Source organism: Phyllobates terribilis, unplaced genomic scaffold (assembly GCF_046119375.1).
Source record: "Phyllobates terribilis strain yellow unplaced genomic scaffold, ASM4611937v1 Scaffold_8__6_contigs__length_399053987, whole genome shotgun sequence".
NCBI lineage: Eukaryota > Metazoa > Chordata > Amphibia > Anura > Dendrobatidae > Phyllobates > Phyllobates terribilis.
In genome coordinates this window covers 15,214,467-15,286,555 of record NW_027362768.1, presented here as the reverse complement: position 1 = coordinate 15,286,555, position 72,089 = coordinate 15,214,467, and the positions used below count along the sequence as shown (strand labels likewise).

General features: G+C 44.0%; 1 protein-coding gene across 1 annotated transcript; it reads left to right on the top strand.

Annotated features, from left to right (window-relative positions):
* The first annotated feature begins 20,119 nt into the window (after positions 1–20,119).
* On the top strand, positions 20,120–43,653 carry LOC141156353 (pancreatic alpha-amylase-like). Its single transcript, XM_073642540.1, has 10 exons — positions 20,120–20,321; positions 29,035–29,181; positions 33,812–34,009; positions 37,695–37,925; positions 41,791–41,924; positions 42,019–42,141; positions 42,227–42,326; positions 42,572–42,693; positions 42,827–42,952; positions 43,430–43,653. The coding sequence occupies exons 1-10, from the start codon at positions 20,154–20,156 to the stop codon at positions 43,617–43,619; spliced, it is 1,539 nt and encodes a 512-aa protein (XP_073498641.1). The 5' UTR covers positions 20,120–20,153; the 3' UTR covers positions 43,620–43,653.
* Positions 43,654–72,089: the final 28,436 nt, after the last annotated feature.

The following is a 72,089-nucleotide window of genomic DNA, read 5'->3' as shown; positions in this document are numbered from 1 at the left end:
ACTAGCCAGTCTCCAGATCTGAAACCAACAGAAAATCTTTGGAGGGAGCTGAAACTCAATGTTGCCCAGCGACAGTCCCGAAACCTGAAAGATCTGGAGAAGATCTGTATAGAGGAGTGGGCAAAAATCCTTGCTGCAGTGTGTGCAAACTTCGTCAAGCACTACAGGAAACGTCTGACCTCTGTAATTGAAAATAGGTTTCTGTACAAAATATTAAGTTCTGTTTTTCTATTGCACCAAATACTTATTTCATGCAATAAAATGCAAATGAATTATGTAAAAATCATACAATGTGATTTTCAGGATTTGTTTTTAAGATTCTCTCACAGTTGAAGTGTACTTATGATAAAAATTACACACTTCTACATTCTTTGAAGGTGGGAAAACTTGCATGAAATGCATGAAATACTTATTTTCCCCACTGTGCATTTCTCTTACAAATAACTTAAAACATTTTTTAAATTCTTTCTATCACTTGTGGTAAAGAGGCTTGCTCGGCTGTACACGGAGATAGACTTGGAACACTGACTCTTTAAGTTTCGGCTTGGTTTATTAAAACATCATAAACCAACCTAGAGTTTGTAAAATAAACACAGCCCATTCGGGATAATGGCAAAACAAAATACAAAGATGCAGCACAATCTGTAGATCGGCCGGGGTCCGGCCACTCAGGGTTAAATGCACATGGATCAGCTCACCACATGCAAGCTTCTCTCTGGAGCAAGCCTCTCCAGCTACTCACCCACACCTGAGTCACAAGGCTGGCTATTTAAAGCCCAGACCACACCATGGGGTGGAGATATGGTGAATGGCCTCCCACCCTCACTATGACCATTCACCTATATAACATGTCCTTTTAAATGTGGCTGATTAACCCTCTCTGCACCTACAATGCAGGAGAAGATGTCCACGCTTTACATCACTGAAGCTGAGAGCCTCAATGAAACATATCTCCCCTCCAGCACTTTGCCAGTGACTTTGTGACACACTAAATAGTGGCTTTAAAAATTGCAACCCACCTTCTAAAAAAAAAAAAAATTAATGGCTATGCAAATGGGAAATAAAGTTATATTTTGGTGAAAATAGAAAAATGAAAGTATTCCTATAGGTTTTAATGAGAAAAAAAAGTTTGGTATGTAAGAGGTTATTACTAGTGTTGAGCCACCCCCGTAGTGTTCGAGTTCGGTTCGGTTCGTCGAACACCCGTGTGTTCGCCGAACTGTTCGTCGAACTGTTCGTCGAACACCTTCGAACACCGTTAAAACCAATGGCAGGCAAACAAAAACACATAGAAACACATAGAAAACACCTTCAAAGGTGTCCAAAAGCTGACAAACTGCTCAGAAGACACAACTAACACATGGAAAAGTGACAAGTACATATAGTCATGCGAAAATAAAAGAGGTGGAGGAGTAAAAGGAGGGGGAGACACAGATATAGGCATGTCATGCCCTTCTAAAATCCAAAAAGTGAGAAGCCGAGACGGCCAGTCCGCTCCTGCCCGTGCCACCTCCGTGTCGCCGGGTTTGTGCCAGAGCCGCGGTGAACCCTGACGGCCAGCCCCCCTCTCCCAATACTGGTGCCTGTCCGCTGGTGGGTCGAGAGAGCCCCCCTGTGGTGGAGGCAGCTCTAAGCTTTTTAATTTAAATTGTCCCTCTAATTTGAATGAATACACTTTAAATCCATTTACAAGGATCTATTGGAGGGCAAGTCTCATGCCAGCAGCCGCGTAATTCCAGCTCCAGTAGCGTCCACCAAAGCTGCTGCAGTTAAAAAGCTTTTATAAGGATCGAGCTCGGCTGTCCACCGCAAGGCATCCTAGTGCCAGTCCCAGCCCCTATGCCTTGGGGTGCCTCCTGATGCTCTTCACTAAGTATCCCGTGGTCCCGAAGCATTTCCTTTGAAAAAATTAAGTGTCCAAGCTACAGGTGGTGTAGCTTGCTTAACAGCCAGGATAATCCGCTGACTAGCAGACACTGCTACTAGGCACAAAGTATTTCCTGGGCTAGATGCAGTTAAAAATTTGTAATTAGATACTCTCGTTGGATGCTGAGAAAGCATTCCATAGAGTCTCCTGGCACGCCATATATGATTCTCTTAAAAAGCTTGGGGTAGGGGTCTAGGGGACCCTTTTATAGCCAAAATCACGGCCCTGTATCACAATACGTCACCTAGGCTGAAGATAAATGGAACTGTAGCACCGAGGGCTCGGTTGCTACAGACGTATTGCACCTCACCCAGAGGTGTGATATCTCACTCTCAGATAAGGATGGAGTGTGGATCAGGACCCGACACCTGCATGCATTACACCACATTGCCGTGGGGCAGGGCGACCAATATGCCCCTGAGATGGGCACGACAGTCCCTGTCCCTGGCTGGAGTGGGGGGAGGGAACACTGAGGAAGGGGAACCCTGCAGTGCAGGAGCAGGGAGGAAGCAGTTCCTGGGTGCATTGAGAAGGGAGTATAAAAGGTGGGCACCATCTTAGTTCAGTGCAGAGAAGTCTGAGCAGAAGTGGCAGGGAGCAGGGGCTCTGCATGAGCTCTGCTCCGGAGGCGGGCCTAGTAACAGAGGCCCAGGCCTGCAAGAGGGAGAAGGAAGGAAGAGGAGCGGAGAAGGCTCCAGGAACGAGGAATGAAGGGATCCCAGGGGTGCGGACGGGCGAGTCGCCACCGCACGCCCGAATCCACCTGCGTGGAGGGGTCAGGCCAAAGGGGGAGACCGGTCCCCGAACTAGTGGAGGCAGGAAACGACCCTCAGCTAGAAACCGGAGGCTCTGACATTTTATGTGGCGCAGCCCCTTGCTCCACCCGCTAGGAAGGCACCACATAGGGTCAGGGAAACTGGCGCCAAGTTTACCAAGAGGAGGCCCGAGGCAGCCGGACAGAAGTGTTGGTAAGAAAGGCCAGACAAAGGACACACAAAGGGGGTCCTGTGAAGCGCTCCAAAGTTATCTGGGAGTTGTCTGAGCCCCTCACCTGGTGAGCACAGTACGACGTGGGCAGCCGTTACCTGCAGACGTGGTCTGGATAATAAGAACTGTGAGTAAAGGCCCTGAACTGCATCACTGACTCCGTGTCGTTACTGCTGCTGCCCTGCACCATCACCCCCATCCTCCGCATACACTGCCCTGAGGCTATACTCCTCCCGTGGGGAGTTATGCTACGCTCTGCTGCACCCACAACACCAGCCTTAGCGGTCTGCCCTGTAGCGGCGGTTCACTCTGACTGCAATCCACGGGTGGCGTAGTCGGACATTTAAACATCAAAACCACATAAATAGTTCCGCCACTGGTTTGACCGCCCTGAGCCACGGAACCGGATCGCCGCCACGAAGACTACAACCACCAGCATCCACCAAAAAGGGTCCGGCTCTGGGTGTCCCAAGGCCCAGGGGGTGCGTCAGAACATTTTCATCATCTTTCACAATCACCAATGGGACAAGGCAGGGATGTCCTCTGTCCCCTCTCTTATACATCCTAGTGACGGAGCACCTGCTCTCATCAATTCGCCATAACCCCAATATTAGGTGGATTGAGGTGGGAGGCACCGAGTACAAGTGCTCTCTATTTGCTGATGATGTCCTAGTATATATCACTCAATCACATATATCCATCCCTGCTGTTATGGCTGAAATAGATCACTTTGTTACATGGTAAAATTTTAAAATCAATGCAGCGAAGTCTGAGGCCCTCGATGTCTCCCTCCCTAAATCCATATAGGATTCCATCCAGTCCAACTTTCCCTTTGCCTGGCCCTCACAGGGTATCAAATACTTAGGAATTCCTATTCATAGAGACCTCTCCCATCTATGTTATCTTAATTTTGGGCCCTTTATTGAACAATTCCATACAGACCACGGTTGGCAAGTTAGAACTGTAAGATTCACTACGTGAACCACTGGTGCTTTGTGGAAAAGCACATGTACACCGCGTTCCAAATTATTATACAAAAAGTGTTTAGGAGTGATAAGGGAAGAATTTGTTTGTTTGTCAGTTAAACTCATTGATGGTGATGTGTGTCAGGGCTCTTTATATCACTGTAAGCAATTGCAGACACCTGTGCTAATTAGTTTGGCAGGTGTGTCCAATGAAAGGCAAGACTACTTAAGAAGGCTCTCTCACATTATTAAGCAGCCTACATTTTCTGCCAAAATGGGAAAGAAAAAGGATGTGTCGGCTGCTGAGAAGCAACAAATTGTGGAGTGTTTAGGTCAAGGCATGACTACAATCAACATTGTGCGATGATCAGGATGAAGTGTCTTGGCAATCAAGAAGTATGTAGCTGATTCACAGTACACACATGTGCGTGCTGATAAGGGCAAATTGAGGACTCTTTCCTACAGGCAATTACGTCAGGTTGAAAGAGCAGCGGCAAAAAAGCCTTGTCATAGCAGCAGACAAGTTTTTGAAGCTGCTTGTGCCTCCAACGTCCCCCGAACAACAAGATGCAGGGTCCTTCAGAGGTTTGCAGCTGTGCATACGCCATCCTGTCGACCTCCTCTATCCACTTCACACAAGCAGAAACGGCTCCAGTGGGCCAAACATTACATGAAGACTGATTTCAAAACTGTTTTGTTCACGGATGAGTGCCGTGCAGCGCTCGATGGTCCAGATGAATGGAGTGGAGGATGGCTGGTTGATGGACACCCCACGCAAACACGGCTACAGCGCCAACAAGGAGGAGGTGGAGTAATGTTTTGGGCTGGAATCATGGGGAGAGAGATTGTCGGCCCCTTTAGGATCCCTGAAGGCGCTAAAGATGAACTCCATAATGTATGTGGATTTTCTCAAACAGCACTTCCTGCCATGGTTCAAGAAGAAGAACCGTGTATTTCACAGCAAGATCATTTTTCTGCATGATAATGCACCATCTCATGCTGCACATAAAACATCTGCATCTCTGGCTGATATGGGCATAAAAGGGGACAAACTTATGGTGTGACCCCCATGCTCCCCTGACCTCTACCCCATTCAGAACCTTTGGAGCATCATTAAAAGGAGTGTCTATGATGGCGGGAGGCAGTTCACATCTAAGCAACAGCTCTGGGAGGGTATTCTGTCCTCATGCAAAACAATTGAAGCAGAAACCATCCAAAACCTGACAAATTCAATGGACGAGAGAGTTCAGAAGCTCCTTTCGAACAAGGGGTCCTATGTGAAAATGTAACATCACCTAGAATAAAGTTTTGAGTTGAAAACTGTTTGATTTCAGTTTCTAACAACCTGCTAATGCTTATAATTTCAAAAATGACCATTTTTTTGGTCTTTATTAAAATGAAAAGGTTGATCGAAAAGTTTGGGGGATCTAAGAGTGTGGCAACCCAGTAGTCATGATTACTTCGAATTCTGACAATATGAGGGTCATGCTGCAGGTAGTGCAGCAAGAAGGCACTTATGTGTCTTGCGCATCTCGGAGCCCCAAAATTATTTTCCGGGCTAGATGCAGCTAAAAATTATTTTTAATTTTAAATCTGGTGAAGCTTATTATAGATGGCCTAATAGGATCAGTGCTGCACACTGCTACAAAGCCCAAATTATTTTCCAGTCAAGATACAGATAAACATGATTAGTAATTTGAAAGCTTAAAACGGTTGGTAGGGTGATTTTAACCAATCATCAAGCTTTTACTCTCCCCAGGATGACACAGGGGTAGAAAAGTTGTTTCGGATCCATGATTTGTTCATCTTTATGAACGTGAGTCTGTCTACATTATCAGTGGAGAGCCGCGTCCGCTTATCTGTCAGCACACCACCAGCAGCGCTGAACACACGTTCAGACAGAACGCTGGCTGCGGGGCATGACAAGATCTCCAAGGCGTAAGTGGCTAGCTCCGGCCATTTATCCAGATTGGAAGCCCAAAAAGAGCAAGGGTCCAGTGACACAGTCGTGGCTTCAATGTTTACTTGGAGATACTCCTGTACCATCGTCTCTAGGCGTTGACTATGTGTCAGACTTCTTGTCTCCTGTGGCCTTGCAAAGGATCGGCTAAAAAAGTGGTGAAATGATTCCGCAAAATTGATGTTACCAGCAGAAACTGTGGTTCTGTTACGGTTTGAGTGCTGAACACTTGACGGTCCCACGGTTGGCAAGTTGGAACTGTGAGATTCACTACGTGCACCACTGGTATTTTGTGGAAAAGCACATGTAAGATTCTGCAACAGTCTCTGCTGATACTCCTGCATGCGTGCATCCCTTTCTATGGCAGGAATAATTTCTGCAAATTTACTTTTGTACCGGGGATCTAACAGTGTGGCAACCCAGTAGTCAGGATTATTTCTAATTCTCACAATTCGAGGGTCATGTTGCAGGTAGTGCAGCAAGAAGGCACTCATGTGTGTTGCGCATCCAGGAGCACCAAGTCCCTGTTGTGTTGGTGGCGAGGTAACAATCATGCTTCCTTCCTCTGTCCTCTCCCCCCAACCTCGCACAACAGAAATGTGATCAAGGTCTCCCTCATCTGATGAGTCTTCCATCAGTTCGTCCTCCACTTCTTCCTGGGCTCCTGCACCTTCCTCACTAGTTTGGCTGCTACCATGCGCCCTGGTAAAATCATCTCCCCCACCCTCACATGCCTGCCGCCCTGGTGCTGCCGACCGTCTGGACCTTGCAGATGTTAGCCCTTCCGCATACAACTCCTCCTCCTCTACTTCCTCCACCTCCTCTTGTGCCACCACCTGACTCCGAATTCTGTTTAACATGTGCTCCAGCATGTAAATCACCGGAATAGTCATGCTGATAATGGCATCGTCAGCACTAAACATCTTCGTCGCCATTTCAAAACTGTGCAGAAGGGTGCATAGGTCTCTGATCTGAGACCACTCCTCCAGCGTGATTTGCCCCACCTCTGAATCTCGTTGGCCCAGGCTATACGTCAGAACGTATTGCACCAGGGCTTGTCGGTGCTGCCACAGTCGCTGCAACATGTGCAGAGTTGAATTCCACCGGGTAGGCACATCGCATTTTAGCCGGTGAAGTGGCAGGCCCAACGACTTCTGTAGAGATGTAAGTCGCTGAGCTGCGGGATGCGAACGGCGGAAGTGAGCACACAGCGACCGTGCCCTCTGCAGAAGGCCATCTAGTCTGGGATAGTGGGCTAAAAATTGCTGGACAACCAGGTTCAACACGTGAGCCATACAAGGCACGTGTGTGACATTGCCCCGGCGAAGGGCCGCACCCAGGTTTGCAGCATTGTCGCACACGGCCTTCCCTGGTTTCAGGTCCAGTGGAGACAACCATTCATGAAATTGGTTCTCCAGAGCTGACCACAACTCCTCAGCTGTGTGACTCACATTTCCCAGACATTTCAATGTAAAAACCGCCTGATGACGTTGAGCCCTACTGCCAGCATAGTAAGGAGGTGTGCAGGATCCCTTCTGCGCAGTTAGAAAGCTTGTGGCATGACCAGACAGGCTTTGGGTGCAGGTGGAAGACCGAGAGGAGGTTGAGGAGGCAGAAGCAGTGGAGGAAAAATGACATAAAGAGGATTGACGCACAACTCGTGGGGACGGCAAGACTTGGACAGCAGCCCCTTGTCCTGCTGTCACCATAGTTACCCAGTGCCCAGTCAGCGACATGTAACGCCCCTGTCCATGCCTACTCGTCCAAGTGTCTGTGGTGAAATGCACCCTGTCACACACAGAGTTTCTCAAAGAAGCGGTGATGTTGTGTGCGACATGCTGGTGGAGCGCAGGCACACCTTTCTTTGAGAAGTAGTGCCGACTGGGCATCTGGTACTGGGGCACTGCGACGGACATAAGGTCTCGAAAATCCTCTGTGTCCACCAGGCGGAAAGGCAGCATTTCTGTAGCCAAGAGCTTGCAGATGGTGAAATTCAACCTCTTAGCTTTCTCATGGCTAGGAGGAAATGGTCTTTTACTTGTCCACATCTGAGGGACCGAGGGCTGGCTATTGTGCTTAGACGGGGTTGATAAGGGTGTCCCCGGCAAACTGCCGGTCTGTGAGGAAGATGCAGGCGGACATGTTAGGTTGCCTTGATCCAAAGGTGGTGCTATCGATGTCGGACAGCGCTCAAGACCAGCTGGTGTTACCACCTCCAAAGAAAATGATGACCTGCCAATCACGCTGGCTGTTGCGGGTAAAGAGGTGGCAGGTCTGCGCCCCAAAACAGGTGTGACTGCTGTCCCCCCAGTCACAGAGGATGAAGAGGCCGCGGATGCACAAGATATGGCAGACGGTGGTTGGCCCGGCCGGCTAGACCGCATTGTAGCACACTGAGCTTCCCACTGCAACTTATGCTTCATGTCCATGTGCCGGTTCATGCATGAAGTACTCAAACTATGTATTTTTTGGCCTCTACTTAGCTTTTGCTGACAAATGTTACAGATAACACGAGTTGGGTCATCTTTATCGATCTGAAAAAATGCCCAGGCTATGCAAGGCTTAGCACCCATGCGACCTGAAGAGCCACCACGACTTGTGGTGAGAGGCAGAGTTGTGTTTGAGGATGCAGTTGTTGACGTGCTTCCAGTACTACGTCTCTGTCCAGGAAGGCGCAACCTGACCTCGTCGTCACTAGCATCTTCCTCCACCTCCTCTGCTGACCTCATCTCTTGGCTGACTGTGGGTTGACAGTAAGTGGGATCTCCGACCTCATCATCATCACCCTGTGCGTTATCACACCCGTCGTCCTCAGAGCCAACCTGTTCCTGCCCTGACAAAAAACTAAAGTTGTCGCTCAAATCAGGTATTTGAGTCTTATCATCGTCTTCCTCATTGTCTCCACCAACAGGAGTTACAGTTTGGGAATGAGGGTCTACATTATGGTCAGAACCTTCTGCGTCTGGTCCTGGATCCGACTCATAAAGATTCTGGGCATCAGTGCAGATCATTTCCTCGTCTGGATTCACAGAAGCGCTGGAGTCGACCTCTGATTCCCAGGCTATAGTATGAGTAAACAGCTCTGCAGACTCAACCATCTGTTCTACCTCATACTCAGACGGGCAGCTGGAGATTTGGGAGCTGTGAGGAAGCAAGTGCGATTTGGGTGACACCTTTGAGGACTGGAGTATTTGTGATGTTGAAGTTGATGTGGAGGAGAGCCCACTTAAAGGAGCACTTGATATCCGTTGAAGCACCTGCTGTTTTTGTGCCTCATCTGGAATTTGTAGCGATTGGCGTGCCCGTAAGAAAGGGATCTTATCACATTGTCCGCTAAAAGAAGTAGACATTTTAGTTTGGCTGGAAGATGGTCTTTCTTCTGCACCTACCCCACGGACACAACCTTTTTTCCCCTTCCCAACACGCCTATTCCCCTTTCCACCAGCAGCAGGCCTTTTTCCACTCATTTTGGTGGTTAACTAATTCACAACTCTGGAGTTGTTTGCACAAAAAAACAATGGATGGTAACCGAGCAGAGCTGAGTGGCCAAACTGTGGTATTAGGCCAAAACTATTGGCTGGGTTAGATGCAGAAAAAAATTATTTTTAATTTGCAACCTGATGGAGGTCAGTATAGATGGACTAATAGACCAAGTCCCACACACCGCTAGAAGCCCAAATATTTTTTCAGAGCTAGATGCAGAAAATTTTTTTATTCAATTTGCAACCTGATGGAGGTCAGTATAGATGGACTAATAGACCAAGTCCCACACACTGCTAGAAGCCCAAATATTTTTTCAGAGCTAGATGCAGAAAAAAATTATTTTTAATTTGCAACCTGATGGAGGTCAGTATAGATGGACTAATAGACCAAGTCCCACACACCGCTAGAAGCCCAAATATTTTTTCAGAGCTAGATGCAGAAAAAAATTATTTTTAATTTGCAACCTGATGGAGGTCAGTATAGATGGACTAATAGACCAAGTCCCACACACCGCTAGAAGCCCAAATATTTTTTCAGAGCTAGATGCAGAAAAAAATTATATTCAATTTGCAACCTGCTGGAGGTCAGTATAGAAGGACTAATAGAACAAGTCCCACACACTGCTAGAAGCCCAAATATTTTTTCAGAGCTAAATGAAGAAAAAAATTATTTTTAATTTGCAACCTGATGGAGGTCAGTATAGATAGACTAATAGACCAAGTCCCACACACTGCTAGAAGCCCAAATATTTTTTCAGAGCTAGATGCAGAAAAAAATTATTTTTAATTTGCAACCTGATGGAGGTCAGTATAGATGGACTAATAGACCAAGTCCCACACACTGCTAGAAGCCCAAATATTTTTTCAGAGCTAGATGCAGAAAAAAAATATTTTTAATTTGCAACCTGATGGAGGTCAGTATAGATGGACTAATAGAACAAGTCCCACACGCTGCTAGAAGCCCAAATATTTTTTCAGAGATAAATGAAGAAAAAAATTATTTTTAATTTGCAACCTGATGGAGGTCAGTATAGATGGACTAATAGACCAAGTCCCACACACTGCTAGAAGCCCAAATATTTTTTCAGAGCTAGATGCAGAAAAAAATTATTTTTAATTTGCAACCTGATGGAGGTCAGTATAGATGGACTAATAGACCAAGTCCCACACACCGCTAGAAGCCCAAATATTTTTTCAGAGCTAGATGCAGAAAAAAATTATATTCAATTTGCAACCTGCTGGAGGTCAGTATAGAAGGACTAATAGAACAAGTCCCACACACTGCTAGAAGCCCAAATATTTTTTCAGAGCTAAATGAAGAAAAAAATTATTTTTAATTTGCAACCTGATGGAGGTCAGTATAGATGGACTAATAGACCAAGTCCCACACACTGCTAGAAGCCCAAATATTTTTTCAGAGCTAGATGCAGAAAAAAATTATATTCAGTTTGCAACCTGATGGAGGTCAGTATAGATGGACTAATAGAATGATGCTATGCCCAAAAGATTTTACTTCACTAGGTGCAGTAAAAAAATTGGTATTCTATACACAGGTGGTATATCTTGCAACACAGATAGGCTACTCCACTGACTAACACACTCTGCAATAGGCCAAAAAGGATTAGCTTTGCTAGATTCAGCCAAATGCTGTGAAAAAAACTTGCACAGCACTGGCACAGACCTGCCTGGCAAAAACTGATAGGAACTGATGTAACCTAGTCCTGAAAAGGACTCCAATTACAATTAGTCTTTACTCCCACAATCTATCTATTTAAGAGCACAGACCTGCCTGATAAAAGTCGTAGGAAATGCTGTAACCTAGTCCTTAAAAGGACTGCAATCACAACTATTCCCTACTCCCAAGCTATCTGTATATTTGTGCGAAAATTGGCTTGAAATTAACAAGGTATAGCGCACACAGCAACAGCGGTGCCGTCTAACACGCAGCTGCAGCAGTGAGAAAATGGTGGCGACGGGGAAAATGGCTTGGTCTTATAGGGCAAGGACATGTGACATACACTGCCAATCACACATGCCCTTGCTTGTGTGAAAAAAAGCACTTCGCTCCGTGTGTGCGCTGCTGATAGGCTGACAGATTGCACCTCCCCACTGCAAATGCGGGAAAGAGAAAAAAAAATGGAGATCTTCATTGTTCCTGCAGAGATCCATCCCCTGCCCCTCCCCCCGCCCCGCTGTACACTCAAACTGCGTATTAACATTAATTTTCATCATTACTGAGAAAAAATCCAGTTATGATTTTGGTGCACGAACAGTTATTACTGTTATTACTAGAGATGAGCGTTGTTCTACTCGAACTGTTCGCCAATCTCAAATTCGAGCTGTTTTGGGCGGTGTTCGAGCCGGTCGGCGAACACGAACAATTTGAGAAAAATTCGGCTGTTCGAGGTTATGTTCGATAACTGTTCGTGCACCAAAATCATAACTGGATTTTTTCTCAGTAATGATGAAAATTAATGTTAATACGCAGTTTGAGTGTACAGCGGGGCGGGGGGAGGGGCAGGGGATGGATCTCTGCAGGAACAATGAAGATCTCCATTTTTTTTTCTCTTTCCCGCATTTGCAGTGGGGAGGTGCAATCTGTCAGCCTATCAGCAGCGCACACACGGAGCGAAGTGCTTTTTTTCACACAAGCAAGGGCATGTGTGATTGGCAGTGTATGTCACATGTCCTTGCCCTATAAGATCAAGCCATTTTCCCCGTCGCCACCATTTTCTCACTGCTGCAGCTGCGTGTTAGACGGCACCGCTGTTGCTGTGTGCGCTATACCTTGTTAATTTCAAGCCAATTTTCGCACAAATATACAGATAGCTTGGGAGTAGGGAATAGTTGTGATTGCAGTCCTTTTAAGGACTAGGTTACAGCATTTCCTACGACTTTTATCAGGCAGGTCTGTGCTCTTAAATAGATAGATTGTGGGAGTAAAGACTAATTGTAATTGGAGTCCTTTTCAGGACTAGGTTACATCAGTTCCTATCAGTTTTTGCCAGGCAGGTCTGTGCCAGTGCTGTGCAAGTTTTTTTCACAGCATTTGGCTGAATCTAGCAAAGCTAATCCTTTTTGGCCTATTGCAGAGTGTGTTAGTCAGTGGAGTAGCCTATCTGTGTTGCAAGATATACCACCTGTGTATAGAATACCAATTTTTTTACTGCACCTAGTGAAGTAAAATCTTTTGGGCATAGCATCATTCTATTAGTCCATCTATACTGACCTCCATCAGGTTGCAAACTGAATATAATTTTTTTCTGCATCTAGCTCTGAAAAAATATTTGGGCTTCTAGCAGTGTGTGGGACTTGGTCTATTAGTCCATCTATACTGACCTCCATCAGGTTGCAAATTAAAAATAATTTTTTTCTTCATTTAGCTCTGAAAAAATATTTGGGCTTCTAGCAGTGTGTGGGACTTGTTCTATTAGTCCTTCTATACTGACCTCCAGCAGGTTGCAAATTGAATATAATTTTTTTCTGCATCTAGCTCTGAAAAAATATTTGGGCTTCTAGCGGTGTGTGGGACTTGGTCTATTAGTCCATCTATACTGACCTCCATCAGGTTGCAAATTAAAAATAATTTTTTTCTGCATCTAGCTCTGAAAAAATATTTGGGCTTCTAGCAGTGTGTGGGACTTGGTCTATTAGTCCATCTATACTGACCTCCATCAGGTTGCAAATTAAAAATAATTTTTTTCTTCATTTATCTCTGAAAAAATATTTGGGCTTCTAGCAGCGTGTGGGACTTGTTCTATTAGTCCATCTATACTGACCTCCATCAGGTTGCAAATTAAAAATAATTTTTTTCTGCATCTAGCTCTGAAAAAATATTTGGACTTCTAGCAGTGTGTGGGACTTGGTCTATTAGTCCATCTATACTGACCTCCATCAGGTTGCAAATTAAAAATAATTTTTTTCTGCATCTAGCTCTGAAAAAATATTTGGGCTTCTAGCAGTGTGTGGGACTTGGTCTATTAGTCCATCTATACTGACCTCCATCAGGTTGCAAATTGAATAAAAAAATTTTCTGCATCTAGCTCTGAAAAAATATTTGGGCTTCTAGCGGTGTGTGGGACTTGGTCTATTAGTCCATCTATACTGACCTCCATCAGGTTGCAAATTAAAAATAATTTTTTTCTGCATCTAGCTCTGAAAAAATATTTGGGCTTCTAGCAGTGTGTGGGACTTGGTCTATTAGTCCATCTATACTGACCTCCATCAGGTTGCAAATTAAAAATAATTTTTTTCTTCATTTAGCTCTGAAAAAATATTTGGGCTTCTAGCAGTGTGTGGGACTTGTTCTATTAGTCCTTCTATACTGACGTCCAGCAGGTTGCAAATTGAATATAATTTTTTTCTGCATCTAGCTCTGAAAAAATATTTGGGCTTCTAGCGGTGTGTGGGACTTGGTCTATTAGTCCATCTATACTGACCTCCATCAGGTTGCAAATTAAAAATAATTTTTTTCTGCATCTAGCTCTGAAAAAATATTTGGGCTTCTAGCAGTGTGTGGGACTTGGTCTATTAGTCCATCTATACTGACCTCCATCAGGTTGCAAATTAAAAATAATTTTTTTCTGCATCTAACCCAGCCAATAGTTTTGGCCTAATACCACAGTTTGGCCACTCAGCTCTGCTCGGTTACCATCCATTGTTTTTTTGTGCAAACAACTCCAGAGTTGTGAATTAGTTAACCACCAAAATGAGTGGAAAAAGGCCTGCTGCTGGTGGAAAGGGGAATAGGCGTGTTGGGAAGGGGAAAAAAGGTTGTGTCCGTGGGGTAGGTGCAGAAGAAAGACCATCTTCCAGCCAAACTAAAATGTCTACTTCTTTTAGCGGACAATGTGATAAGATCCCTTTCTTACGGGCACGCCAATCGCTACAAATTCCAGATGAGGCACAAAAACAGCAGGTGCTTCAACGGATATCAAGTGCTCCTTTAAGTGGGCTCTCCTCCACATCAACTTCAACATCACAAATACTCCAGTCCTCAAAGGTGTCACCCAAATCGCACTTGCTTCCTCACAGCTCCCAAATCTCCAGCTGCCCGTCTGAGTATGAGGTAGAACAGATGGTTGAGTCTGCAGAGCTGTTTACTCATACTATAGCCTGGGAATCAGAGGTCGACTCCAGCGCTTCTGTGAATCCAGACGAGGAAATGATCTGCACTGATGCCCAGAATCTTTATGAGTCGGATCCAGGACCAGACGCAGAAGGTTCTGACCATAATGTAGACCCTCATTCCCAAACTGTAACTCCTGTTGGTGGAGACAATGAGGAAGACGATGATAAGACTCAAATACCTGATTTGAGCGACAACTTTAGTTTTTTGTCAGGGCAGGAACAGGTTGGCTCTGAGGACGACGGGTGTGATAACGCACAGGGTGATGATGATGAGGTCGGAGATCCCACTTACTGTCAACCCACAGTCAGCCAAGAGATGAGGTCAGCAGAGGAGGTGGAGGAAGATGCTAGTGACGACGAGGTCAGGTTGCGCCTTCCTGGACAGAGACGTAGTACTGGAAGCACGTCAACAACTGCATCCTCAAACACAACTCTGCCTCTCACCACAAGTCGTGGTGGCTCTTCAGGTCGCATGGGTGCTAAGCCTTGCATAGCCTGGGCATTTTTTCAGATCGATAAAGATGACCCAACTCGTGTTATCTGTAACATTTGTCAGCAAAAGCTAAGTAGAGGCCAAAAAATACATAGTTTGAGTACTTCATGCATGAACCGGCACATGGACATGAAGCATAAGTTGCAGTGGGAAGCTCAGTGTGCTACAATGCGGTCTAGCCGGCCGGGCCAACCACCGTCTGCCATATCTTGTGCATCCGCGGCCTCTTCATCCTCTGTGACTGGGGGGACAGCAGTCACACCTGTTTTGGGGCGCAGACCTGCCACCTCTTTACCCGCAACAGCCAGCGTGATTGGCAGGTCATCATTTTCTTTGGAGGTGGTAACACCAGCTGGTCTTGAGCGCTGTCCGACATCGATAGCACCACCTTTGGATCAAGGCAACCTAACATGTCCGCCTGCATCTTCCTCACAGACCGGCAGTTTGCCGGGGACACCCTTATCAACCCCGTCTAAGCACAATAGCCAGCCCTCGGTCCCTCAGATGTGGACAAGTAAAAGACCATTTCCTCCTAGCCATGAGAAAGCTAAGAGGTTGAATTTCACCATCTGCAAGCTCTTGGCTACAGAAATGCTGCCTTTCCGCCTGGTGGACACAGAGGATTTTCGAGACCTTATGTCCGTCGCAGTGCCCCAGTACCAGATGCCCAGTCGGCACTACTTCTCAAAGAAAGGTGTGCCTGCGCTCCACCAGCATGTCGCACACAACATCACCGCTTCTTTGAGAAACTCTGTGTGTGACAGGGTGCATTTCACCACAGACACTTGGACGAGTAGGCATGGACAGGGGCGTTACATGTCGCTGACTGGGCACTGGGTAACTATGGTGACAGCAGGACAAGGGGCTGCTGTCCAAGTCTTGCCGTCCCCACGAGTTGTGCGTCAATCCTCTTTATGTCATTTTTCCTCCACTGCTTCTGCCTCCTCAACCTCCTCTCGGTCTTCCACCTGCACCCAAAGCCTGTCTGGTCATGCCACAAGCTTTCTAACTGCGCAGAAGGGATCCTGCACACCTCCTTACTATGCTGGCAGTAGGGCTCAACGTCATCAGGCGGTTTTTACATTGAAATGTCTGGGAAATGTGAGTCACACAGCTGAGGAGTTGTGGTCAGCTCTGGAGAACCAATTTCATGAATGGTTGTCTCCACTGGACCTGAAACCAGGGAAGGCCGTGTGCGACAATGCTGCAAACCTGGGTGCGGCCCTTCGCCGGGGCAATGTCACACACGTGCCTTGTATGGCTCACGTGTTGAACCTGGTTGTCCAGCAATTTTTAGCCCACTATCCCAGACTAGATGGCCTTCTGCAGAGGGCACGGTCGCTGTGTGCTCACTTCCGCCGTTCGCATCCCGCAGCTCAGCGACTTACATCTCTACAGAAGTCGTTGGGCCTGCCACTTCACCGGCTAAAATGCGATGTGCCTACCCGGTGGAATTCAACTCTGCACATGTTGCAGCGACTGTGGCAGCACCGACAAGCCCTGGTGCAATACGTTCTGACGTATAGCCTGGGCCAACGAGATTCAGAGGTGGGGCAAATCACGCTGGAGGAGTGGTCTCAGATCAGGGACCTATGCACCCTTCTGCACAGTTTTGAAATGGCGACGAAGATGTTTAGTGCTGACGATGCCATTATCAGCATGACTATTCCGGTGATTTACATGCTGGAGCACATGTTAAACAGAATTCGGAGTCAGGTGGTGGCACAAGAGGAGGTGGAGGAAGTAGAGGAGGAGGAGTTGTATGCGGAAGGGCTAACATCTGCAAGGTCCAGACGGTCAGCAGCACCAGGGCGGCAGGCATGTGAGGGTGGGGGAGATGATTTTACCAGGGCGCATGGTAGCAGCCAAACTAGTGAGGAAGGTGCAGGAGCCCAGGAAGAAGTGGAGGACGAACTGATGGAAGACTCATCAGATGAGGGAGACCTTGATCACATTTCTGTTGTGCGAGGTTGGGGGGAGAGGACAGAGGAAGGAAGCATGATTGTTACCTCGCCACCAACACAACAGGGACTTGGTGCTCCTGGATGCGCAACACACATGAGTGCCTTCTTGCTGCACTACCTGCAACATGACCCTCGAATTGTGAGAATTAGAAATAATCCTGACTACTGGGTTGCCACACTGTTAGATCCCCGGTACAAAAGTAAATTTGCAGAAATTATTCCTGCCATAGAAAGGGATGCACGCATGCAGGAGTATCAGCAGAGACTGTTGCAGAATCTTACATGTGCTTTTCCACAAAATACCAGTGGTGCACGTAGTGAATCTCACAGTTCCAACTTGCCAACCGTGGTCTGTATGGAATTGTTCAATAAAGGGCCCAAAATTAAGATAACATAGATGGGAGAGGTCTCTATGAATAGGAATTCCTAAGTATTTGATACCCTGTGAGGGCCAGGCAAAGGGAAAGTTGGACTGGATGGAATCCTATATGGATTTAGGGAGGGAGACATCGAGGGCCTCAGACTTCGCTGCATTGATTTTAAAATTTTACCATGTAACAAAGTGATCTATTTCAGCCATAACAGCAGGGATGGATATATGTGATTGAGTGATATATACTAGGACATCATCAGCAAATAGAGAGCACTTGTACTCGGTGCCTCCCACCTCAATCCACCTAATATTGGGGTTATGGCGAATTGATGAGAGCAGGTGCTCCGTCACTAGGATGTATAAGAGAGGGGACAGAGGACATCCCTGCCTTGTCCCATTGGTGATTGTGAAAGGTGATGAAAATGTTCTGACGCACCCCCTGGGCCTTGGGACACCCGGAGCCGGACCCTTTTTGGTGGATGCTGGTGGTTGTAGTCTTCGTGGCGGCGATCCGGTTCCGTGGCTCAGGGCGGTCAAACCAGTGGCGGAACTATTTATGTGGTTTTGATGTTTAAATGTCCGACTACGCCACCCGTGGATTGCGGTCAGAGTGAACCGCCGCTGCAGGGCAGACCGCTAAGGCTGGTGTTGTGGGTGCAGCAGAGCGTAGCATAACTCCCCACGGGAGGAGTATAGCCTCAGGGCAGTGTATGCGGAGGATGGGGGTGATGGTGCAGGGCAGCAGCAGTAACGACACGGAGTCAGTGATGCAGTTCAGGGCCTTTACTCACAGTTCTTATTATCCAGACCACATCTGCAGGTAACGGCTGCCCACGTCGTACTGTGCTCACCAGGTGAGGGGCTCAGACAACTCCCAGATAACTTTGGAGCGCTTCACAGGACCCCCTTTGTGTGTCCTTTGTCTGGCCTTTCTTACCAACACTTCTGTCCGGCTGCCTCGGGCCTCCTCTTGGTAAACTTGGCGCCAGTTTCCCTGACCCTATGTGGTGCCTTCCTAGCGGATGGAGCAAGGGGCTGCGCCACATAAAATGTCAGAGCCTCCGGTTTCTAGCTGAGGGTCGTTTCCTGCCTCCACTAGTTCGGGGACCGGTCTCCCCCTTTGGCCTGACCCCTCCACGCAGGTGGATTCGGGCGTGCGGTGGCGACTCGCCCGTCCGCACCCCTGGGATCCCTTCATTCCTCGTTCCTGGAGCCTTCTCCGCTCCTCTTCCTTCCTTCTCCCTCTTGCAGGCCTGGGCCTCTGTTACTAGGCCCGCCTCCGGAGCAGAGCTCATGCAGAGCCCCTGCTCCCTGCCACTTCTGCTCAGACTTCTCTGCACTGAACTAAGATGGTGCCCACCTTTTATACTCCCTTCTCAATGCACCCAGGAACTGCTTCCTCCCTGCTCCTGCACTGCAGGGTTCCCCTTCCTCAGTGTTCCCTCCCCCCACTCCAGCCAGGGACAGGGACTGTCGTGACCATCTCAGGGGCATATTGGTCGCCCTGCCCCACGGCAATGTGGTGTAATGCATGCAGGTGTCGGGTCCTGATCCACACTCCATCCTTATCTGAGAGTGAGATATCACACCTCTGGGTGAGGTGCAATACGTCTGTAGCAACCGAGCCCTCGGTGCTACAGTTCCATTTATCTTCAGCCTAGGTGACGTATTGTGATACAGGGCCGTGATTTTGGCTATAAAAGGGTCCCCTAGACCCCTACCCCAAGCTTTTTAAGAGAATCATATATGGCGTGCCAGGAGACTCTATGGAATGCTTTCTCAGCATCCAACGAGAGTATCTACTTACAAATTTTTAACTGCATCTAGCCCAGGAAATACTTTGTGCCTAGTAGCAGTGTCTGCTAGTCAGCGGATTATCCCGGCTGTTAAGCAAGCTACACCACCTGTAGTTTGGACACTTAATTTTTTCAAAGGAAATGCTTCGGGACCATGGGATACTTAGTGAAGAGCATCAGGAGGCACCCCAAGGCATAGGGGCTGGGACTGGCACTAGGATGCCTTGCGGTGGACAGCCGAGCTCGATCCTTATAAAAGCTTTTTAACTGCAGCAGCTTTAGTGGACGCTACTGGAGCTGGAATTACGCGGCTGCTGGCATGAGACTTGCCCTCCAATAGATCCTTGTAAATGGATTTAAAGTGTATTCATTCAAATTAGAGGGACAATTTAAATTAAAAAGCTTAGAGCTGCCTCCACCACAGGGGGGCTCTCTCGACCCACCAGCGGACAGGCACCAGTATTGGGAGAGGGGGGCTGGCCGTCAGGGTTCACCGCGGCTCTGGCACAAACCCGGCGACACGGAGGTGGCACGGGCAGGAGCGGACTGGCCGTCTCGGCTTCTCACTTTTTGGATTTTAGAAGGGCATGACATGCCTATATCTGTGTCTCCCCCTCCTTTTACTCCTCCACCTCTTTTCTTTTCGCATGACTATATGTACTTGTCACTTTTCCATGTGTTAGTTGTGTCTTCTGAGCAGTTTGTCAGCTTTTGGACACCTTTGAAGGTGTTTTCTATGTGTTTCTATGTGTTTTTGTTTGCCTGCCATTGGTTTTAACGGTGTTCGAAGGTGTTCGACGAACAGTTCGACGAACAGTTCGGCGAACACACGGGTGTTCGACGAACCGAACCGAACTCGAACACTACGGGGGTGGCTCAACACTAGTTATTACATACACAGATAAGCCTCCCCAAGGTGACTTGCTTGAGATGTTATATGAATTTACCCTTATATAACAGTGAGAATTTTTTTGTGCCGTCACCTGCAGTCCCCGAGTGTTCATTGACACGTGGCCAACTTTTGCAGCTTTATGGTATAAATAGCAAGAATCTTGTGTCTTACAGGAGAACTCAAAATGAAGCTCCTTCTTTTACTTCTGCTTTCTGGGCTCTGCTCTGCCCAGTACAACCCAAACTATAGATCAGGCAGAACTGCTATGGTCCACCTGTTTGAATGGCGTTGGGCTGATATTGCGTCGGAATGTGAGAGATATCTTGGACCCAATGGATTTGCAGGAGTTCAGGTATGTGCAAGCAAATAAGCCCTCAGACTTGTTTATACTGGCAATGAAGAATTGTTTTTACTACCCTCAGGACTTTGTTGTAAGCAATATTTTCAGTTTAGTGCCAACAGATTTTTACAATTCTGCTTATATTTACAATTGAACAAAGTTGGTCCTTCTACTTTCACATATCAGATATGGTTTATGTAATGTTGTGTTCTACCACAATGGAAGTATAGCTGCAACATTTTTATCTACTTGCTGAGTAATTGTAAAATATCCTTTTTCCAGTTCTACGTTTACTAGTTATCTGTGTGATATAAGATGATGATGCTGGTGACATTATCCTTCATGTATATCAACCCTTGGGACAATTTATTTTAGGTCAATGCAGTAAAATAATATTTTTTTTATAACTATAAAAAGCTCAATATGCATTATCTTAGTCCACACACTGCTTTAGAGTAAGGCTATGTTCACACTAGGTGTTTTTTTCAGCTTTTTTGTTCTACAGCAAAACCTGCTCTTTTGGCAGAAAAGAAGCAGCGTCAAAAACACAGGTTTTGCTGCAATTTTGGTGCATTTTTCAGAATCTCAAAGTTCAGCTTTTGCTTCCACCACAGAAGCATGAACGTAGGTCACCAATGCAAGACATATGTGAAACCATAATAACCAGAATTACAAATGTAACAGTCGGGGGAAGGTGAATTGTTCAGGAATAGTTTACTTAGGACATTGGCAGAGTATTGAGTTTGTAGGACACTGTTTACTTTCACACTTTGGTCTGCCATTGAGTTGCTCTAGCATTGTTTAATTTCACACCTTGGTTGGCCACATGATTTGTTCAATCTCACACCTTGGTCAGCCAATAATTACTTTGTATGCATCACTAATTTAATTAAATTGTGCTAATCCTAACTGCCATCTCAGGTGACTAAGACAAGATGGTAAACTCACAAGAGTAAATGGATTTCACATGCTGCTGTACTTGCTTTTCTTCCCCTAAAAACGCAGAAAAACCTGATACCTGTGTTTTTGCAGCAATTTTTGCATTACCCAATGCTTTCAATGGATGGAAAACGCTGAGAAAACATTGAAAAATGCAAAAAGAAGTGGCATACCCTATTGTACAAAAAACATGCAAAGCCCAAAATACTAAGGACAAAAAGACCAAGCTGTGTACATGAGATTTCTGAAATCTCATAGACTTTGCTGGTATTGTAAAATGCAGCTGAAAATTTGGGTAAAAAAAAAAAGGCATCAAAAAACGCTGAAAAAATGCCTTCTGTGAACACAGCCTTAATCTGGCTTTATTGCTAAAAAATCCCCTCGCTATTTTTTTTCCTTCCTTTTTTATTTTTTCACTGCCGGTGGTTTTCAGCTCTGAGGAGAACTACTACTCCTCTCAGCAGTGCCGCCCTCGCTGTTATCAGCCAGAGTCGCGATCGGATGAGAGGAGTTGTAGTCTTCCCCTGCCGACCGGGTACCACCCACAGCGTGTTTCCCACCCATTGGATTTCATTGAAATGTAGCAAATCCACAGGTATAGATATTATACTTGTGGATTTTATGCATTTCAATTAGTCAATGGGCGGGAAAGTCTCCAGAAACGCTGGGCTTAATGGTCATGCTGCGCTTTTTTCCGCAATGGTAATCCTAATTTCCGCATCATGTGCACAGCACATCAGGATTATCATTGCTATAGCTGGCAGACCTATTAACAAGCGTTTTCTAAGCATTTCCTCGGCAGAAAAAACGCTGCAAAAATGCTTCGTGTGCACATAGCCTAAATGAGAGTTTTACTAAAGCTCTATAGCACTGTGGAAGGGTTTAGTTAAAAGGAATCTGACAGGTCCCCCATGCCTTAGACTATTTGTTGCTAAATACCCTGCCTAACCAGCCCTCTATACTGTTTAAGGTCTAGACCCATGTTTAAAAAAAGGCTTTATAAACAGTGCATTTCATATGCTAATTAGGCCTTTGACTAGTCGATGGGTTGTTTGTTTCCCCAGATTAGTTGTCCCTCTCAGCATGTTATCACGCCCCTGTGGGCTTGATAACATGATTTTCAAGAGTCGGCATCATCAATAACTCTCTGCAAAACTTGTGCATGCGTGCGCCTTTCATCATCCACATCATTGCTCCTCTGAAGCCAGGTGTATGCTTCCCAGCTTCAGAGGCGCACTGCCCCATGGACTAGTCAAAGGAATAATTAGTATATCAAACGCACAGTTAACAAAGCCTTTTTTAAACATGAGTCTACGTGAAAAATTTTATACAGAGCTGGTTAGGCAGGGTATTTATTAGCAAATAGACTAATGCCGGTGGGTTGGAGGGCATGGGGGAACTGTTAGGTTCACTTTAATACACTCCTGCTTGTCTAGGACATGCAAGGGGTTGTCAATATTTTGGTAGCCTAAAGCAGTGGTTTATAGCATAATCCCTACTAAAGTAATGTAACACACAGATATCTTTGGTTTATCGCTTTTCCCCACCTCTAAACAAATGGTATACTGCTATAACCAGTGCCCTAGACAATAATAATGCCCCGTCTGTACCTTGCACAGTAATAATACCTCCTCTTGTGCCCCAAACAGTACCAAGGTCTCTTCTATGGCCCTACACCAGGGGTCTCAGGGTACAAGAAACAAAGAGATACAATAGTGATGTGCACACCTGAGATACATTGCTATAAAAAAAATATTTTATTCACAACTGCTCATAAAAACATTAAAACACAATACAAAAAAACCCCATTGGCCCATGCAATATATGTAAGTATGGGCATAAGCTAGATCAATATATAAACATAGTATGAAATCTTATAATACCTTAGACAAAAGTATATATACACAAGTGCCCAGCAAGATATAAATATATCAGACCAATAGAACATAATATAGGCACTAAAACTCTATAGAGCTCTGTTATAACATCAAGATATGCATGTCATAAACATGTTAAAGCTCATACATATGCCTCAATTCAAGAGATATACATAATACTTATCATGGTAGATCTACAGAGTCAGCAAGGCTAAGAGTATCACCGATACAGGAACAGAAGTGGGCCTAACGTCACAGCCCCACTATCAGTATTTGGTCAGTAGTCGGTCAGTATTTTTTCTCAGTAGTGGGACCCAAAACCAGGAGTGGGTGATACATGCAGAATTGGTGACTTGTTTCTATTATACCTTTTCTCTGATTGTTCCTCACCTGGTTTTGGCTCCCACTGCTGAGAAAAAATACTGACTGAAAACTGACCAAATACTGATAGTGGGGCCATGGCCTAAAACTCAGACACCCCATGCGTCTGGCTGTGGTTCACAGCTTCTTCAGGGAAAGTGTGCGAGAAAGGGAAGTGAATGCAGAGAATATATGCCCATGTAATTAGTGGTAATTAGTGACCAGGGATTGTGATGATGTTTGGGAGGAGGGAGAGATGTGCACACCATGAGAGCCTGCTAGTGAAAAATAAAAACAAAATAAAAAAACAAGCGGTATAATAAATGCTGGCATTCGGATATGATCTTCCCCGCATGAGAAGATCTCAGTTGTCAAAGACGCAATGTCCGTGTGTGTGTGAGCGATGGATACTATGATACAACCTGGCGCAGGCGCCTCAGACTCTGGAAGTGACCTCATCAGTGTTGCGAAGTAAGTAACTAGGGACGCCAGAATCTGCCGGTGAGTCACCCAGGAGTCAGATGCAGATACATGCATTGCAGATACCACTTAGCACAGTTAAGTGCGATATTTAGAATAAGCACAGTGTGTAACACCATGCCTAAAAACCTCCTCAGTGAGTATCATCAATGGTGAGCACAGCCCGGATCTGCCTAGTTATAAGGTAGTAATAATAATTAAAGAGACCAGTCTGATCATAAAGACTGTTTAAGAGACATCTAATAAGATCAAGTTTATGACCCAGGAACATAAATGAACAATACAACCAGGTGAGCATACAATATTAATATTCCACACTGAGTAAGCCCACTATAAAAAAGGCTCAGCATAGCACCTAACCTGCAGATTTAAAGATCTATACCCCTAATGGGTGATCACTGATAACCCAATGGATCTTGCTCTGATATTAATTCAGTCACAGATACATAATGGAATAGGTCAAATAAATCTACTATATTTATGTTGCAACATAAATGAGCAGTGTGAGTGTGAGCTATCCGGCTCAGCTGCCCACATCTAATCTATAGCATGATCATATGAAGCAAGACTGAAACACCTAGAGTAGAGTAAAAAAATAAAATAAAAAAATAAAAATATATAAATATATATAAATAAATAAGAAAAATGATAAATATTGACTATAAAAAAGGCGGCCTGCCAGAGATATGACCAATAAGAAAAAATTGATTGAAACCTGTCAGTTATGGAATGCAGGCTAATGAGTCTCCTAAAATTAGTACACCCATCAATTCAAAGGAATGACCCATAATGTATGTATGTGACGATAAAGATGATACTAACCACCTGCACGTAACTGGAATAATCCATATCCTCAACCTCAGAAAGATGGCCAAAACTATGTGTTGGCCTGCACAATCGTCCATGAGTCCATGTAGCATATGTGTTACCAAAGTTAATCATTTATCTGGTAAAGCATCAGTTTGGATGATGGTCTTTTCATATGCCGATCCATAAGATCGAAGGATCAAATAAACTTCTCCATGTAAAGAAATGGAGTCACACCTTAATGAAGTAGGGAAAATATATATTTTTGTACTGTGTTAGCAAGTAGATAGACGAATATTAAGATTTGAGAGTCCTTATTAGTTGATACCTTTTAATGGCTAACTGAAAAGATGGTAACAAATTGCAAGCTTTCGAGACTACTCAGGTCTCTTCTTCATGCATAGTAACTATGCCTGATGAAGATGCCTGAGTAGTCTCAAAAGCTTGCAACTTGTTACCATCTTTTCAGTTAACCATTAAAAGGTATCAACCACTGAGGACTCTCAAATCTTAATATATACCTTAATGATCAAAAACCTAGAAAAGGACACATCAAATCCATGATAGGGTCATAAAAATCTCAAAATTTATTGGATCATAAAGTTAAAAACATGATGAAGGAATAAGGGAAAAGGGGGAGAAAAACCAAAGGTGGAGAAAAGAGAGGGGGACTACATAGGGGGGTATATAAATAAATGTCAATAATAGATGATAAAATAGCTCTCATGTCCACGTAACATAGCATATATAACCACAGTAGGAAAAAACATCACTGAAATATTTAAGTGTTAATAACAGATACCACAGTTATAAATAGGAGCAAAAACATTAATGAATAAAGTGCACAGTGCCTAAGGGATAGTGATGCCCCTAGCTTAAATACTCAGGGGATCTGTATGTAGCAGAGTATGCTACAAGTGGATATATTTCGTATGCAAAAGATGGTGGAACAATCATGAGTTCAGAATACAACAAAGTTAATAGATGATACTAACCTCCTGGACGCCACACCTCACATCCGGCGCTTGTTTCACCAATGCTTTGTCAAGAATATTCTTAACAAAGCATTGTCTAAAACGCGCTTCGGATGTAAGGTGTGGCGTCCAGGGGGTTAGTATCATCTATTAACTTTGTTGTATTCTGAACTCATGATCGTTCCACCATCCAATAAATTTTGAGATTGTTATGACCCCTATCATGGATTTGATGTGTCCTTTTCTAGGTTTTTGAATTTTGAGTGACACACAAATGTTATTTATTTGCTACTTCAGCTAATTTTTGGTGTTAATATACCTTAATGATGTGTCAGCCATCTCTCCAGATTAAGAATCATCGGATGGTTGTCCCTTTATCATAGGTGTACTGATGTGTACTTGCCGGTCAGAAAGTGAAGAGAGTGGATGAGCGATCCAAGGGGAAGATAACATTCAACATCTGAAAAAGGATACATACACATAAGATACAGTGGGGAAAAAAGTATTTAGTCAGCCACCAATTGTGCAAGTTCTCCTACTTAAAAAGATGAGAGAGGTCTGTAATTGACATCATAGGTAGACCTCAACTATGAGAGACAAAATGAGAAAACAAACCCTGAAAATCACACTGTCTGATTTGGAAAGATTTTTTTTTCATATTTTGGTGGAAAATAAGTATTTGGTTAATTACAAACAAGCAAGATTTCTGCCTCTCACAGACCTGTAACTTCTTCTTTAAGAGGCTCCTCTGTCCTCCACTCATTACCCGTAGTACTGGCACCTGTTTGAACTTGTTATCTGCAACCTCAAACAGTCACACTCCAAACTCCACTATGGTGGAGACCAAAGAGCTATCGAAGGACATCAGAAACAAAATTGTAGCCCTGCACCAGGCTGGGAAGACTGAATCTGCAATAGGCAAGCAGCTTGGTGTGAAGAAATCAACAGTGGGAGCAATAATTAGAAAATGGAAGACATGTAAGACCCCTGATAATGTCCCTCGATCTGAGGCTCCACACAAGATCTCACCCCATGGGGTCAAAATGATCTCAGGAACAGTGAGCAAAAATCCCAGGACCACATGGGGGGACCTAGTGAATGATCTGCAGAGAGCTGGAACAAACGTTACACAGGCTACCATCAGTAACACACTACGCCCCCAGGGACTCAGATCTTGCAGTGCCAGACGTGTCCCCCTGCTTAAGCCATTACATGTCCGGGCCCGCTGAAGTTTGCTAGAGAGCATTTGGATGATCCAGAAGAGTTTTGGGTGAATGTCATATGATCAGATGAAACCTAAGTAGAACTGTTTGGTAGAAACACAACTCATCGTGTTTGGAGGAGAAAGAATGTTGAGTTGAATCCAAAGAACACCATATCTACTGTGAAGCATGGGGGTGGCAACATCATGCTTTGGGGCTGTTTCTCTGCCAAGGGACCAGGACAACTGATCCGTGTACATGAAAGAATGAATGGGGTCATGGTCATGTATCGTGAGATTTTGAGTGCAAACTTCCTTCCATCAGCAAGGTCATTGAAGATGAAACGTGGCTGGGTCTTTCAGCATGACAATGATCCCAAGCACACCGCCAGGGCAACAAAGGAGTGGCTTCGTAAGAAGCATTTCAAGGTCCTGGAGTGGCCTAGCAAGTCTCCCAATCTAAACCCTTTAGAAAACCTTTGGAGGGAGTTGAAAGTCTGTGTTGCCCAAAGACAGCCCCAAAACATCATTGCTTAGTGGTCTTATATGTCTCCCATTTTCTAATTATTGCTCCCACAGTTGATTTCTATACAGTAAGCTGCTTGCCTAATGCAGATTCAGTCTTCTCAGCCTGGTGCAGGGCTGCAATTTTGTTTCTGATGTCCTCTGTGCCTCTTTATTTTAATAATGCCCCCATTGTGCCTCCTTATATTAATGCTCCTCACTGGGTCGCCTTATAATAATGCCCTAGAAATAATACTCACCACTTCCTGCTTCAACACCAACTTGTCTCTGAAAAATGTAACCACATACTGCTATATACTGTGCCCTAGATAGTAATAATGCCTTTTATTCATTTATTTTTACTCATTTGTATAGCTTCATTAATTCCATAGCGCTTTATAGACATTATCATCACTATCCCCATTGGGGCTCACAATCTAAGTTGCCAATCAGTATGTCTTTGGAGTGTGGGAGGAAACCCATGCAAACACAGGGAGAACATACATACAAACTCCTTGCAGATGTTGACTTTGGTGGGACTTGAACCCAGGACCCCAGCTCTGAAAAAGCAACAGTGCTAAACACTGAGCCACCGTGTTTCCTTCTATGAGCCCTGCACAGTAATAGTACCCTCTCTTTGTGCCAAAGTAACAAAGTAACAAAGTAACAGTATCCCCTATAAGCCCTTGCACAGTAATAATTCTCCACCTGTGCCTCTGCATAGCAATAGTGGTCCCTTCTGTTTGTCCTCATATTTATATTGTCCCCCTGTGCATCTTAATAGTTTTACAGCCCCCCAATAGTAATAATGCCCTTGTGTCTCTTTATTGTAATAATTACTTTATAGTACCTTAGAATAGGGGCATTATTATATCTTCTTACAATATTACCTCCTGTTCTTCTTTATTGTATTATTGCCCCCTATTGCGCCTCCTTAAAACAATACTCCCATATTGCGCCTCAGTGTTTTCCTATAGTAATATCGGCCCAACTGTGCCTGGAAAAAAATAAAAATAAACTATTGTTCACCTCACTCAGTGACCACACAAAGTGGTGAGGTGCTCAGCCTCACTGTAGTCTCTGGGCCGAGGAACGCAGTGCCGTGAAGTGATGTCACCGTACTTCTGACATCCCCTTCATGGTGCCGGCCCCCTGTAGGCCGCAGGCTAGAAGTAACGGAGTTGGGAGCTGATGACTCTCTGCTCTCCTACAGTTATTAACAGTATCTGCTTCTTGAGAGCACAAATAATGTTAAAAGTGATGCGGGCTGATGCGGCCCACTGCCGGACCAGTCTATATGGCATTTGTGCAGTCTGGATTTGCATATGTACTTACTACTTGCATTTAAAAATTTTAAATAGTGATATCGCTTGATACAGTTTCCAAAAACAATATTATACTGTAGTAAAATAAAAGCACAAAATGGTTGATATCATGTAATTTGTTCATTTTGCCCTTCCTATAATTTGCCCCTGTTTATAAATCTCATTATCTTTGATTATTTCAGAATTATGTAAATGCTTTCTTCAGGTTGGTTTACGTACATTTGTTTAAAATTCTTGTTTTCACCATTTTTATTGCAGGTATCACCTCCCAATGAGAACCTGATTATCACCAGCCCCAACAGACCATGGTGGGAGAGATACCAACCGATCAGCTACAAGATCTGTACTCGTTCTGGTAATGAGCAGCAGTTCAGGGACATGGTGACCAGATGCAACAATGTTGGGGTATGAGCATTTGAATGTCCTCTCAGTTTAATATGTAGAAAATAAATATTAAAGGGAAATTATTTCCATTGAGCAGGGCTCAGCATAAATGAGTACACCTCCTTTGAAAAGTAAGATTTTAATCAATATCTCACTTAATACAAGAACAATTTCCAAAATTTTGACAAGACTCAGTTTCATAGAACATTTTTTTTATCTATAACATGAAAGTAAGGTTAATAATATAACTTTCATTAGAAAATCTTCAGTTTTACTTAAATTAGTTGCTGCAAAAATGAATACACCCCACATCAAATACTACTACATCTAGTGTCTAGCATCAAGTCTTCCAGTCATTGAATGAACAAGTTGACGACATATTACAGCATCTATCTTTTTCTATTCTTCAAGAACGACTTCTTGTAAAGTCTGGATGCTGGATGGAGATGCTCAACTTGTCTCTTTTGAATTTGCCAAAGGTGTTTGGTTGGGTTCAGATCAGGAGACACTTGGCCACTGATTCACTTTTACCCTATTCTTCTTCAGAAAGATGTGTGTTTTGGATCTATGTCATGTTGGAAAAGTGAACATCTACCAAGAACATGGAGTGATGATAGCATCTTCTTCTTCAGTGTAGATCAGTACATGTGTGAATTCATGACACCATCAAAGAAATTTAGCTCCCCAACACCAGCAGCATTCATACAGCCCCAACTAAAGATTCTTCCACCACCATGTCGCACTGTAGGCACCATGCATTTAGAAAAAAATCATTTTTGCATCAACTGATTTGAGTAAAACTGCAGATGTCATAATGGAAGATATATTATTACCCCTAGTTTCATGTTATGGGTTAAAAAAAATGTTCTATGAAACTAAGCCTTGTCAAAATTTTGGAAATTTATCTTGTATTCAGTAAGATATTGATTAAAATCTACTGTTTTAAAGTGTATGTACTCTTTTATGCCTAACACTGTAAATAGTTAGACAGAGGGAGGAGCCACTCTCTGTCAACCTATCATCTTTCCTCTTACCCTTCTGAATTGTCATTGACAAAGGGTTGCCATGGCAGCCAGAGACCTAATGAAGCACTAAGATCTGCCATCTTTGAATTCATATTATTAAGAAGAGCCAGGGCCTAATAGAACAATGCTGACATAACAATAAATTGCAATACACAAGATCGCATTTTCAAGTCCCCAATTGGGACTAAAAAAAAATAAAAAAAGGTTTAAAAACATAAAAACGGTGGCCCTGATTCTATAAGGCTGGCATTTTGATGAGGGGCAGGGTGGGGGGTTAGGTGCCTGATTCATCAAAAGCCTTGCATTGCACAAAAAAGTGTGACTTTTCAAAGCTTTTTACGCCAGTTAATTGACATAAAAACTTTGATGAATCAGGCCATTGTCATTTAAATAAAATACCTTTTTACCTTTTGTTACACAAAAAAATCTTAACAATAAAAACATAATTGGCATTGCTGCATTTATAATGGTCTAAACCAGTGATTCCCAAACTCCAGTCCTCACGGACCCAACAGGTCATGTTTTCAGGATTTCCATAGTATTGCACAGGTGGGAGAATTCCTGATGCCTTGATGATACTTCAATCACCTGTGCAATACTATGGAAATCATGAAAACATGACCTGTGGGGTCCGTGAGGACTGGAGTTTGGGAAACAATGGTCTAAACTATTAAAGTATCACATTACTTATTCTACAAATTGAACTCTGTAAAAAAAAAGACAATGTCTGAAATGAACTTCACCTTCAAAAAGAACGTCATAAATAGTAATCAAAAAGTTGTATGTTCCCCTAAAGACAAAAAATTGCTTCCCCTGCAAAAACAGCCCCCACAAAGCTTCATCAATGTAAAAGTGAAAAAGTTGAATCTTAGAATATGGCGACATTAAAGATTGTTTTTGTAATGAAAGTAGTGAAACATAAAACTATACAAATTTTGTAGTGAAGTAACCATACTGCTCCAAAAAATATAGCTAACATCATTTTTACCTAAAAGATCCTTAACCCCTTAACAACATCTGACGTACTAATACGCGTCTGTGCCCTGGGACTTAAGAGCCAGACCCGTATTAGTACGTCATGGCGATCGCGCACGCACACAGGCTGTGCGGGCGCGATCGCCGCCGGTTGTCAGCTGATTGTCACAGCTGACACCCGATACTATGTGCAGGGAGCGGTCCTGCACCGCTCCCAGCACATTAACCCCCGCGATGCTGCGATCGAAGTCGATCGAAGTCGATCGCAGCATTGCGGGGGCAAGGGGAGGTGATCGCAGATACTCACCTCCTCTTCCGGCTTCCAGCGCTGTCTGCAAAGGCTTCCCGGGTGTTGCCATGATGACCCGATGTCGTCATGACAACATCCGGGTCACCAGACAGCAGGAAGATTGTTTGGACATGCGCAGTGCATCTCCAAACAATCTTCTCCCTGTCCGGCGCTGACAGCCTGCATGGCACAGGGATGGTGCTGCATTCCTGTGCCATGCAGGCGATCAGAGAAAAAAAAGTGAAAGTCCCAGAGTGGGACAAAGTAATAAACTATATAAGCTTCCAGAAAGTGAAAAAAAAAAAAAAAAAAAAAAAATTGCAAAAATATAAAAAAAAAATAATAATCCACCAAAAATAAAAATATAATGTACCCATCAATAAATATTATTATAAAAAAAAAAAAAAAAAACAATAAAAGTACACATATTTGGTATCGCCACGTCCGGAACAACCTGACCTATAAAACTGTCCCACTAGTTAACCCCTTCAGTGAACACGGTAAAAAAAAAAAAAAAAAAAAAAAACGAAGCAAAAAACAATGCTTTATCACCATACCGCCAAACAAAAAATGGAATAACACGCGATCAAAAAGACAAATATAAATAAAAATGGTACAGCTGAAAATGTGATCTCGTCCCGCGAAAAACAAGCCACCATACAGCTCCATCATCCGAAAAATAAAAAAGTTATAGCTCTCAGAATAAAGCGATGCTAAAAAATATTTTTTTCTATAAAATTGCTTTTATTATGTAAAAGTGCAAAACATAGAAAAACAATATAAATGTGGTACCACTGTAAACGTACTGACCCAAAGAATAAAGCTACCTTATCAATTTTACCACACGCGGAACAGAATAAAAAAAACAAAAAAACAATTCCTGAATTGTTGGTTTTTGTTTATTCTGCCACCCAAAAATCGGAATAGAAAGCGATCAAAAAATGTCACGTGCCTGAAAATGGCACCAATAACAACGTCAAGTCATCCCGCAAAAAACGAGCCGTCACATGACTGTCTGCCAAAATCTGGAAAAATTATAGCTCTCAAAATATGGCGATGCAAAAACTAGATTTTACAAAAAATGCGTCTTTTAGTGTGTGACAGCTGTCAGTCATAAAAACCCCATATGATTCTGGTATTGCTGTAATCACACCGACCCGAAGAATAAAGTCGTCTAATCACTTATACCGCACAAGGAACGGCGTCAAAAATAAACTCTTGGGTTAGGATTGGGCTAGGGTTAAGGCTGGGTTTGGGGCTAGGGTTGTGCTAGGGTTAGGGTTATGCTAGGGCTAGGGTTGTGCTAGGGTTAGGGTTGTGCTACGGTTAGGGTTGTGCTAGGGTTAGGGCTGGGGTAGGGGTTAGGGTAGGGGTTAGGGTTGTGATGGGGTTGGGATTTTTTTCAAAAGTAAGAAAAAAAGATGACGATATGGCGACTAGTGCTCGCTACTTGAGTTTGCATCGGGTGCTCTGGTATGCATTGAGTATCGTGGGTATTTGAGTGACATGCTCGAGTCTCTGCCCCTGGGGGTTCCAAGTGCTCACTATGCATCTAGATAGGTGCCTTGGGGGGTCTAGTTTCCAAAATGGGGTCACTTGTGGGGGAGCTCCAATGTTTGGGCACGCAGGGACTCTTCAAATGCAACATGGTGTCCCTATTGGTGGCTGGAGCTGGTATTAACATGAAGAGGTTTGTGCTGCAATACCAGTCAAAGCCCATAGATAGAAGTATCACTTTTTCTGGGTGAAAAGCAGATTCACTTTTCCCGATGTCAGAAAAATATTTCTATATATGTAAAAGAAAAATTTACTTTTTGGGAAAAATACTGGCCTTGCTGAATATTTTTGATTTCAACTTTTTTTTTTACTATTAAAAGGGTTGTCCGGACCTTAGGGGTCACTCTATGTGACTGCAGACTGGTGAATCCTCACATTGCGCACGCTTGGTGCTGTGAGGATTCTCCACGCAATCATGTGGCCGCAAGAATGCATTTGCATGTTCCGGGTCACATTCCGACTAGATGTATCTAGTCTCACTCAATACACTTTCATTGAGTGAGTCTGTGCCCATCTAGTCTGCATGTGACTGCATGTAAGCAAACCACATACTTGCAGTCACATGCCCGCCGCTCCTGTCTCCAGCACTGGAGAATCTTCACAGTGCGCAGTGCGAGCGATATGAGGATTCACAAGACTGCAGTCACATAAAGTGACTGCAGACTTGTACCATAATGCCGGACAACCCCTTTAACTTCCTTATTGTTCAATAATTTATATTAAAATATCATACATTTTATGGAATTTTTACAATAAATAACTGAGCAATATAACAGGCTCTTTAACTTGATTTGCCAATTTTTAGGTGTTCATCTATGTGGATGCTATCATCAACCATATGTGTGGAGCTGGTTCGGGTTCCGGCACACGTTCTACATGTGGAAGCTCCTACAATGCTGGTAGCAGAGATTTCCCTGCTGTAGCGTATTCCAACCTGGATTTCAATGATGGCAAATGTAAGTCTCCAAGTGGTGACATTGAGAACTATGGAGATGCTTACCAGGTAATATTATAACTTTTAATTTATTTTGTAGTTTATATGACAACAAATAATAAATGTGCAGATTCAAGGGAATCTGTCAACAGGTTTTTGGCATCTAATCTGAGAGCAGCATAATGTTGGGGAAGAGACCCTGATTCTAGTGATATGTCACTATATTATCAGCAGTAGATTATCACTAGAGGACTAGTAAACCTGCTGCCATATTCATGAGCTGTTTTTAACCCTTCCTACAACACTGATTAACAGCTTTCTTCCTATGCACAGTGTACACAGAAAGCTTCCAATCAGTGGTGTGGACGGAGTCATACACAGCTCAGCCTTCAGAGAGCAGGTAGATCTGCAACAGAGAAAACAGGGATTTAAAAAAAATTCTGCGGGCAACTCTGTAAGTGATGCGTCACTGGATTAAGGGTCTCTGGCCTCTCCATTATGCGGCTCTCAGATTGGGTAGCAAAAACCTGTTGACAGTTTCCCTTTAAGGCTATGTGCCCACGATTCAGAAATGCTCCGGATTTTTCCTGAGCGTTTCTGCATCTCCCCTGGCAGAAAAAAACGCATGCGGATTGTACATGCGGATTGTACATGCGGATTGTACATGCGGATTGTACATGCGGATTGTACATGCGGATTGTACATGCGGATTGTACATGCGTTTTTCCTGCCAGGGACATGCGGATGTGAAGCGTTCTTCACATGCATTTCCGCATGCGGGTTGACAAGCGCTTTCCAAGCAATTAAGCATCACTTGAAAAGTGCTTCACAACTTGGTCACACTATATAAATCCATGCAAACAGCATGGATTTATATAGTGTGACCGGAAAGAATGTTTAAAAATAAAAAATAAATCTATACTTACCTTCTGATGGCCCCCGCAGTGTTGCTTCCCTCCATCCTGGCTGCCCGCACATCGCGGTACACTGAAGGACCTGCCGACGTCAGCGTCGCGTGACCCGTCACATGACTATGACGTCAGCGCAGGTCCTTCAGTCTATCGCGATCTGCTAGCATGAGAGGAGGAGCGCATCGCTGGCCGTCAGAAGGTAAGTATAACATTTATTTTTTATTTTAATCTTTTTTTTTTACAGTTTCTATGGTACCCGGTTCCGGAGGAGAGTCTCCTCCCTCTACACCTGGGTACCATCCGCACATTGAACGCATGTATTCCGCATGTGCTTATCTAGTGAAGCGGATTCCATGCGTTCTAATGCAAGTCAATGGCGGCGAAAACGCAGCACTTCCGCAAAATAATTGGTAGTGCTGCGGTTTTTTCCGCAATGATAATCCACAGCCGAAATTTCTGCAGCATGTGCACAGCACATGCGGATTATCATTGGGGGACATGGCAGACCTTCTACCATGCGTTTTTTAAGCGTTTCTGCAGCGTTTTTGCCGCTGCGGAAATGCTTAAAAAACGCATCGTGGGCACACAGCCTAAGCCTTATTGTCTCCACACACATTTAAGTTGTCCAAAGTTGCTGATTTTGGCTTGATCAGCTGACCATCTGATGTACAGTATATGATGAACTCTCTGACAATTGTTGTTAGCTCAGATAAGGATCCAGCAATTCAAACTCCAGTTCCATATTTTTCTTACATCAGTTAATCCACTGGCAGATGTGTATGTTAGTGGCCTTCTCACATGAACGCTCAGTTGATTCAAATATTCCTATACATGATGGAGAAGAAAAAAATACCTGAAGAAATGACTTTCATTAAAATGGATCTGTAACCAGATTTTAAACTACAAGCATATGTATTATCAAATAAGTCTCTTAGACTTGATAATGCACTTAGTTTATAATTCATGTCTGAACAGCTGTATAGTACTCAAATTACAATGAGCTTTTTATCTAGTCTAGCTTATTTTAACACTTGGCAAAGAAACTTTTATAAAGGATTATAAAGTCATTCTGATAAGGATTTTTCAAAGTAAGTACTCCAACCTCATCAGGTCAAAAAATATTTAATAATGTATGCGGTCTGTATTTTAAAAATCTGGTCACAGATCTCCCTTAATGTACAATAAAATAACAATGACAGATAGGACCTTGGATGTAATAGGGGGCATACCACTAAACATTATATAAACAGGGAGACCATAGGTATTTTCAATACCCCAAGATAACATAATTAAAACACCATATGTTGACTAAAAGAGATAAATGCTTTATTTATGTATTTTTAAGAAATAACACATAGTTATAAATAACATGTGTGAAAAGACATAACATGGGCATGTGAGGCTGCAGGGGTTAGATAGAGACACAGCTGGTATCAAATTCACATTGGACCTATAATACTGTAGGTCACATAGTCCAACCCATACAATCCATTAGTCACAGACAATGTGTGCAGAAAAAGTTAAATAACATAGATCAAGTGACCTATAACAAGTCACAGTATAAATAACCATCAGAGGTTTTTTCAGCAACACATAAGAAGTACAAGCATCACATGGAAAGGGTTAAGTAAGACATACAGTACAGACCAAAAGTTTGGACACACCTTCTCATTTAAAGATTTTTCTGTATTTTCATGACTATGAAAATTGTACAATTCACACTGAAGGCATCAAAACTATGAATTAACACATATGGAATTATATACTTAACAAAAAAGTGTGAAACAACTGAAAATATGTCTCATATTCTAGGTTCTTCAAAGTAGCCACCTTTTGCTTTGATGACTGCTTTGCACACTCTTGGCATTCTCTTGATGAGCTTCAAGAGGTAGTCACCAGAAATGGCTTTCACTTCACAGGTGTGCCCTGTCAGGTTTAATAAGTGGGATTTCTTGCCTTATAAATGGGGTTGGGACCATCAGTTGTGTTGTGCAGAAGTCTGGTGGATACACAGCTGATAGTCCTACTGAATAGACTGTTAGAATTTGTATTATGGCAAGAAAAAGCAGCAAAGTAAAGAAAAACGAGTGGCCATCATTACTTTAAGAAATTAAGATCAGTCAGTGCGAAAAATTGGGAAAACTTTGAAAGTGTCCCCAAGTGCAGTTGCTAAAACCATCAAGCACTACAAAGAAACTGGCTCACATGAGGACCGCCCCAGGAAAGAAAGACCAAGAGTCACCTCCGCTTCTGAGGATAAGTTTATCCGAGTCACCCCACCACACCCCCTGAGGAAGTACGGAAACACGTGTTGGGGCCTGCCCTGGCACTGCTGGTCACTTTTTTACTTTCACTAAGTATGTCTTACTTAACCCTTTCCATGTGATGCTTGTACTTTTTATGTGTTGCTGATAAAACCTCTGTTGGTTGTTTATACTGTGACTTGTTATAGGTCACTTGATCTATGTTATTTAACTTTTTCTGCACACATTGTCTGTGATTAATGGATTATATGGGTTGGACTATGTGACCTATTACAGGTCCAATGTGAATTTGATACCAGCTGTGTCTCTATCTACCCCCTGCTGCCTCACATGCCCATGTTATGTCTTTTCACATATGTTATTGATACCTATGTGTTATTTCTTAAAAAATACACAAATAAAGCATTTATCTCTTTTAGTCAACATATGGTGTTTTAATTATGTTATCTTGGGGTTTTGAAAATACCTATGGTCTTTCTGGTTTATAAGATCTCCCTTAATGTCAATGAAATTGATCTTTCACGCTATGATGATGACATATGTATAATGAAATCACACTACAAATGTGCTCATCTGCAGGTGAGAGATTGCCGTCTTGTGAGCCTCTTGGATTTGGCACTGGAGAAGGAATATGTGCGTACAAAGATTGCTGACTATCTTAACAACCTTATCAGCATTGGTGTGGCAGGTTTCAGACTCGATGCTTCTAAACACATGTGGCCAGGGGATATCAAAGCCATTACCAACAAACTCAATAACCTCAACACTCAGTGGTTCTCCAGTGGATCTCGTCCTTTCATCTTCCAAGAGGTAAGAGGTTTAAAACATAGTGATGAATGCAATAATAATAAGTCTAAAACTGCATATAAAAATTAAGATTTTTTTATATCATTAGTAGTGATGATCGAGCACTAAAATGCTCGAGTGCTCGGTACTCGAATCGAGCAGGTTGGATGCTCAAACGGACTTGACTCGAGTACCGAGTATAATGGAAGTCAATGGAAAACTCGAGCATTTTTTCCAGAAGACCCTCCCAGGAGTGTTGGGGAGGCAGGAAAATCGCTAAGATGGATGGAAACAGCACTCAAATGGAATGGGAACAGTATGGAGAAGATGCCTGGAAGCATCTCTGACTTCCAGGTTGCTGCTGGGAACAATGTTGTCAGAGTATTACTCCACTTTTACGGAGTGACAATAAAACATACAAAATCGAAGCTAAAATTGATTTTACAGGAAAAAAAATTAGGAAACATTATTGCCTGTATAATGGCTTGATAAGGAATTAATTCATCGCACACATAGGTGATATGTATGCAAAGTTCGTTTATTACAGTCAAAGTAAAAAAATTTTTTTTTTTTATACCCAGTTTTCAAGAGGGACAGTAGTAGATGTTTCGGCCATTTATTCGGCCATATTCATTAAGTCGCTATTGTTGTGTGGCTATAGTAAAGCCTGGACTGCAATAATTCAAGGTGGAGGGCTCAGAGAACTCCCCAAGGCGGAAGGGGCCACGGAAGTCTTCTGTTTAGTGCATGCGGTCCTGCAACATCTATTTTTCTTAGGTGGTGTTCCTGGTTGTAGGTGCCCAGACAGTGGTGGCGTGGGGGGTAATAGCGGCGCTCCCGCGCCTTGCTGAAGCTATTACCCCCCACGCCACCACTGTCTGGGCACCTACAACCAGGGACGCCACCTAAGAAAAATAGATGTTGCAGGACCGCATGCACTAAACAGAAGACTTCCGTGGCCCCTTACCCCTTGGGGAGTTCTCTGAACCCTCCACCTTGAAAGATTACAGTCCAGGCTTTACTATAACCACACAACAATAGCGACTTAATGAATAAGGCTGAATAACTGGCCGAAACGTCTACTACTGTCGCTCTTGAAAACTGGGTATAAATTTTTTTTACTTTGACTATAATAAACGAACTTTGCATCCATATCGCCTATGTGTGCGATGAATTAATTCCTTATCGTGATTGGGCATAAAATGCCAATTTCATCAGCACCTCCAAATCCGACAGAGTGCACGTTAATCTTTGCCTCTTCTATGGTATAATGTCTTGCATATAAGGCAAAATTAAAAAAAGAAAAAAAGTCTCCTCCACTCCTTAATAGCAGGGCCATCTCTCACCTTATTTCGCCTTTGCCGATGACCTGGTACAGGGGGAAATAAGTTACACCTATCAGTAGTCACCGGTAAATGTAATTTAAGCATTTTAATAGCCTTATTTGAGCATGTGGTGTGTGTGACATGGTCAGACACATTCTGTTTAATTTATGAAGGAGGGACTCTGAAACTAACAAAGCCTGTGCGGACAATGCAAGAATTGCCAAAAATTAGAAGGAAGAAGAACTCTAATGCACCCTGTACTAGACATAAAGGAGGGCCTCATACACATTCTGTTAAAATTGTTAGGATGTGAGACTCATAGACTCTGACGAAGCTTGGGCAAAACGTGCGTTGGGGCATACAGGACCACAGGTTACACCAAGCTCATTGCAATGTAAGTACTGTTTTGTGTTTTCTGCTCTGCCACTATGGTTAAAACAGTTTGTCATTGAAGAGCATTGGGCAGTTTAGAGACTAGAACTTTTGGAGTAAAGACAAAAAAACTCCACAGTACATGTAACAAATAAGAGCAATATTATATTACATTTTATGTGGTCCTCCATAGGATTACTCTGTTCCTGTGTTTGTTATATATTTTAATTTTTTTTTACCATATTCAATAAAGGTTATATTTTATGAGACGTCATGCATCTGTCTTTTCCCTCTTGATAGTATCTCATATAATATATGCTTGCCAAATTTCCAGTATTAATAGGAAAAAGAAAATATGCAGCCCTGAAAAGGACTTTTGCTTTTAGTTTGCAGAGCAGCAGTATACCTATAGAAGGACTGTAAGGCAATAAACCCTGTCTCTATGCCTCTAATCTAAAACTATCCCTCCTCCACCAGATATCCCTACACTGAATGCAGGTGACAGCTGTTTTACTAGAGCTAGGACTTTTGCTTTAATGGTGCAGCAGTATACAAGTACAATAGTAATTAAACACTGCCTATTTGCCTGCTCTAATCTAAGCTCTCCCTCCTAGATCAACTCTCCCTGAACTTCTTCCATAGGACAGAGTGATATATAAGACCCAAAGACGTGCTGCGGTCGGCTAATCACAGTAATGCCAGAAGGCAACATGGCTACAGCATTACTGTGTATGGCAGGCAATCCTTGCATGTTTATTGGCTGTATAAAAGATGCAAAACATGCGGGAGGGGACTCGAGCATGCTGCTCAAGCACCCGCGATGCTCAATTGAGTTATGAGCATACCCGAGACCGCCAATGCTCGATCGAGTAGCGAGCGTACTAGAGCACCCCGACGCTCATCAGTAATCATTAGCTAAAAGAATTTACATTAAGAGCTAGCATTTTGCATCTAGACAGTGACAGTATCAGAGTCCAAGACAAAGTCAACAAAAGACGGTTCAGAGTGAAAGAGAGACAGAAAGAAAGATATGGCAAACTTCGATTCAAACAGTTCAAGATAAAAACCAGAGCTGAAGTAAAAAAGGTTGATCTTGGAGATTACAAACCTCTTAATAGCTGGATCAAAATCCAAGAATAGTATCCAGAATAGTGCACCAGGTAGTGTCCATAATACAATAATTAGCACAGGACAGAGGAGATACGGTAAACCTAAAGTGGACCCATTACTAGATTTCACAATACAAACTTCTGACATTATTAGATAGAATCTCTTAGAACTGATGAGGCTGCTGTACTTACTGTGAAAATCCATATCAAAATATCTGTGGAGTCCTGATATTATTTAAGATGTCTTAATATTAGGCAGGAAAATTGTCTGAACATACAGCTGCAACCCCTGCCCTGGTCGCTAGGCGGCACAGCACTTACACTATGGCTACTGCTGGACGCTGGCAGCATGTGGATGTTTAGCCTTTACACTGCTGAGACTAGTTCTCTAGTTTTTTCTATACACTTTTGTTTTGCTGCAGTGAGCTGGTATGTAATTAGCTGGGAGCCATGGGCTGGGCTCCCTTCAATATCAACCTTAACTGACAGTCTGTAGATTCCAGTTATTAGTTCGTTTTCAGCTAGACCAGGTCTCTGACACCTTTGTCCTGTGGGAAATTGTTTATTCTTTTGTCTGACCTTGTATATCTTTTTGTCTGGCAAATCATGCATCATGACCCCTCTTGCCTTTGGTTGGCTCCTCCGTCCAGCAGCCCTTCTGTGGAATCAATTCAGTGAATCCCAATGTCAGTCCAGATCCCTTTAGTGTAGTGGATAATATTCTATAATTACTCTTACTTCTCTACAATTTTTTTTTTTTTTTTTATCAAAGATTTTGCCAGTATGAAAGTATATGTACGTTATAAAGTAGATTTGTAAGTAACAACAGTATTTGCATGAGACATAATTCCTTATAATATTGCACAACTCACCTGCACAACAATCAAGTATCACTGATACATAATACATTATGTAAAGAAATAAAATAAAAGGAAAAAACTAAAGAATTTTGCCCCATACCTTTACATTTCAATAATGCTCTAAGGTCAGTATGGGTAGACCGCCAACTACTTTCTGCAACTTGAAAACTACAAATCGGAGCTGTTACCCTTTCCAATAAATCCATATCATTGTGACTGACAGGTGATTGATTTGGGTGGAGAAGCTATTTCAGCAAGTGAATATTATGGTAATGGACGAGTGACAGAATTCAAATATGGAGCCAAACTTGGAAATGTTATTCGGAAGTGGAATGGAGAGAAGATGTCCTATCTAAGGTGAATCCAGGACTAGTATTCATGCACCACAGTACTCTTAATAGAATTAATAGAATTAAAGATTTTACCTTTCTCTGATAAATCTTTTATCTAGGAACTGGGGTGAAGGATGGGGTTTTATGCCCAATGATAGAGCCTTGGTGTTTGTAGACAACCACGATAACCAGAGAGGGCATGGAGCCGGTGGAGCCTCCATCCTCACCTTCTTTGATGCTCGGTAAGAGATATCTAAAGACAAACATAAAATTCCTCTATATCCTTACTTGTGATTGTAAAATTGTTCCAATTTGTAATGTACACAGCCTTTACAAAATGGGAGTTGGCTTCATGTTGGCTCATCCCTATGGATCCGCCCGTGTGATGTCCAGTTATCGCTGGACAAGAAACTTTGTTAATGGACAGGTAAGCACAATGTTAAGTTAGAGAATAATTTCTTCCTTCTGTCACTTAACCTACGTTACACTTAGCAACATTAGATCTTCTTTCAGGATCCTTCAATGCAATATGGCTCCTCAAACTTTATGTTATGAAAATAAGTGATACAAAACCTACTTAGCTCTATTGACCATGAATCCTCTTCATTTGCACATTTAATATAACAATTTTTCCTAATTTCATTCTTGTATATTCCAAATATATTTTTATAGGATGTCAACGATTGGATCGGACCACCAATGAATTCTGATGGATCAACCAAGACCGTCACCATTAACGCAGACTCCACCTGTGGCAATGATTGGGTGTGCGAGCATAGATGGCGCCAGATTAAGTGAGTTGTGAAATTCTACTGTTACAAGAGGGACAGATGTCTAAATAAAGTAATTTCCTACTCCACTTCTTTCTGTGCTAGATGTTTGTGTATTACGTGGTTTTCAGACATGAATGTGATATTTTCTTTAAAGGAACATGGTCATTTTCCGTAATACAGTTGATGGCCAAAGTCTAACCAACTGGTGGGAAAATGGAGGAAACCAAATTGCTTTTGGCCGTGGAAACAGAGGGTTCATTATCTTCAATAACGAGAGCTTGTAAGTTATGTTTGGTTTTAACAATAGGTAAAGCTATGCTGGATGATGAGCATTTTCCTTATATTCTTCAATTGACGTTTGTCAGGAAACAGGCAAAAACAAACAGATAATGTCCAAGAATTTTATGAAAAACCATTCAATTTGTGATAAAGCTACAAGTCCATGGTTTTCATATAGAAACTTTACCAATAAAATATGAACTAGTGGCCGCTTAGTTAGATGAAGCTTTTCATTATTTGTTATTGCAAATAAATCCTTAAAAAGGTTGGCAGAGCATAGGGATTTGATGACCTAACTAACTGCTCTTTGTTCAACACCATCATCTCCATTGGATATCTTCTTGACCTGCAGCGCAGCAGGATTATCTGTATATCTCTCTCCACTATTGCATTGAAAAGTTTTTAAAACATGGTTAATCGTTTTCATATCTTTACTACTATACAGACTAAAATACTTACATTTACACTGTTCTTTCAGTAACATGGATGTCACCTTAAACACCGGACTTCCTGCTGGCACTTACTGTGATGTCATCTCCGGGGAGAAGGATGGCACTCGTTGTACTGGCACCCAGATCACCGTGAGCAGCTCTGGCTCAGCTCGCTTCACTATCAGCAGTTCAGCTGAAGACCCATTTATCGCCATTCATGTCAATGCCAAACTGTAATGACTAAAAAATCCTAATGCAATAACTAATCAAACTCGTGTCTCATTCTTTTCCACGTTATTATAACAATGTAAAGTGTTTTTTCCCCAAACCTATAATATTGATTATTTTAGCCTTCATATTCTCAAAGTTCCATTTCGTGGAAAGCAATGATTACCGGCAGATTGTTCATATTTTGTTAAAATTAAAGGATCATACATGTGACGAAAAAGGCTCAGAGTAGGCCAAAGTTCGTCACTGCATTGTTAGAACCTTGCTGTTAGGTTTTTTTTCCTTTGCTGGTCACATGACCTTGTTGGCCTATTTAATCCTGCTCCGCCCTTCTGGCTTTGCTGGACTTCATTGTATATCTACTTTCTAGCTAGCCTGTGCTCTGTATTTAACTCTGTTAGTTTTCTTGGTCTACGGACCTCTATGTTCTATCTATTTTGTTTGTTCGTCTGTCTGCTACTATTTCTGTTAGGAGGTGTCCCATATTCCTCCCAGTCCTTAGTACTTGTAGGGATTCCCTCCCCACATCTATAGGTCTCCGTACAGACTAGATTAGGACTTTAGCAGGTCTGATCGCAGGATCAGGTTCCCTGTTACATCGTAGGGATTCAGCTGAGTCCTATAGTAGGGACAGATCTCCTCTCTTTCCTTAGCTTTGGTAGCAGAACATAACAGTAAGTCCAGCCTGCAAATTCTCTAAGGAAAGATTTTTTTTTTTTTTTTTTTTTTGTTCCATCATGGTGTCGGTTCAGGATTTGGCTAAACACCTGCAGGGACTCTCTCTGGAAGTGGCCGAGCTCCGTCAGCACGTGAGTAACTGTCCTGGAGCATATTTCTTGGAGCCTAAGGTATGTTTGCCGGATTTATTTTTTGGTGAACATCGAGAATTTTTTTCATTTAAAAATGCTTGCTTATTGTATTTTCGTTTGAGACCCAAGTCCTCTGGGGATGAATCCCAGCGCGTAGGGTTCATAATGTCACTTTTGCGCAAAGAGCCTCAGGAGTGGGCCTTTTCTTTGCAACCTAGTGATACATGCTTCAGATCAGTGGATAGTTTTTTTTCTGCTTTAGGACTATTATATGATGATCCTGACCGTGTGGCATCAGCTGAGACTGAGTTGAGACGTTTAAAACAAGGATCAGGTAATGTCGAAAAATATTGTACTCATTTTCGTCGTTGGTCCACTCAAACAGGGTGGAACGATTCTGCTCTGAAAAGTCTATTTCTTGCTGGGCTCAGTGAAAGGGTTAAAGACCTGCTAATTGCTTATCCTACACCTGAGGATTTGCAACAGGCTATGCAATTAGCTATACGGGTGGATAGAAGACTGCGTGCTAGGGTTAATGAGAGCAAATCCTCTGCTATGTCAGTTTCTGGTTATGATAATGTGTGTACTAACAGTGGTGAACCGATGGAGATTGGATCGGTGGCACCTCGCTCTCAAGAAAAAGACCGTCGTTTTTCGGAAGGCTTGTGTTTCTATTGCGGAAAATCTGGTCATTTGATTAAAGGCTGTGAGCTTCGTATGAAGAAAGAAAAAAAAATGGTCAGTCACGCCCGTATTGCCTGTTTAAATTCCAAGGGTATATTTTTAGCTGCTTCCACGATTGCTCAGGAAAAATTAATGGAATTTCGGGTGTTTGTTGATTGCGGGTCTACACTGAATGTAATTGATGGGGGATTCGTGGAAAAACTCAATTTAAAACCTGAACCTTTATCATCCCCCATTGCTGTGGTTTCTGTGGATGGCTCCCCTTTGAAGAATATTACTCTCAAGGTCAGTGAATTTCCTCTCACTATTAATGGTGTTCACCATGAGAAATTGGATTTGGTAGTGTTGAATAACTTGCCTTCTCCAGTAATATTGGGTTTGCCCTGGTTAAAATTTCACAATCCTGTACTGGATTGGTCTACCAGTGAAATTAAATCCTGGAGCCATAAATGTTATGACAAGTGTTGTAACGGGCGTATTGCAGCTTTGGATAGGGGAGAATTACCTGTACCTATTCAGGATTTTTGGAGAGTTTTTTCTGAGAAGGAATCGCAGGTTTTGCCTCCCCATAGAGACTATGATTGTTCTATTGAATTTGTCCCTGGAGCGACTCTTCCTAAAAGTCGTTTATTTAACCTTACTATTCCTGAGAGGAAGGCTTTGGAGGAATACATACAGACAAGTTTGGCCGCCGGTCACATTAGGCCCTCTAAGTCTCCTGTGGCGGTTGGATTTTTTTTTGTAAAAAAAAAGGACGGCGGTTTACGTCCTTGTCTGGATTTTCGTGAGATTAACAAAATTACGGTACGCAATCCTTACCCACTGCCATTGATTCCTGATCTGTTTAACCAGTTATTGGGGGCCAAGTGGTTCTCTAAAATTGACCTTAAGGGGGCATACAATCTGTTGCGCATGAAGGAGGGTGATGAATGGAAGACTGCTTTTAACACTCCTGTGGGTCATTTTGAGAATCTGGTTATGCCTTTTGGTCTTACTAATGCTCCTGCATTTTTTCAGAATCTGATTAATGACATCCTTAGACCTTTGATCGGTAAAAATGTGGTTGTGTATTTGGATGACATTTTGATTTATTCGCCAGATCTGGAGTCTCATTGGCGGAGCGTGCGTGAGGTATTACAGTTATTAATGGACAATTCGCTTTTTGCTAAGCTGGAGAAATGTGAGTTCGCTGTACAGAGAATTAGTTTTTTGGGCTACATTATCTCCAGCAAAGGTTTTGAGATGGATCCGGTTAAGGTTCAGGCTGTGCAGGAATGGCCTAGGCCTATTGGTTTGAAATCGATACAGAGGTTTTTGGGTTTCGCCAATTACTACAGAAAATTCATAAAAATTTTTTCTAGTATTGTCAAACCTCTGACTGATCTCACCAGGAAAGGTGCTGATGCAGTTCAGTGGTCTTCTGAGGCCATTGAAGCTTTTGTGTATCTCAAGGCGAGGTTCACCTCTGCTCCCATCCTTATGCAGCCTGATGTTACTAGGCCGTTTTTGGTTGAGGTTGATGCTTCCTCTGTGGGGGTTGGCGCAGTATTGTCTCAGGATAACGGGGATGGATTACATCCCTGTGCCTTTTTTTCAAAAAAAATTTCGGAGACTGAACTGAATTACGATATTGGTAATCGGGAATTATTGGCTATTAAACTCGCATTTGAACACTGGCGCCACTTCTTGGAAGGTGCGGAATTTCCCGTTCAGGTTCTTACGGATCATAAAAATCTGATATATCTTGATGCTGCCAAGCGCCTGAATGCCCGTCAGGCTAGGTGGGCACTGTTTTTCTCGCGGTTTAATTTCTCCGTTACTTACATCCCTGGTACTAAGAATGTTAAGGCGGATGCCTTGTCTCGCAGTTTTTCTCCCATAGTCGGTGCTGAGAAAGAGGAAAACATTTTACAAGAAGGTGTTGTGATAGCTGCTTTAGACTCCGTTTTGGAAGATGAGATTCTTAAAGCTCAGGAGAATGCCCCATCTAACACTCCTCATGGGAGGTTGTTTGTGCCTGGGACCTTTAGGAGAGATTTGTTTGTTGAGTGTCACGAATCTCGGTTGGCAGGTCATCCCGGAATCTCTGAGACTAAGAGACTGGTGGGTCGCAGTTTTTGGTGGCCTGGATGGCAGAAGGAAGTCATTAAGTGGGTGCGCCAATGTACTATATGTGCTAGATCTAAGTCCTCACATACTCCTGCTGCGGGGTTGCTTTGTCCTTTGGAGGTCCCCAGTGCTCCTTGGACACATTTGGCTATGGACTTTATAACTGACCTTCCCCCCTCTGAGGGTTTTACTGTCATCTGGGTGGTCGTGGACCGTTTTAGCAAGATGTGTCACTTGGTTCCCTTCGTCAAACTGCCCTGCGCTAAAACTCTCGCTAAGGCCTTTGTCAAGGAAATTGTCAGACTTCATGGCGTTCCTACTGACATTGTTTCTGATAGGGGTCCTCAGTTCGTGGCTCGTTTTTGGCGTGCCTTTTGTGACAGGTTGGGAATTCATTTGTCGTTTTCGTCCGGATATCATCCTGAATCTAATGGCCAGACAGAAAGGAAAAACCAGGATGTTGAGCAGTTCTTGCGTTGTTTTGTGGCAGACAATCAAGAGGGGTGGTCTGAGTTTCTGCCACTTGCCGAATTTGCTCTGAACAATCATACATCTTCTTCTGCTGGTTGTTCGCCTTTTTTTTGCTGTTCTGGGAGACATCCGTCGTTTGGGTCGTTCTCCAAGTTGGGATCTGCCGTGCCTGAGGAGGAGAATTTTTCCGGTGATTTGGAAAGAGTTTGGACGGATGTGCGTGGTAATCTTCAGGAGGCCAACAGAAAATCTAAAGACTACTTTGATAGGAAACGACAGGAGGTTTTGTTCGCTGTTGGTGACATGGTTTGGTTGTCCTCTAGGAATCTGCGGTTGAGGATTCCTTCTAAGAAATTGGGTCCCAAGTTTGTAGGGCCCTTTAAGGTGCTTCAGGTTGTCAACCAATCTGCTGTTAGGTTGGAGGTTCCTACCTCCTGGAGAATTAATCCGGTCTTTCATGTCTCTCTGTTAAAAAAAGCTGTTGTGTCGGATGGTGACGCCTCTGCCTCTGTTCCTCCGGTGGTGGAGGACGGGGAATATGAAATTTCTCGCATCCTTGACTCTAGACGGTATAGAGGTAGTTTGCAGTATCTTGTGGCCTGGAAAGGTTTCGGACCCGAGGATAACTCTTGGGTGAGGTCAGATGATGTTTCCGCGTCCAGACTTATCAGAGCGTTTCACAGGAGATTTCCTGATAAGCCTGGTCCTAGGGGATCCGGAGGATCCTCTTAGAAGGGGGGGTACTGTTAGAACCTTGCTGTTAGGTTTTTTTTCCTTTGCTGGTCACATGACCTTGTTGGCCTATTTAATCCTGCTCCGCCCTTCTGGCTTTGCTGGACTTCATTGTATATCTACTTTCTAGCTAGCCTGTGCTCTGTATTTAACTCTGTTAGTTTGCTTGGTCTACGGACCTCTATGTTCTATCTATTTTGTTTGTTCGTCTGTCTGCTACTATTTCTGTTAGGAGGTGTCCCATATTCCTCCCAGTCCTTAGTACTTGTAGGGATTCCCTCCCCACATCTATAGGTCTCCGTACAGACTAGATTAGGACTTTAGCAGGTCTGATCGCAGGATCAGGTTCCCTGTTACATCGTAGGGATTCAGCTGAGTCCTATAGTAGGGACAGATCTCCTCTCTTTCCTTAGCTTTGGTAGCAGAACATAACATGCATGAGGCTTTTGTATGAATCAAATATGAGCAGTTTACTGGTCATCATTGCTTTCCACGAAGCACCACAACATTTTCGAGTGCCGACTGGATTAGTTTATTGCCACAATGGAGTGAGTCTCGTTTGGACTAGTTGTGTATGATCAAGTCATTGTTTCCTACTAAGAACTTCTGTGGTTCATGATGGGACAAGCCATTATCATGCAGAATTTCCAGCAGCGAGAGCTTTGCCCTACAACTTCTGTCTGAACTACATACTTTGATGGTCTGATCCATAGTTTGAATTCATGGTTATGTTGTAGCCATGACCTTTAAGCAGCTCTTCTGTGTGAACATCCAACATATAAAGAGCTGGGAAGCATAACTCTGGAACTTCTCTCCCACCCGCTTACCATGTGCCATTTATAATGCTGCTTATCAGGGAGCGGGGCCTAGGTATGCCTGCTACCACTACAACCCTTACAGCTATAGGCAGAGGACACCATAAACTTAAAGTGAATCTATCATTAGAATTGATAATAAAAACTTTATACAATATTAAATAGATCCCTTCGATCTGATGAGACTTGTGTATTTACTTTGAAAACCCACATTAGAATGCTTGTATAATTTTCAGATGAGCATTTTTTAAGTCTGGTTCAAGCTGGATTTATAAAATGTTAAGTTTAATATTCAGCACGGAAACATTTACAAAGCAATGTAGTGACATTCTGACATAGATATTCAAAGTAAGTACACCAGCCTCATTGGATCTATTAGATTTATTTAATAATGTATTCAGTTTGTATTGTGAAATCTAATGACAAATCCTCTTTAAATAGGGCCCAACGACTAACTATTGTCTACCGAGCAAGCCTATGTATTGTGCCACTGAATAGACTTGCTGGTCGGTGAGTCAGTTAAATCAGAGGTCCCCAACCGCCGGTCCGCGGACCAGGACCGGGCCGTTGGGGTTTTTCAGCCGGTCCGCGGGGAGAGGGGGCCCCTCCAGCCTCCAGCAGGGCCGCCATCAGGGCATGACTGCCCTGACTCCAGTATGGGGCCCGGCCGGTAGGAGCCCCCTCGGAGCCCCCCTCTTGTGCGTCTCTCTCCTCATGGGGCCCCCGGCCGCATGCTAAGCGCCGGCTCCGGGACATCTTAGCGCTGCGCTGCTGCGGCAGCACCTTCATGATTCCCCTGACTTCCGGTCATGTGACGGCGCTGTCACATGGCCGGAAGTCAGGAGAACCTGGTGTCAGCGATTTGGACGAGCGCCAGGATTCTGCAGGGATCGCATGGGGATAAGTATAACAAGTTTTATTTTTTTTTAAATACAATTAACTAGGAGTGGGGGGAATGGGAGGTGCACATGGGGGGAGGGGAGAGATGAGAGATGCACATGGGGGAGGGGAGAGATGAGAGATCCACATGGGGGGGAGGGGAGAGATGAGAGATGCACATGGGGGAGGGGAGAGATGAGAGATCCACATTGGGGGGAGGGGAGAGATGAGAGATGCACATGGGGGAGGGGAGAGATGAGAGATCCACATGGGGGGGAGGGGAGAGATGAGAGATGCACATGGGAGGGAGGGGAGAGATGAGAGATGCACATGGGGGGAGGGGAGAGATGAGAGATGCACATGGGAGGGAGGGGAGAGATGAGAGATGCACGGGGGGGTGAGAGATGCACGGGGGGGTGAGAGATGCACGGGGGGATGAGAGATGCACGGGGGGTGGATGAGAGATGCACGGGGGGGGTGAGAGATGCACGGGGGGATGAGAGATGCACGGGGGGTGGATGAGAGATGCACGGGGGGGTGAGAGATGCACGGGGGGGTGAGAGATGCACGGGGGGGATGAGAGATGCACGGAGGGGATGAGAGATGCACGGAGGGGATGAGAGATGCACGGGGGGTGGATGAGAGATGCACGGAGGGGGATGAGAGATGCACGGAGGGGGATGAGAGATGCACGGAGGGGGATGAGAGATGCACGGGGGTGAGCTGCACATGGGGGGGTGAGAGATGCACATGGGGGGGTTATGTTTACATAACTTTGTTGCCTTATGAAGGGCGGGGGGGGCCCCCAAAAATTTCTTGCACAGGGGCCCACTACAGTCTGTGTCCGCCCCTGGGATGAAGTAAATGCAGCTGAACAGCAGCTGTCAGGACAGCTGCCCTGTCCTGCTGCAGGGCGTGATGGGGCCTCAGTGATGCGGCTCCTGGCACAGCACATTATGTGGGGCTCCTGGCATAGCTCCTGGCGGGGACCTGGTCTACACTATATGATAAGTATGCACTAAACTCCAAATCCCTCCACTACCCCGCCCCCATATGACCAAAGCCCCGCCCACCCCACCCCCTCCTTGCTGGGCCATGGAAAAATGATCTTGCTTCAAGCCGGTCCCTTGTGCAAAAAAGGTTGGGGACCACTGAGTTAAATGACCTGATTAGCTGGAGTAGGGAAGCTGGATGTCCTATGTATAGGGAGTCTAGAGGAAGGACCGGCACTACTGCTCCTAAAGTAGGGAGGTCAGAAGCATAACTTTTTAACTCCTATCCCACCCACTTACCATATGACACTTATAATACTGCTGTCTTCTTCTCAGGATCCAGGTATGTCTGCTACCTTCTATGATACTTATAGCTATGCTGGTTTGCAAGACTTGTACTGAACTGCACAATAAGTCATTTAATTAGTCCAATTACATAAAACACACTGCTCTTTTTTACCCTAAGGCTCAGTTTGGTAAAATAGCATATTCATATTTTACATTTGCCTTTTTAACATAAAACACCAGTTTTTTGACCAGGAGAACTAAGGAATACTTTACACTCTCAAGCAGTATATCTAGTGCTCTGCACCAAGTGCTTAGGGTTAGGTAGTGGGCAGTAAAGGGAGCCTAGACAGTAGCATAATTTCACTCTCCTCCTACTGCCCTGACTCTTATCTCTTTTTTACCCTCTTCCTCCTCTCCTTCTGCTGCAGACTCACACGTAGTTGGATGTCACAGAAAGAATTCTGCTGAAAAATGCCATATATATGTAATACAATACAACTAAATAGTGTTATGCCTCATGTCCCCACACAGCAGCTTATTCTGCAAAGTAACAGAGAATCACAAATACAGTATATGGCTATGGTCACACGACCGTTATCTTCCCATCCACGGAAAATGGTCTGATTTTTCTGATCAGAGACTCTGATCGGAGTTTGATCAGAGAGGCACCAGTTTTTCTCAGGTGTGAAGAGAAAAAAAAAGTTTCTCCACCTTCTCAATTTTGTCAGTCCATATAAATGCAGTCTGATTTTTTCATGGATCTATAATCTTGCATTGCCGATTTTGATCTGACACTCGGATAAAATTCAGACGTTTTTGATATTTTCCGCGGACCGCTAGGTCCGAGAAAAATATCGAAATTGTGCACAGGCCCATGTAATATCATGGGTATGAGTGCTATCTGGGAAAAGCCCGGATAGCACTTGTCTGAGAAAATCAGTTGTGTGCATGAGCCTTAATAGTAATAATAAACACTGTCCACTGTGTATCAAATGTATCCTACTTGTCTGTACAGATCTATTTATCAATCCTTAGTAATATCAATGAAAAGTGTTTGAGTTTTCTGGCAGTTGGTACCCAAAAAGTTCTATGGAGAGCTGTAACAGTCATTTCAAGAGAACTTTCAGCCGGTCACACAGCCATTACACAGTACACAGCAGGGGCACATTTATAAGATTATCTCAGCACAGGAATATATTTTTTAAACACATCCAATTGTGGAACTTATTATTATTCAAAAATGTATTGATTAAAGTCAACTTTAAAATTAACTTTGTTTGCGGGAAAACCCCTTTAACCCCTTAACAACATTAGATGTACTAATATGCGTCTGTGCCCTGGGACTTAAGAGTAGTGTTGAACCACCCCCGTAGTGTTCGAGTTCGGTTCGGTTCGTCGAACACCCTTGTGTTCGCCGAACTGTTCGTCGAACACCTTCGAACACCGTTAAAACCAATGGCAGGCAAACAAAAACACATAGAAATACATAGAAAACACCTTCAAAGGTGTTCAAAAGCTGACAAACTGCTCAGAAGACATAACTAACGCATTGGAAAAGTGACAAGTACATATAGTCATGCGAAAAGAAAAGAGGTGGAGGAGTAAAAAGAGGGGGAGACACAGATATAGGCATGTCATGCCCTTCTAAAATCCAAAAAGTGAGAAGCCGACACGGCCAGTCCGTTCCTGCCCGTGCTACCTCCGTGTCGCCTGGTTTGTGCCAGAGCCGCGGTGGACCCTGACGGCCAGCCCCCCTCTCCCAATACTGGTGCCTGTCCGCTGGTGGGTCGAGCGAGCCCCCTGTGGTGGAGGCAGGTCTAAGCTTTTTAATTTAAATTGTCTCTCTAATTTGAATGAATACACTTTAAATCCTTTTACAAGGATCTATTGGAGGGCAAGTCTCATGCCAGCAGCCGCGTAATTCCAGCTCCAGTAGCGTCCACTAAAGCTGCTGCAGTTAAAAAGCTTTTATAAGGATCGAGCTCGGGTGTCCACCGCAAGGCGTCCTACCGCCAGTCCCAGCCCCTATGCCTTGGGGTGCCTCCTGATGCTCTTCACTGAGTATCCCATGGTCCCGAAGCATTTCCTTTGAAAAAATTAAGTGTACAAACTACAGGTGGTGTAGCTTGCTTAACAGCTGGGATAATCCGCTGACTAGCAGACACTGCTACTAGGCACAAAGTATTTCCTGGGCTAGATGCAGTTAAAAATTTGTAATTAGATACTCTCGTTGGATGCTGAGAAAGCATTCCATAGAGTCTCCTGGCACGCCATATATTATTCTCTTAAAAAGCTTGGGGTAGGGGTCTAGGGGACCCTTTTATAGCCAAAATCACGGCCCTGTATCGCAATACGTCACCTAGGCTGAAGATAAATGGAACTGTAGCACCCCGAGGGCTTGTTGGCTACAGAGGTATTGCACCTCACCCAGAGGTGTGATATCTCACTCTCAGGTAAGGATGGAGCGTGGATCAGGACCCCGACACCTGCATGCATTACACCACATTGCCGTGGGGCAGGGCGACCAATATGCCTCTGAGATGGGCACGACAGTCCCTGTCCCTGGCTGGAGTGGGGGGAGGGAACACTGAGGAAGGGGAACCCTGTAGTGCAGTAGCAGGGAGGAAGCAGTTCCTGGGTGCATTGAGAAGGAAGTCTAAAAGGTGGGCACCATCTTAGTTCAGTGCAGAGAAGTCTGAGCAGAAGTGACAGGGAGCAGGGGCTCTGCATGAGCTCTGCTCCAGAGGCGGGCCTAGTAACAGAGGCCCAGGCCTGGAAGAGGGAGAAGGAAGGAAGAGGAGCGGAGAAGGCTCCAGGAACAAGGAACGAAGGGATCCCAGGGGTGCGGACGGGCGAGTCGCCACCGCACGCCCGAATCCACCTGCGTGGAGGGGTCAGGCCAAAGGGGGAGACCGGTCCCCGAAACTAGTGGAGGCGGGAAACGACCCTCAGCTAGAAACCGGAGGCTGTGACATTTTATGTGGCGCAGCCCCTCGCTACACCCGCTAGGAAGGCACCACATAGGGTCAGGGAAACTGGCGCCAAATTTACCAAGAGGAGGCCCGAGGCAGCCGGACAGAAGCGTTGGTAAGAAAGGACACACAAAGGGGGTCCTGTGAAGCGCTCCAAAGTTATCTGGGAGTTGTCTGAGCCCCTCACCTCGTAAGCACAGTACGACGTGGGCAGCAGAAGTGGTCTGGATAATAAGAACTGTGAGTAAAGGCCCTGGACTGCATCACTGACTCCGTTTCGTTACTGTTGCTGCCCTGCACCATCACCCCCATCCTCCGCATACACTGCCCTGAGGCTATACTCCTCCCGTGGGGAGTTATGCTACGCTCTGCTGCACCCACAACACCAGCCTCAGCGGTCTGCCCTGCAGCGGTGGTTCCCTGTGACCGCAATCCACAGGTGGCGTAGTCGGACGTTTAAACATCAAAACCACATAAATAGTTCCGCCACTGGTTTGACCGCCCTGAGCCACGGAACCGGGTCGCCGCCACGGAGACTACAACCACCAGCATCCACCAAAAAGGGTCCGGCTCCGGGTGTCCCAAGGCCCAGGGGGCGCATCAGAACATTTTCATCACCATTCATAATCACCAATGGGACAAGGCAGGGATGTCCTCTGTCCCCTCTCTTATACATCCTAGTGACGGAGCACCTGCTCTCATCAATTCGCCATAACCCCAATATTAGGTGGATTGAGGTGGGAGGCACCGAGTACAAGTGCTCTCTATTTGCTGATGATGTCCTAGTATATATCACTCAATCACATATATCCATCCCTGCTGTTATGGCTGAAATAGATCACTTTGTTACATGGTCAAATTTTAAAATCAATGCAGCGAAATCTGAGGCCCTCGATGTCTCCCTCCCAAAATCCATACAGGATTCCATCCAGTCCAACTTTCCCTTTTGCCTGGCCCTCACAGGGTATCAAATACTTAGGAATTCCTATTCATAGAGACCTCTCCCGTCTATGTTATCTTAATTTTGGGCCCTTTATTGAACAACTCCATACAGACCACGGTTGGCAAGTTAGAACTGTAAGATTCACTATGTGAACCACTGGTGTTTTGTGGAAAAGCACATGTACACTGTGTTCCAAATTATTATGCAAAAAGTGTTTAGGAGTGATAAGGGAAGAATTTGTGTGTTTGTCAGTTAAACTCATTGATGGTGATGTGTGTCAGGGCTCTTTATATCAGTGTAAGCAATTGCAGACACCTGTGCTAATTAGTTTGGCAGGTGTGTCCAATGAAAGGCAAGACTACTTAAGAAGGCTGTCCCACATTATTAAGCAGCCTACATTTTCTGCCAAAATGGGAACGAAAATAGGATCTGTCGGCCGCTGAGAAGCAACAAATTCTGGAGTGCTTAGGTCAAGGCATGACTACAATCAACATTGTGCGATGATCAGGATGAATTGTCTTGGCAATCAAGAAGTATGTAGCTGATTCACAGTACACACGTGTGTGTGCTGATAAGGGCAAATTGAGGACTCTTTCCTACAGGCAATTACGTCAGGTTAAAAGAGCAGAGGCAAAAAAGCCTTGTCATAGCAGCAGACAAGTTTTTGAAGCTGCTGGTGCCTCCAACGTCCCCCGAACAACAAGATGCAGGGTCCTTCAGAGGTTTGCAGGTGTGCGTACGCCATCCTGTCAACCTCCTCTATCCACTTCACACAAGCAGAAACGGCTACAGTGGGCCAAACATTACATGAAGACTGATTTCAAAACTGTTTTGTTCACGGATGAGTGCCGTGCAACGCTCGATGGTCCAGATGGATGGAGTGGAGGATGGCTGGTTGATGGACACCCCACGCAAACACGGCTGCAGCGCCAACAAGGAGGAGGTGGAGTAATGTTTTGGGCTGGAATCATGGGGAGAGAGATTGTCGGCCCCTTTAGGATCCCTGAAGGGGTAAAGATGAACTCCATAATGTATGTGGAGTTTCTCAAACAGCACTTCCTGCCATGGTTCAAGAAGAAGAACCGTGTATTCCACAGCAAAATCATTTTTATGCATGATAATGTACCGTCTCATGCTGCACATAACACATCTGCATCTCTGGCTGATATGGGCATAAAAGGGGACAAACTTATGCTGTGACCCCCATGCTCCCCTGACCTCTACCCCATTCAGAACCTCTGGATCATCATCAAAAGGAGTGTCTATGATGGCGGGAGGCAGTTCACATCTAAGCAACAGTTCTGGGAGGGTATTCTGTTCTCATGCAAAACAATTGAAGCAGAAGCCATCCAAAACCTGACAAATTCAATGGATGAGAGAGTTCAGAAGCTCCTTTCAAACAAGGGGTCCTATGTGCAAATGTAACATCACCTAGAATAAAGTTTTGAGTTGAAAACTGTTTGATTTCAGTTTCTAATAACCTGCTAATGCTTATAATTTCAAAAATGACCATTTTTTTGGTCTTTATTAAAATGAAAATGTTGATCGAAGAGTGTGGGGGATCTAAGAGTGTGGCAACCCAGTAGTCAGGATTACTTCGAATTCTGACAATCTGAGGGTCACGTTGCAGGTAGTGCAGCAAGAAGGTACTTATGTGTCTTGCGCATCTCGGAGCCCCAAAATTATTTTCCGGGCTAGATGCAGCTAAAAATTATTATTAATTTTAAATCTGGTGGAGCTTAGTATATGACGCGCCCCTGGGCCTGTGTCGCGCTGCGTTGTGCACGCGGGAGCTTACCCGGAGCCGGATCTCTTGAGGGTTGTAGTCTCGTGGCGGTGATCCGGTCCATGCCCAGGGAGTCAGACTAAGTGGCGCTGTATTAGCGGTAGATGTTGGACGACTACGCCACCCGTTGAGTACAGCTAAGGAGCTGCTGCTGCAGGGCAGACCGCTGAGGCCGGTGGTAGGATTGTGCAGCGTGATAGTATAACCCCCAACGGGAGGGGTATGGCCTCAGGGCAGCCGACGTGGATGATGGGGGTAGCAGGAACCACTCGGAGACGGTACGGTGTAGTTCAGGGTCTTTACTGGTGACAAAGATAGACCCTCCCGGAGTACTGGCTAGCGATTGGGGCCTGGTCAGTCCTTGAGCAGATGGGATCTCCCCTGGCCAGGCGGAGTTGTAGGCCTCCCAAACTAACGATACTCTTCCGGCTACCTTGCTAGAGGCGGGTATAAGTAGCCCATGTCCCTGAGTGTACCGTGTGGTGCTCACCCGTATGGCCGGTGACTCGGGGCCTTCTAGTAGCTTCCGCTCCACGACAGCGGTGCTGGTCCCACGCGTGTGACCGTGCCTTCGGGTTTCTGGGCCAGAGGACCTGCAATCCCCTGCCGGTCGGTTTCTGCTGCTGGATAGGAGTTAGTCCCCACAGCCTCGGACTCCGGGTCCGGTGATAACTTCTCAGTCAGGGCGAGCTCTGCAGCTGCCAGCCCCTGACTCCTTGTAGCACTGCTCCCACAGAGCTCCTGATGTTCTTTTCCTATATCTGCTTCTCTGTCTCTACTTCTTCTCTACTCACTAACCCTGCCTCAGCCCTAGGTTTATATAGGGGAAGTTCTTCCCCTCCCAGGACTGGGCAGGAGGTGTGGCATGCACAGGATCCCTGACCAAGAGACCTCCCACCTGCTCTCAGACATAACATTGCCGTTACTGTGGAAACCAGACCCCTGGGGTGCCACATATACATGGCCTAATAGAATCAGTACTGCACACTGCTACAAAGCCCAAATAATTTTCCAGCCAAGATACAGATAAACATGATTAGTAATTTTAAATCTGGTGGAGCTTAGTATAGATGGCCTATTAGAATCAGTGCTGCACACTGCTACAAAGCCCAAATTATTTTCCAGCCAAGATACAGATAAACATGATTAGTAATTTGAAAGCTTAAAACGGTTGGTGAGGTGATTTTAACCAATCATCAAGCTTTTACTCTCCCCAGGATGACACAGGGGTAGAAAAGTCATTTCGGATCCATGATTTGTTCATCTTTATGAACGTAAGTCTGTCTACATTATCAGTGGAGAGCCGCGTGAGCTTATCTGTCAGCACACCACCAGCAGCGCTGAACACACGTTCAGACAGAACGCTGGCTGCGGGGCATGACAAGATCTCCAAGGCGTAAGTGGCTAGCTCCGGCCATTTATCCAGATTGGAAGCCCAAAAAGAGCAAGGGTCCAGCGACACAGTCATGGCTTCAATGTTTACTTGGAGATACTCCTGTACCATCGTCTCTAGGCGTTGACTATGTGTCAGACTTCTTGTCTCCTGTGGCCTTGCAAGGGATGGGCTAAAAAAGTGGTGAAATGATTCCGCAAAATTGATGTTACCAGCAGATACTGTGTTTCTGTTATGGTTTGAGTGCTGAACACTCGACGGTCCCAGGGTTGGCAAGTTGGAACTGTGAGATTCACTACGTGCACCACTGGTGTTTTGTGGAAAAGCACATGTAAGATTCTGCAACAGTCTCTGCTGATACTCCTGCATGCGTGCATCCCTTTCTATGGCAGGAATAATTTCTGCAAATTTACTTTTGTACCGGGGATCTAACAGTGTGGCAACCCAGTAGTCAGGATTATTTCTAATTCTCACAATTCGAGGGTCATGTTGCAGGTAGTGCAGCAAGAAGGCACTCATGTGTCTTGCGCATCCAGGAGCACCAAGTCCCTGTTGTGTTGGTGGCGAGGTAACAATCATGCTTCCTTCCTCTGTCCTCTCCCCCCAACCTCGCACAACAGAAATGTGATCAAGGTCTCCCTCATCTGATGAGTCTTCCATAAGTTCGTCCTCCACTGCTTCCTGGGCTTCTGCACCTTCCTCACTAGTTTGGCTGCTGCCATGCGCCCTGGTAAAACCATCACCCCCACCCTCACATGCCTGCCGCCTTGGTGCTGCCGACCGTCTGGACCTTGCAGATGTTAGCCCTTCCGCATACAACTCCTCCTCCTCTACTTCCTCCACCTCTTCTTGTGCCACCACCTGACTCCGAATTCTGTTTAACATGTGCTCCAGCATGTAAATCACCGGAATAGTTATGCTGATAATGGCATCGTCAGCACTAAACATCTTCGTCGCCATTTCAAAACTGTGCAGAAGGGTGCATAGGTCCCTGATCTGAGACCTCTCCTCCAGCGTGATTTGCCCCACCTCTGGATCTCGTTGGCCCAGGCTCTATGTCAGAACGTATTGCACCAGGGCTTGTCGGTGATGCCACAGTCGCTGCAACATGTGCAGAGTTGAATTCCACCGGGTAGGCACATAGCATTTTAGCCGGTGAAGTGGCAGGCACAACGACTTCTGTAGAGATGTAAGTCGCTGACCTGCGGGATGCGAACGGCGGAAGTGAGCACACAGCGACCGTGCCCTCTGCAGAAGGCCATCTAGTCCGGGATAGTGGGCTAAAAATTGCTGGACAACCAGGTTCATCACGTGAGCCATACAAGGCACGTGTGTGACATTGCCCCGGCGAAGGGCCGCACCCAGGTTTGCAGCATTGTCGCACACGGCCTTCCCTGGTTTCTGGTCCAGTGGAGACAACCATTCATTAAATTGTTTCTCCAGAGCTGACCACAACTCCTCAGCTGTGTGACTCACATTTCCCAGACATTTCAAAGTAAAAACCGCCTGATGACGTTGAGCCCTACTGCCAGCATAGTAAGGAGGTGTGCAGGATCCCTTCTGCGCAGTTAGAAAGCTTGTGGCATGACCAGACAGGCTTTTGGTGCAGGTGGAGGACCGAGAGGAGGTTGAGGAGGCAGAAGCAGTGGAGGAACTTTGAGATAAAGAGGATTGATGCACAACTCGTGGGGACGGCAAGACTTGGACAGCAGCCCCTTGTCCTGCTGTCACCATAGTTACCCAGTGCCCAGTCAGCGACATGTAACGCCCCTGTCCATGCCTACTCGTCCAAGTGTCTGTGGTGAAATGCACCCTGTCACACACAGAGTTTCACAAAGAAGCGGTGATGTTGTGTGCGACATGCTGGTGGAGCGCAGGCACATCTTTCTTTGAGAAGTAGTGCCGACGGGGCATCTGGTACTGGGGCACTGCGACAGACATAAGGTCTCAAAAATCCTCTGTGTCCACCAGGCGGAAAGGCAACATTTCTGTAGCCAAGAGTGTTATGTTCTGCTACCCGAGCTAAGGAAAGAGAGGAGATCTGTCCCTACGATAGAACTCAGCTTAATCCCTACGATGTAACAGGGGACCTGACCCTGCGATCAGACCTGCTAAAGTCCTAAGCTAGTCTGTACGGAGACCTATAGAGGTGGGGAAGGAATCCCTACAAGTACTAAGGACTGGGAGGAAAATGGGACACCTCCTAACAGAAATAGTAGCAGACAGACGAACAAACAAAATATATAGAACAAAGAGGTCCGTAGACCAAGCAAACTAACAGAGTTAGATACAGAGCACAGGCTAGCTAGAAAGTAGTTAAACAATGAAGTCCAGCAAAGCCAGAAGGGCGGAGCAGGATTAAATAGGCCAACAAGGTCATGTGACCAGCAAAGGAAAAAAAACCTAAGAGCAAGGTTCTAACAGTACCCCCCCTTCTAAGAGGATCCTCCGAATCCCCTAGGACCAGGCTTATCAGGAAATCTCCTGTGAAACGCTCTGATAAGTCTGGACGCGGAAACATCATCCGACCTCACCCAAGAGTTATCCTCGGGTCCGAAACCTTTCCAGGCCACAAGATACTGCAAACTACCTCTATACAGTCTAGAGTTAAGGATGCGAGAAATTTCATATTCCCCGTCCTCCACCACCGGAGGAACAGAGGCAGAGGCGTCACAATCCGATACAACAGCTTTTTTCAACAGATAGACATGAAATACCGGATTAATTCTCCAGGAGGTAGGAACCTCCAACCTAACAGCAGATTGGTTGACAACCTGAAGCACCTTAAAGGGCCCTACAAACTTGGGACCCAATTTCTTAGAAGGAATCCTCAACCGCAGATTCCTAGAGGACAACCAAACCATGTCACCAACAGCGAACAAAACCTCCTGTCGTTTCCTATCAAAGTAGTCCTTAGATTTTCTGTTGGCCTCCTGAAGATTACCACGCACATCCGTCCAAACTTTCTCCAAATCACCGGAAAAATTCTCCTCCTCAGGCACGGCAGATCCCAACTTGGAGAACGACCCAAACGACGGATGTCTCCCAGAACAACAAAAAAAAGGCGAACAACCAGCAGAAGAAGATGTATGATTTTTCAGAGCAAATTCAGCAAGTGGCAGAAACTCAGACCACCCCTCTTGATTGTCTGCCACAAAACAACGCAAGAACTGCTCAACATCCTGGTTTTTCCTTTCTGTCTGGCCATTAGATTCAGGATGATATCCGGACGAGAACGATAAATGAACTCCCAACCTGTCACAAAAGGCACGCCAAAAACGAGCCACGAACTGAGGACCCCTATCAGAAACAATGTCAGTAGGAACGCCATGAAGTCTGACAATTTCCTTGACAAAGGCCTTAGCGAGAGTTTTAGCGCAGGGCAGTTTGACGAAGGGAACCAAGTGACACATCTTGCTAAAACGGTCCACGACCACCCAGATGACAGTAAAACCCTCAGAGGGGGGAAGGTCAGTTATAAAGTCCATAGCCAAATGTGTCCAAGGAGCACTGGGAACCTCCAAAGGACAAAGCAACCCCGCAGCAGGAGTATGTGAGGACTTAGATCTAGCACATATAGTACATTGACGCACCCACTTAATGACTTCCTTCTACCATCCAGGCCACCAAAAACTGCGACCCACCAGTCTCTTGGTCTCAGAGATTCCGGGATGACCTGCCAACCGAGATTCGTGACACTCAACAAACAAATCTCTCCTAAAGGTCCCAGGCACAAACAACCTCCCATGAGGAGTGTTAGATGGGGCATTCTCCTGTGCTTTAAGAATCTCATCTTCCAAAACGGAGTCCAAAGCAGCTATCACAACACCTTCTTGTAAAATGTTCTCCTCTTTCTCAGCACCGACTATGGGAGAAAAACTGCGAGACAAGGCATCCGCCTTAACATTCTTAGTACCAGGGATGTAAGTAACGGAGAAATTAAACCGCGAGAAAAACAGTGCCCACCTAGCCTGACGGGCATTCAGGCGCTTGGCAGCATCAAGATATATCAGATTTTTATGATCCGTAAGAACCTGAACGGGAAATTCCGCACCTTCCAAGAAGTGGCGCCAGTGTTCAAATGCGAGTTTAATAGCCAATAATTCCCAATTACCAATATCGTAATTCAGTTCAGTCTCCGAAAAATTTTTTGAAAAAAAGGCACAGGGATGTAATCCATCCCCGTTATCCTGAGACAATACTGCGCCAACCCCCACAGAGGAAGCATCAACCTCAACCAAAAACGGCTTAGTCACATCAGGCTGCATAAGGATGGGAGCAGAGGTGAACCTCTCCTTGAGATACACAAAAGCTTCAATGGCCTCAGAAGACCACTGAACCGCATCAGCACCTTTCCTGGTGAGATCGGTCAGAGGTTTGACAATACTAGAAAAAATTTTTATGAATTTTCTGTAATAATTGGCGAAACCTAAAAACCTCTGTATCGATTTCAAACCAATAGGCCTAGGCCATTCCTGTACAGCTTGAACTTTAACCGGGTCCATCTCAAAACCTTCGCTGGAGATAATGTAACCCAAAAAACTAATTCTCTGTACAGCGAACTCACATTTCTCCAGCTTAGCAAAAAGCGAATTGTCCATTAATAACTGTAATACCTCACGTACGCTCCGCCAATGAGACTCCAGATCCGGCGAATAAATCAAAATGTCATCCAAATACACAACCACATTTTTGCCGATCAAAGGTCTAAGGATGTCATTAATAAGATTCTGAAAAAATGCAGGAGCATTAGTAAGACCAAAAGGCATAACCAGATTCTCAAAATGACCCACAGGAGTGTTAAAAGCAGTCTTCCATTCGTCACCCTCCTTCATGCGCAACAGATTGTATGCCCCCTTAAGGTCAATTTTAGAGAACCACTTGGCCCCCATTAACTGGTTAAACAGATCAGGAATCAATGGCAGTGGGTAAGGATTGCATACAGTAATTTTGTTAATCTCACGAAAATCCAGACAAGGACGTAAACCGCCGTCCTTTTTTTTTACAAAAAAAAATCCAACCGCCGCAGGAGACTTAGAGGGCCTAATGTGACCGGCGGCCAAACTTGTCTGTATGTATTCCTCCAAAGCCTTCCTCTCAGGAATAGTAAGGTTAAATAAACGACTTTTAGGAAGAGTCGCTCCAGGGACAAATTCAATAGAACAATCATAGTCTCTATGGGGAGGCAAAACCTGCGATTCCTTCTCAGAAAAAACTCTCCAAAAATCCTGAATAGGAACAGGCAATTCTCCCCTATCCAAAGCTGCAATACGCCCGTTACAACACTTGTCATAACATTTATGGCTCCAGGATTTAATTTCACTGGTAGACCAATCCAGTACAGGATTGTGAAATTTTAACCAGGGCAATCCCAATATTAGTGGAGAAGGCAAGTTATTCAAAACTACCAAATCCAATTTCTCGTGGTGAACACCATTAATAATGAGAGGAAATTCACAGACCTTGAGAGTAATATTCTTCAAAGGGGAACCATCCACCGAAACCACAGCAATGGGGGATGATAAAGGTTCGGGTTTTAAATTGAGTCTTTCCAAGAATCCCCCATCAATAACATTCAGAGTAGACCCACAATCAACAAACACCCGAAATTCCATTAATTTTTCCTGAGGAATCGTGGAAGCAGCTAAAAATACACCCTTGGAATTTAAACAGGCAATACGGGCATGACTGACCATTTTTTTTTCTTTCTTGATACGAAGCTCACAGTCTTTAATTAAATGTCCAGATTTTCCGCAATAGAAACACAAGCCTTCAGAAAATCTGCGATCTTTTTCTTGAGAGCGAGGTGCCATCGCTCCAATCTCCATCGGTTCACCACTGTTAGTACACACATTCTCATAACCAGAAATTGACATAGCAGAGGATTTGCTCTCATTAACCCTTGCACGCAGTCTTCTATCCACCCGTATAGCTAATTGCATAGCCTGTTGCAAATCTTCAGGTGTAGGATAAGCAATTAGCAGGTCTTTAACCCTTTCACTGAGTCCAGCAAGAAATAGACTTTTCAGAGCAGAATCGTTCCACCCTGTTTGAGTAGACCATCGACGGAAATGAGTACAATATTTTTCCACATTACCTGATCCCTGTCTCAAACGTCTTAACTCAGTCTCAGCTGATGAGACACGATCAGGATCATCATATAATAGTCCCAAAGCAGAAAAAAAACTATCCACTGAACTGAAGCATGTATCACTAGGTTGCAAAGAAAAGGCCCACTCCTGAGGCTCTTTGCGCAAAAGTGACATTATAAACCTTATGCGCTGGGAATCATCCCCAGAGGACTTGGGTCTCAAACGAAAATACAATAAGCAAGCGTTTTTAAATGAAAAAAATTCTCGGTGTTCACCAAAAAATAAATCCGGCAAACGTACCTTAGGCTCCAAGAAATGTGCTCCAGGACAGTTACTCACGTGTTGACGGAGCTCAGTCACCTCCAAAGAGAGTCCCTGCAGGTGTTTAGCCAAATCCAGAACCGACACCATGATGGAACAGAAAAAATCTTTCCTTAGAGCATTTGCTGGGCTGGACTTACTGTTATGTTCTGCTACCCGAGCTAAGGAAAGAGAGGAGATCTGTCCCTACGATAGAACTCAGCTTAATCCCTACGATGTAACAGGGGACCTGACCCTGCGATCAGACCTGCTAAAGTCCTAAGCTAGTCTGTACGGAGACCTATAGAGGTGGGGAAGGAATCCCTACAAGTACTAAGGACTGGGAGGAAAATGGGACACCTCCTAACAGAAATAGTAGCAGACAGACGAACAAACAAAATATATAGAACAAAGAGGTCCGTAGACCAAGCAAACTAACAGAGTTAGATACAGAGCACAGGCTAGCTAGAAAGTAGTTAAACAATGAAGTCCAGCAAAGCCAGAAGGGCGGAGCAGGATTAAATAGGCCAACAAGGTCATGTGACCAGCAAAGGAAAAAAAACCTAAGAGCAAGGTTCTAACAAAGAGCTTGTAGATGGTGAAATTCAACCTCTTAGCGTTCTCATGGCTAGGAGGAAATGGTCTTTTACTTGTCCACATCTGAGGGACCGAGGACTGGCTATTGTGCTTAGACGGGGTTGATAAGGGTGTCCCCGGCAAACTGCCGGTCTGTGAGGAAGATGCAGGCGGACATGTTAGGTTGCCTTGATCCAAAGGTGGTGCTATCGATGTCGGACAGCGCTCAACACCAGCTGGTGTTACCACCTCCAAAGAAAATGATGACCTGCCAATCACGCTGGCTGTTGCGGGTAAAGAGGTGGCAGGTCTGCGTCCCAAAAGAGGGGTGACTGCTGTTCCCCCAGTCACAGAGGATGAAGAGGCCGCGGATGCACAAGATATGGCAGACGGTGGTTGGCCCGGCCGGCTAGGCCGCATTGTAGCACAGTGAGCTTCCCACTGCAACTTATGCTTCATGTCCATGTGCCGGTTCATGCATGAAGTACTCAAACTATGTATTTTTTGGCCTCTACTTAGCTTTTGCTGACAAATGTTACAGATAACACGAGTTGGGTCATCTTTATCGATCTGAAAAAATGCCCAGACTATGCAAGCCTTAGCACCCATGCGACCTGAAGAGCCGCCATGACTTGTGGTGAGAGGCAGAGTTGTGTTTGAGGCTGCCGTTGTTGACGTGCTTCCAGTACTATGTCTCTGTCCAGGAAGGCGCAACCTGACCTCGTTCTCACTAGCATTCTCCTCCACCTCCTCTGCTGACCTCATCTCTTGGCTGACTGTGGGTTGACAGTAAGTGGGATCTCCAACCTCATCATCATCACCCTGTGTGTTATCACACCCGTCATCCTCAGAGCCAACCTGTTCCTGCTCTGACAAAAAACTAAAGTTGTCGCTCCAATCAGGTATTTGAGTCTCATCATCGTCTTCGTCATTGTCTCCACCAATTGGAGTTACAGTTTGGGAATGAGGGTCTACATTATGGTCAGAACCTTCAGCGTCTGGTCCTGGATCCGACTCATAAAGATTCTGGGCATCAGTGCAGATCATTTCCTCATCTGGATTCACAGAAGCGCTGGAGCTGACCTCTGATTCCCAGGCTATAGTATGAGTAAAGAGCTCTGCAGACTCAACCATCTGTTCTACCTCATACTCAGACGGGCTGCTGGAGATTTGGGAGCTGTGAGGAAGCAAGTGCAATTTGGGTGACACCTTTGAGGACTGGAGTATTTGTGATGTTGTAGTTGATGTGGAGGAGAGCCCACTTAAAGGAGCACTTGATATCAGTTGAAGCACCTGCTGTTTTTGTGCCTCATCTGGAATTTGTAGCGATTGGCGTGGCCATAAGAAAGGGATCTTATCACATTGTCCGCTAAAAAAAGTAGAAATTTTAGTTTGGCTGGAAGATGGGCTTTCTTCTGCAGATGTTACTGTTGCTTTAACACCTACCCCACGGACACAACCTTTTTTCCCCTTCCCAACACGCCTATTGCCCTTTCCACCAGCAGCAGGCCTTTTTCCACTCATTTTGGTGGTTAACTAATTCACAACTCTGGAGTTGTTTGCACAGAAAAACAATGGATGGGAACCGAGCAGAGCTGAGTGGCCAAACTGTGGTATTAGGCCAAAACTATTGGCTGGGTTAGATGCAGAAAAAAATTATATTCAATTTGCAACCTGATGGAGGTCAGTATAGATGGACTAATAGACCAAGTCCCACACACTGCTAGAAGCCCAAATAATTTTTCAGAGCTAGATGCAGAAAAAAATTATTTTTAATTTGCAATCTGATGGAGGTCAGTATAGATGGACTAATAGAACAAGTCCCACACACTGCTAGAAGCCCAAATAATTTTTCAGAGCTAGATGAAGAAAAAAAATATTTTTAATTTGCAACCTGATGGAGGTCAGTATAGATGGACTAATAGACCAAGTCCCACACACTGCTAGAAGCCCAAATAATTTTTCAAAGCTAGATGGAGAAAAAAATTATTTTTAATTTGCAACCTGATGGAGGTCAGTATAGATGGACTAATAGAACAAGTCCCACACACTGCTAGAAGCCCAAATATTTTTTCAGAGCTAGATGCAGAAAAAAATTATATTGAATTTGCAACCTGATGAAGGTCAGTATAGATGGACTAATAGACCAAGTCCCACACACTGCTAGAAGCCCAAATATTTTTTCAGAGCTAGATGCAGAAAAAAATTATATTCAATTTGCAACCTGATGAAGGTCAGTATAGATAGACTAATAGACCAAGTCCCACACACTGCTAGAAGCCCAAATAATTTTTCAGAGCTTGAAGGAGAAAAAAAATATTTTTAATTTGCAACCTGATGGAGGTCAGTATAGATGGACTAATAGAACAAGTCCCACACACTGCTAGAAGCCCAAATAATTTTTCAAAGCTAGATGGAGAAAAAAAATATTTTTAATTTGCAACCTGATGGAGGTCAGTATAGATGGACTAATAGAACAAGTCCCACACACTGCTAGAAGCCCAAATATTTTTTCAGAGCTAGATGCAGAAAAAAATTATATTGAATTTGCAACCTGATGAAGGTCAGTATAGATGGACTAATAGACCAAGTCCCACACACTGCTAGAAGCCCAAATATTTTTTCAGAGCTAGATGCAGAAAAAAATTATATTAAATTTGCAACCTGATGAAGGTCAGTATAGATAGACTAATAGACCAAGTCCCACACACAGCTAGAAGCCCAAATAATTTTTCAGAGCTTGAAGGAGAAAAAAAATATTTTTAATTTGCAACCTGATGGAGGTCAGTATAGATGGACTAATAGAACAAGTCCCACACACTGCTAGAAGCCCAAATATTTTTTCAGAGCTAGATGCAGAAAAAAATGATATTCAATTTGCAACCTGATGAAGGTCAGTATAGATGGACTAATAGACCAAGTCCCACACACTGCTAGAAGCCCAAATATTTTTTCAGAGCTAGATGCAGAAACAAATTATATTCAATTTGCAACCTGATGAAGGTCAGTATAGATGGACTAATAGACCAAGTCCCACACACTGCTAGAAGCCCAAACATTTTTTCAGAGCTATATGCAGAAAAAAATTATATTCAATTTGCAACCTGATGAAGGTCAGTATAGATGGACTAATAGACCAAGTCCCACACACTGCTAGAAGCCCAAATATTTTTTCAGAGCTAGATGCAGAAAAAAATTATATTGAATTTGCAACCTGATGGCAGTCAGTATAGATGGACTAATAGACCAAGTCCCACACACTGCTAGAAGCCCAAATATTTTTTCAGAGCTAGATGCAGAAAAAAATTATTTTTAATTTGCAACCTGATGGAGGTCAGTATAGATGGTCTAATAGACCAAGTCCCACACACTGCTAGAAGCCCAAATATTTTTTCAGAGCTAGATGCAGAAAAAAATTATATTGAATTTGCAACCTGATGGAGGTCAGTATAGATGGACTAATAGACCAAGTCCCACACACTGCTAGAAGCCCAAATATTTTTTCAGAGCTAGATGCAGAAAAAAAATATTTTTAATTTGCAACCTGATGGAGGTCAGTATAGATGGACTAATAGAACAAGTCCCACACACTGCTAGAAGCCCAAATATTTTTTCAGAGCTAGATGAAGAAAAAAATTATTTTTAATTTGCAACCTGATGGAGATCAGTGTAGATGGACTAATAGACCAAGTCCCACACACTGCTAGAAGCCCAAATAATTTTTCAGAGCTAGATGGAGAAAAAAATTATTTTTAATTTGCAACTTGATGGAGGTCAGTATAGATGGACTAATAGAACAAGTCCCACACACTGCTAGAAGCCCAAATATTTTTTCAGAGCTAGATGCAGAAAAAAATTATATTCAATTTGCAACCTGATGAAGGTCAGTATAGATGGACTAATAGACCAAGTCACACACACTGCTAGAAGCCCAAATATTTTTTCAGAGCTAGATGCAGAAAAAAATTATATTCAATTTGCAACCTGATGAAGGTCAGTATAGATGGACTAATAGACCAAGTCCCACACACTGCTAGAAGCCCAAATATTTTTTCAGAGCTAGATGCAGAAAAAAATTATATTCAATTTGCAACCTGATGAAGGTCAGTATAGATGGACTAATAGACCAAGTCCCACACACTGCTAGAAGCCCAAATATTTTTTCAGAGCTAGATGCAGAAAAAAATTATATTGAATTTGCAACCTGATGGCAGTCAGTATAGATGGACTAATGGACCAAGTCCCACACACTGCTAGAAGCCCAAATATTTTTTCAGAGCTAGATGCAGAAAAAAAATATTTTTAATTTGCAACCTGATGGAGGTCAGTATAAATGGACTAATAGACCAAGTCCCACACACTGCTAGAAGCCCAAATATTTTTCAGAGCTAGATGCAGAAAAAAATTATATTGAATTTGCAACCTGATGGAGGTCAGTATAGATGGACTAATAGACCAAGTCCCACACACTGCTAGAAGCCCAAATATTTTTTCAGAGCTAGATGCAGAAAAAAAATATTTTTAATTTGCAACCTGATGGAGGTCAGTATAGATGGACTAATAGAACAAGTCCCACACACTGCTAGAAGCCCAAATATTTTTTCAGAGCTAGATGAAGAAAAAAATTATTTTTAATTTGCAACCTGATGTAGGTCAGTATAGATGGACTAATAGACCAAGTCCCACACACTGCTAGAAGCCCAAATAATTTTCAGAGCTAGATGGAGAAAAAAATTATTTTTAATTTGCAACCTGATGGAGGTCAGTATAGATGGACTAATAGTACACGTCCCACACACTGCCAGAAGCCCAAATATTTTTTCAGAGCTAGATGCAGAAAAAAATTATATTCAATTTGCAACGTGATGAAGGTCAGTATAGATGGACTAATAGAACAAGTCCCACACACTGCTAGAAGCCCAAATATTTTTTCAGAGCTAGATGCAGAAAAAAGTTATATTCAATTTGCAACCTGATGGAGGTCAGTATAGATGGACTAATAGATCAAGTCCCACACACTGCTAGAAGCCCAAATATTTTTTCAGAGCTAGATGCAGAAAAAAATTACATTCAATTTGCAACCTGATGGCAGTCAGTATAGATGGACTAATAGACCAAGTCCCACACACTGCTAGAAGCCCAAATATTTTTTCAGAGCTAGATGCAGAAAAAAAATATTTTTAATTTGCAACCTGATGGAGGTCAGTATAGATGGACTAATAGACCAAGTCCCACACACTGCTAGAAGCCCAAATATTTTTTCAGAGCTAGATGCAGAAAAAAATTATATTGAAATTGCAACCTGATGGAGGTCAGTATAGATGGACTAATAGACCAAGTCCCACACACTGCTAGAAGCCCAAATATTTTTTCAGAGCTAGATGCAGAAAAAAAATATTTTTAATTTGCAACCTGATGGAGGTCAGTATAGATGGACTAATAGAACAAGTCCCACACACTGCTAGAAGCCCAAATATTTTTTCAGAGCTAGATGAAGAAAAAAATTATTTTTAATTTGCAACCTGATGGAGGTCAGTATAGATGGACTAATAGACCAAGTTCCACAAACTGCTAGAAGCCCACATAATTTTTCAGAGCTAGATGGAGAAAAAAATTATTTTTAATTTGCAACCTGATGGAGGTCAGTATAGATGGACTAATAGAACAAGTCCCACAGACTGCTAGAAGCCCAAATATTTTTTCAGAGCTAGATGCAGAAAAAAATTATATTCAATTTGCAACGTGATGAAGGTCAGTATAGATGGACTAATAGACCAAGTCCCACACACTGCTAGAAGCCCAAATATTTTTTCAGAGCTAGATGCAGAAAAAAGTTATATTCAATTTGCAACCTGATGGAGGTCAGTATAGATGGACTAATAGAACAAGTCCCACACACTGCTAGAAGCCCAAATATTTTTTCAGAGCTAGATGCAGAAAAAAATTATATTCAATTTGCAACCTGATGAAGGTCAGTATAGATGGACTAATAGAACAAGTCCCACACACTGCTAGAAGCCCAAAAATTTTTTCAGAGCTAGATGCAGAAAAAAGTTATATTCAATTTGCAACCTGATGGAGGTCAGTATAGATGGACTAATAGACCAAGTCCCACACACTGCTAGAAGCCCAAATATTTTTTCAGAGCTAGATGCAGAAAAAAATTATATTCAGTTTGCAACCTGATGGAGGTCAGTATAGATGGACTAATAGAACAAGTCCCACACACTGCTAGAAGCCTAAATATTTTTTCAGAGCTAGATGCAGAAAAAAATTATATTCAATTTGCAACCTGATGGAGGTCAGTATAGATGGACAAATAGACCAAGTCCCACACACTGCTAGAAGCCCAAATATTTTTTCAGAGCTAGATGCAGAAAAAAATTATTTTTAATTTGCAACCTGATGGAGGTCAGTATAGATGGACTAATAAAACAAGTCCCACACACTGCTAGAAGCCCAAATATTTTTTCAGAGCTAGATGCAGAAAAAAATTACATTGAATTTGCAACCTTATGGAGGTCAGTATAGATGGACTAATAGAATGATGCTATGCCCAAAATGTTTTACTTCACTAGGTGCAGTAAAAAAATTGGTATTCTATACACAGGTGGTGTAGCTTGCAACACAGATAGGCT

Bases quoted from the DNA above. Each gene is read 5' to 3' on its own strand.
- LOC141156353 (XM_073642540.1), top strand. From the start codon at position 20,154: ATGAAGCTCCTTCTTTTACTTCTGCTTTCTGGGCTCTGCTCTGCCCAG. The intron at 34,010-37,694 runs GTAATATTATAA...GCTCATCTGCAG, and splicing joins ACTATGGAGATGCTTACCAG to GTGAGAGATTGCCGTCTTGT. The intron at 42,142-42,226 runs GTAAGAGATATC...TAATGTACACAG, and splicing joins CTCACCTTCTTTGATGCTCG to CCTTTACAAAATGGGAGTTG.